Source organism: Panthera tigris, chromosome C1 (genome assembly GCF_018350195.1).
Source record: "Panthera tigris isolate Pti1 chromosome C1, P.tigris_Pti1_mat1.1, whole genome shotgun sequence".
Lineage (NCBI taxonomy): Eukaryota > Metazoa > Chordata > Mammalia > Carnivora > Felidae > Panthera > Panthera tigris.
Window position 1 is genome coordinate 163,813,416 of NC_056667.1, and position 60,948 is coordinate 163,874,363.

At 38.3% G+C, this 60,948-nt stretch overlaps 2 long non-coding RNA genes across 4 annotated transcripts; both read right to left on the minus strand.

The window, feature by feature from the left end:
• Positions 1-15,849: 15,849 nt before the first annotated feature.
• LOC122241381 lies at positions 15,850-19,504 on the minus strand. 2 transcript variants are annotated; one of them, XR_006221489.1, is made up of 3 exons: positions 19,301-19,504; positions 18,344-18,420; positions 15,850-15,955 (listed from the first exon to the last, which is right to left on the minus strand). It is a non-coding gene; the product is annotated as an uncharacterized LOC122241381 (long non-coding RNA). The 2 variants fall into 2 exon arrangements; XR_006221488.1 differs by having other exon boundaries at positions 18,344-18,438.
• A 7,732-nt stretch (positions 19,505-27,236) lies between these two features.
• Positions 27,237-59,020, minus strand: LOC122240965. Of its 2 annotated transcripts, none has more exons than XR_006220811.1 (3): positions 58,986-59,020; positions 47,828-48,020; positions 27,237-27,419 (listed from the first exon to the last, which is right to left on the minus strand). It is a non-coding gene; the product is annotated as an uncharacterized LOC122240965 (long non-coding RNA). The 2 variants fall into 2 exon arrangements; XR_006220810.1 differs by lacking the exon at positions 27,237-27,419 and adding an exon at positions 44,683-45,298.
• Positions 59,021-60,948: the final 1,928 nt, after the last annotated feature.

Sequence of the window (60,948 nt, forward strand, 5' to 3'; positions counted from 1 at the left end):
TAGAAGCAGTCGCAAAGCTTCCAGCCCCCTCTCCATCCCCAGTGTGCTTACCACAGTCTGCTAAACTGATGCTCTTCCTAGAGACCAGCGGTTATCAAACTTTCTCCGAATCACCATAGGACTTGTTAAAACACAGTGCCGGGTCTCACCCCCAGACTTTCTGGTTTAGCAGGTCTGGGGTGGAGCGTGAGAATTTGCTTTTCCAACAAGTTCCCAGGAATGCCCCTGTTGCTGGTCCAAGATCACACCTGGAGAACCACTGCTCCAGTCTACCAGTTCCTTGAGAAGAACCTCAATTTCTTTTATTCAGTCCCAAACACCTAACACAGCCTGACGTATGGTAGACATTCAAACAGTGTTGAATGGAAGCTATGGGTGAACCAATGAATCTCTTTCCACTTCAGTTGGAGATAGAATGACAAATTAGTCTCACAGTACAAGAACCCACGACACCCCTCCATTAATATTAAGCTCCCTATTAAAACAAGCAGAGGGGGACAGCCATTGTGCTGGGCTCTGAGCTACAGCACACTGACCATCTGGTGCTGCTGAAAGCTGGCATATGAAAATTTCACTTTTCTAAAAATGTATTTAAATTCAAGTTAGTTAATATACTGTGTAATTAGTATTGGTTTCAGGAGTAGGACCCAGTGATTCATATGACACCCAGTGCTCATCTCAACAAGTGGGGGGATGGGCTAAATGGGTAATGGGCATTAAGGAGGGCACTTGTTGGGAAAACTTACTGTTAATACATGAAATCTCCCCCCTAGAATCAGAGACTTGGTTTGATTGGAGATTAAAACAGTAAACCTTCTCTTCCGTTAAATCTCTCTTCTTTGATAGTACTCATACGTGAATAAGTAAAAGAAGACAAATAAGCCACTGGCATTAGTAATGTCTTTAGGACAACTAAATTCACTTCAAAAATGTGATAGTAGGTGATCTTTCCCAAGATTGACACCCTAAATGAGGTCAGTCAAATTTCTGTGGTCATCGGGAGTCTTGTTTAAAATACAGATACCCAACGCCCTCCTGTGGAGAGTCTAAACTCAAGTAGGTATGTGATGGGGCCCCTGGAATCAGTCTTTCTAACAAGTTTCCGATGGCGCCCTAATGGTAGTTTTTTTGTTTGTTTGTTTTTTGTTTTTTATCTCCCGAGCCAATTTTAATGTACAGTTAGGACTAAGGACCACTGCAAGAACCCAGGTAAAAGTTTTCCCATAAAACTATTTTTGACCTAATATTTTTCACCTGGAATAGGTTAGGTCATGGTGCAAAAGGCCAGGTTCTCAACCTGGAATGTGGCTTTGTTGCCCTTCAGTTTCCTGAAAGGAATAAATGTGTAAGGCATTTCTACCAAAGATCATGTTTTGCGTCATGGCTCTATGGAGCTCGACCTACTCCAATAATAACAATAGAGCCATTAGTCAAAAGACCTCAGGAAAAGGGGAAACTTGTCACAGGATGATGCCAATAACCCAATTATTCTGAATTCAAAAACTAAACCTTTAACACTTGTCTTATAGCATCAGAACCACGGGTATGATCTGGAGAAGTAATTAGCATATCAGAATATTATGCCGGGACAATGTCAGAGTAAAATAAAGGTAGGCTGTGGAATGTTACAGGGGATGGAACTAGGAATGGTCTTGCATTTCAGTGTTAATATGGTGGTGTCAACAATTAACTTTCCACTGAAAAAAAAATTTTCCTGTTTATACATATGCTCTGGTGGGAAAAAAATTTTTGATGTCGTTAGATATTATGTTTTGAAAAGAACTTCCTTTGTGCTGTTTATTTAAGGTGAATTATAGTTTTACTTGAGAAAGTAAGAATTTGTTTTTAAATCAAAATGTCTCAGAATCATACTTGTTTTCCTACCTCTCTTCACTCTCTTGCCTTCACATGAAGTCCCAAGAATAAAATCTAAGCATCTTGCCAACACACTCAATTGTACTGGCCTCTGCTCAAGGGTCTAGGGGAGGCCAGTCAAGCTATGGGAGGTCTGAAGCCCCTCAGTTCAATAAATTGTTTAGTATGAGCACTAATTTTTACTGTTGTGTAATAAAACCAAATGTTTTCCAAAACGGACAGCAGACAAAAGTAGAAAAATAGGCTTCTAGGACACACACTCATGGAAACTTCACAGCTAAGAAGTCATTTTTCTAAAACATAAACAGTGTTGCAAAGTGCATTCATTCTTAGCACAGCACGGGCATACAGGAGCCGCTGGATGAGCGCCTGATGGCATTAGCTTTCTTTCAACAACTGTCCATGTCTTTCATTAAACAACTACCATCCAAAAAAAAAAAAAAAAATCATTTCTTACAAAAGAATGCTTTGAGGAATGAAAGGCTGCAAATGTGCAAACTAAAGTTCATTGCATTTTTAATAAGAATTTCGAGCACAATAAAGATTTTATGCCCAAATATATTACAAAGGAATAGATGTAATGCTACATTAAACGGTTACTACACTGGGTTCATTTGCCTCTTTCTTTTTTTCCATGCCCAAAGCCATAGCCTTCCTTTTAAAAAGGAAGAAGACTGAGATTCATGTAATAGTCCCCATTTTTATGTCTGCAAGTCTTCAGGCATCATTTAGTCCCCTGGACCCTGCTGTTCGTGATGGCAGTCTGGGCTGCATGGGCCAAGGGAGGGAGGCATGGCCACAGGCTCATGCCTCTGCTAGGCCCTCCGCTTACCCCTTTCTCAAAGTGGCCAAATTCACCCTTAACAATTCCTCGGGTGGGAGATTCAAAAGCTCTCATGTGCAGAAACACCTACACCAAGAAAGCAGAAAAAAAAGCAACCTCCCTCTCTCCTATCACCCAGGTTCGTGTGACTATTTAAATTTGTTAAATTGGAGGGGTGTCTGGGGGTGGCTCAGTCAGTTAAACGTCCATCTCTTGGTCTTGGCTCAGATCATGACCTCATGGTTCATGGGTTCAAGCCCCGAGTCCAGCTCTGCACTGACAGTGCAGAGCATGCTTGGGATTCTCTCTCTCCCTCTCTCTCTGGCCCTCACCTGCTCTCTCTTTCTCTCCCTCAATAAATAAATAAACTTTAAATTTGCTGAGTTCTATAAAATTTAAAATTCCATTCCTCATTTGTACTAGCTGCACGTCAAAGAACTCCACACCCACCTGTGCCTAGAGACTGCCATATTGAACAGCACAGACATAGAAAGGTCTATCAGACAGCACTAGTCTCTTGAGAGCAGAGCCAAGGAGGGGAATAACAGTACCCTTGCCACTTGGAGCCTCAACCAAGAAGGAGAGAAGAAGACATAGGGCGATCCACTATTTCTCAGAGCATGTGTTTAGTCCCTCCAAATGCACCCCTATCTCTTCCCCCATAGGTTCCACCCTCTCTCCTCCTCAGATCTTTCCCGTATTTCCTGAGCCAGGGGGAGGACAGGGGGGCAGCGTGTGAGAGGTTTTTTGAAGGCGATTTTTGAAAAAACAAAAACAGTGAGTACCTCTTGTATTCAGCTCACTGGAGTAGCTTCCATGTGGAAGTTCCTCTTGTAATCCCTAGATGTTTAGCAGGGGCATATTTATTCAGGTACAATTAATATTATTTTATCTATTTATTAATGTTATTTATATAATTAATATATTATATTTTTATATGTTATAATTGTTTTTGCCATCATACTGTTTGGAATTTGGCATTTGTATTCATGCTGACTCAAGTAATAGCCATGGTCGTTTAATTTTAAAGCTTTAAAATAATAGTTTTAATATTGATGAAGAAGGATCTTGCTAATACTTTTTTATTTTAAAACCTTTTTAAGTTTATTTATGTACTTTTGACAGAGAGCATGAACGGGATGGTGGGAAGGGCAAAGAAAGAGAGAGAATCCCAAGCAGGCATGGGGCTCAAACCTACAAACCATGAGATTGTGACCTGAGCCGAACGCCACCCAGGTACCCGGCTACTGCTTTTAAATAAAACTCTGCCAACAATTCCACATATATTAAAATATAAAAAGAATAATAACTAATAGTAACGAAGTCATTTTTTTCTTCACGTGGGAAAAGCACAACCCTTTTATTTCCAACACATTTGAGTGGAGCTGAAGAGACTGGCTTTAGCAGATACAGTTACATTCCCCGATATTCAGCTGTTCTCCGCTTCAGGGAACACAAATATTCTAACTCTCTCATCCCTTTGAACTTAGACATGGCCATGTAGTTATTTGTGACCAATGAAATGAGGGCAGAAGTGAGTATTTCACTTCCAGGCAAAAGCATTAATTGGTAGTTCTTGACTCCACACTTGTCCTCCCTGCTTTGATGAGCCCTGAAGCATCGTACTGGTGGGTCACATCTTAAGATGGTAGAATTGCCATCTGTGAAGGAGATGACCACATGTAGCAGAATTCCCTGCCCACAGATGTACCAATCCACCCTACACATCACCCTACAGATAAAGAAATAAACCTTTCTTGTTTTAGCCACTGATACTTGGGGTTATTTTTATTGCAAGCACAACTAGCCTATTCTGATTAGTACACCAAACCATAACCAACAGAGTCTCAATGCTTTCATAGCAAACTGTTTCTGCTACTTAGAGATATGAAGCCAGATTTTTCCACATGTTTGTCAATTAGACACTTTTTGAAATATTACTATTTCTTCTTTTAGGGATTTCCTGAGAGTGGGTCTCTAGTAAAACTCCATGATGATGTATCATGGATTTTATTATACACAAACACATCATACCTCATGTGCCTGGAGCTATCCCTTCAGTACTGTTTGAAATGTTACCCTTGCCTTCTGACACCATTGTTCTGTATTGTGTGCATATAACTTAGCTTCCTTGTGAATCCCTCCCTGACACTTCTTCCCTCCTGTGCTCACTGAGGCAGACCTCTGTTACAGCACAACACATTGCACTGTTGCTACCCAGATACAAGAAAGTGCACTGTTGGGAGGGAGGAATCCTGTGGACTCATCTCCATTTCCCCAGTGTGCAGCACATTATCTGAGAGTAGATAACTACTAACTGTTTGAGTGGAGAATGAATAGATGTTTTCACAGGTTTGTTCATAACAAAGATTTGTTCTTTAGCCCCTTTCCATTTTTATCCCCTTCTTCCAGCACCATCTCAAAGAAACACACAACCTTGTAAGAATAATGTTCTCTAAACACACCTTTGGGGCCAAATCCCTGAACAATCCATCGTGCCATTGAAGTTGTGGTTAAGCTCACAATCTCTGAAAATGTCAGCCTAGATTCATTTTTTTAAGTGTTTATTTATTTTGAGAGACAGAGAGAGGGAGAGAGAGAGTATCCAAAGCAGGCTCTACACACAGCTTGGAGCCTGATGCAGGGCTCGATATCACCACTGTGAAATCATGACCTGGGCCAAAATCAAGAGTCAACATTTAACAGATTGAGCTACCCAGGTGCCTCTGTCAGCCTAGATTCAAATTCTAGTTCTGCTACTTACCAACATTACGATCCTGGGCAAGTTGCTGAACTTATCTAGGGGTCAGTTTCTTCATCTGTAAAACAGGACCTCTCTCACAGGCTTGTGAAAATCCAGTGAGTATAAAGCACTCAGCTTTAGTGTGTCTGTGCCAGACACAGAGTCAGCACTTCACAACTATTAGATCTAAAGGCCTGCTGTGCTCCAGGTACTCCTCTGGTCAGCAGTTCCCACGTCACATGGATGCTTTGAGTAATGCCACATCTCAGGTCCCACTTGTAGCCACTTAAACCAAAATCTGCTTTTTAACAAAACCCCAAGGTGATTCAACAGCACATTAATGTTTGAGAAGCACCACTCTAGAGTATTTCCCAGTTGCAACATTCTCCAATTTAAAATGATTTCAGGGCACCTGGGTGGCTCAGTGGGTTAAGCATCCACTCTTTTTTTTTTTTTTTAATTTTTTTTTTTTAACGTTTATTTATTTTTGAGACAGAGAGAGACAGAGCACGAATGGGGGAGGGTCAGAGAGAGGGAGACACAGAATTGAAACAGGCTTCGGGCTCTGAGCTGTCAGCACAGGGGCCCGATGCGGGGCTCGAACTCACGGACCGCGAGATCGTGACCTGAGCCGAAGTCGGCGCTCAACTGACTGAGCCACCCAGGTGCCCCTAAGCATCCACTCTTGATTTCGGCTCAGGTCATGATCTCAGGGTTGTGAGAGTGAGTGCTGAGTTGGGCTCCCTGCCAGGCATGGGGCCTGCTTAAGATTCTCTCTCTCTCTCCCTCTGCCCTTCCCCCCTCTCAAAATAAAATAAAATAAAATAAAATAAAATAAAATAAAATAAAATAAAATAAAATAAAATAAAATAAAATAAAAGTAAAATAAGAAAGATTTCAAATGATATGAATGATCCTGTTTCCTTGAAATAAGAGTGCTTAAAGTAGTGGTTCTCTACCCTCACTCTGCATCAGAATCCCAGTGTGAGTTTTAAGAGAAATCCCACATGGCTAGGCCCAACCCCACCTAAACCCAACCACCCCCCACACTAAGCCACCCTGCCCCCCAGAGACACATTTTTCAGGTGGGTGCAACTTGGGCATCCTATTTTTTTTAATGTTTTATTTATTTTTGAAAGAGAGAGCAGGAGCAGGAGCATGGGAGTGACAGAGAGAGGGGGACAGAAGATCTGAGGCAGGCTTCACACCAACAGCAGCAAGCCTGATGTAGGGCTCGAACTCACAAACTGCAAGACCATGACCTAAGCTGAGGTTGGATGCTCGCCCGACTGAGTCACCCAGGTGCCCCTAGGCATCCTAGTATTTAAAAAATATTCCCGGGTAATTTTCACAAGATTGAGACCCATATGCTCAGAGACAGCATGAAATTCTGACAAGGTCTTTGTGGTGACTGGGCTCACTGGGAAAAGAACCTGGGTCAGTAAAAAGCAGCTCATCTGTAACTTGAGGAAAGGGTTCCAGTATGCCCTGTCAGGTTTGTAGGACTTCTGCTGTTCTCCCCTCGGCTGTAATGGCCTGTGCTGGCCCTTCACACACACACCCTCAGATCTCGACCCAGCTGCTTGGACTCTGGCCTGGAACCTTCACCTTCACTCCCTCACTGTCCACTCCATTCCAGTTCCATCCATCCCTGGTTCAGGTACTGTCTGCCACCCAGGTCCTGACTTCTCAGTCCCTTCTGCCTGTTCACCCACATCTCCTGGTTCTGACCCAGGGCTGGTCCTTATCCCGATCCTGATCAGAACTAGAAGAGACTTTCTGAGGGCCATGGCTCTGAGGAAGAAACAATACAAACCCTTCCCCCCAAAGACTAGGGGAGCTGGGGAGGGATACTTATCTGCCTGAAGACTATAGAAACCAGGGTTGCCTGGCTGCAGTTGGTGGAGTGTGCGACTCTTGATCTCAGGGTTGTGAGTTCAAGCCCCACATTGGGTATAGAGATTATCTAATTAAATAAAACTTTTTAAAAAAAAATGTAGAAACTGGCCTCTCAGACCTGAGGGTGCCAGCAGCTATGCCTCAATCATATGTCTTCCCATGCCAATTAACTTCAGCAGTGAAATATATAATAACAGAGAAGAATATGAAGCTATTAAAAATTGCAATTATGCACTTTTTAATTTTGAAAATTTCATAGCAAGAATCTCTGGGGTTGACCCAAGTGTTGGAAAACAATGATTTTAAAACTTGCTCCTATCAAAAAAGATGTGGTACATATACACAATGGAACATTATTCAGCCATGAGAGAGGAAGATATCCCCCCACTTGCAACAACATGGATGGACCTTGAGCACATTGTGTTAATGAGACAAGTCAGACATAGGAAGACAAGTACTGTTTGATATCACTTACATTGAAATCTAAAAGAGTTAAATCTGTAGCAAACAGTAAAATGGTGGATACCAGGGGATTGAGGCTGTGGATGAGACAGACGGTGTTTAAGGATACAAACTTGTAAGGAGTAATAAATAAGTCATAGGATCTAACGTGCAGTATAATGAATATACACAATAGTATTGTACTATAATGATGTAATATGATAAATACTACATCAAGAATCATATTACAATATATAAATGTAGCAAAGTAACATGCTAGACATCTTAAACTTACACAATATTACACATCAAATTTATTTCATTAAAAAAAAAACCTGCTTCTATCAATTAAATAATGATTTAGTAGCACTAATTCTTGGTGCAATGGGAGGACATTGAAGGGTGTGAGCAGAAGTCAGACATAATCCAATCTGTATTTTTAAAATACAATTTGCATTTTTTGCCATGTAACAAATAAAATGCTGGGGTCAAGAGTGAAAGCAGGGAAACCAGTTAGGAAGCTACTTCAGGGGTCCGGGTACAAGAAGGTCATAAGTTGAACTTGGGTGATGACAGCAGAGGTCAACACAACTGGGCAGCTTCAAGAGATATTTTGGAGGTAGAGTTAACAAGATGTGCTGATGGATTCGATTAGGTAGGCAAAGAAGAAGGAATCAAAGCTGACTCCTAGGTTTCTGGAAAGGACCTTTGGAAAGGACCGTTTACTGTAATGGGAAAGACTAGCAAGACAAAATCTTTGGACAGACCTGCCGGTGTTCTGGCAAGTACCCAGCAAAAGGAGGGGCGACAAGTGGAACTGCCAGGTAGGAACTGCAAAAGCAGTTATCAGGTGTGCATTTAACACTAGAAGAGTCTAGTGATCTGGAGTGGGTCCTCAAACATCAGTGCACCTCCCCAAGTACCCAAACCTTCAGTAATTAGGATATTTGTCAGAGAACAAAGACAGATTCAAGCATGAGAGAAAAAAAACAAAGACACAGGAATAGCAAAAGATGGAGCTTGGGAACAAGCCATGAAGCAAGTACTAAGATCCAGGAACGCAGGTCCAGGGTAGGATGAGAGCAACCACAAAGGTCCTCTTTTCTGAGATGTATTCTCAGAACCCAGCACAGTGGTTACCTATGTTAAGTACTCCAATATTTTTTAAATGGCTTTATTTATTTAATAAGTACTTGTAAAAGGCTTACTATGTACCAAGTATCATTCTAAGTGCTTTAAAAATATCAACTTGTTTAATCCTCACAACAAACCCTATGCCCATCTTTCAGATGACAAAATTCAGGCATGTCAGATTAAGTCATTAACATTAAGTAATGGCATAGCCAGGAGCTGGCCCCACAGTTCATGCCCCCAGCCATCATGCCACACTAGGAATAAATACATAAAGTCAGAGGTGCTTCCTTTAGCAAGATAGAGACTTTCACAAAGTTTACATTTACACTGGTAAATTCAAAGCTGTTGCTAAGATGAAAGCCTGGTGAACCTGAATGTACCCTTACACTCTGTGCTGCCACACCCACTGAATTATCATATTAGATTTCAATGTCGGAGGACATAGAAAGGCAACACTATAGTGCCCACTTCCTACAGGGTGACGTACAATTCTTTAACTTCAGTACAGATGGTTGAATTCATGGTAGATGATCATCTGTCCCTCCTACTTTTCTCCACTGTATGCCTACATAGTACAATGGCCTTGGTACATTGATTTGTCTGAATCCTTTCAAACTATGCTGTTTTGTTTCTCTTTTTCTTTCTTTCTTTCTTTCTTTCTTTCTTTCTTTCTTTCTTTCTTTCTTTCTCTTTCTTTCTTTCTTTCTTTCTTTTTTAGAGAGAGAGTAGGAGAAGGACAGAGGGAGGGGGGAGAGAATCTCCAACAGGCTCCATTATCAGCGCAGAGCCCAACTCGGGGCTCAATCTCATGACAGTGAGATCATGACCTGAGCCAAAATCAAGAGTCAGACGCTTAGCGGACTGAGCCACCCAGACACCCCTATTTTCTCTGTGGCTGTTTTAAATTTCTCTCTCTCATACATTTTTCACGAAAGACTATCTTTTAAAATTGTAAGATGTTAGGGGCACCTGAGTGGCTCAGTTGGTTAAGCATCCAACTGAACATAAGCAGGTCATGATCTTGCGGTCTGTGAGCTCAAGCCCCGCGTAAGGCTCTGTCCTGACAGCTCAGAGCCTGGAGCCTGCTTTGGATTCTATGTCTCTCTCTCTCTCTCTCTCTCTCTCTCTCTCTGCCCCTACCCGCTCATGCACTGTTCTTTCAAAAATAAATAAACATTAAAAAAAAAGTTTCAAATCGTAAGATGTTACTGTAAGTCTATATGGTCCCTAACTACTGCAAAATATGCATCCACCACATTTTATTCATTTGCTTTCTTTGTGATGGACATGTAAGATGTTTCAAACACCCTGCTACCACAAACAAGACTGTGATGAACTTTTTGTTTATCCTTTACTGGACTTATGGAAGGATTTATCTGGAATACATACCTAGAAGGGGTCCTAAGATATTTACAAACTTTAACTAAATACTGAAAGAGATTGCTTTCCAGAATGGCTATATAGTCTAGACTCCCATCAACAGTACTTGGGGATTCCCACTGCCCACATCCTTGCCAATACTTGTTATTATCCACCTTTTAATTTTTGTCAGTTGGATGAGTATGGAGTGATAACTTATTTAAATTTTCTCTTCTCTCATTACTCATAAATTTCAGCATCTGTTCATACACAGTTTTGTTAGATTTCCACGATACTCTTGTGAAAATAACCTATTCATACCTTTTGACCATTTCTCTGGTGGATTTCTTATCTTCCTCATGTTGATTTGCAGTACATCATTGTATATTCTTTATATTAAGGTCTATATTTGGTTCCTTTTAAACATTGCACATATCTTTCCCCAGTCTATCATCTGTCAGTCAAATGTATCTATGACCTTTCTACAATTTCTACAATAGGAACTTTTGATAAAATGACATTCTTTTTCTTTTTTTAAGTAGAATGGAAAAATGTGAAGGCCTTCAGCTTTTATAACTGTAAAACCATTCTTTCATCAAACCATGAGACACAATGACTAAGGAGACAGCCTGATAATAAATAAATCTGAAGTTCTAATTCCCAGACCACTAAATTGGTGATTAAGGAATGCTTTTGGTGTATTCTATTAATAAGCTGAAGCCATTTTTTATTTACCCAACCTTGTTCCACAAAGGGTCTGAGGAAGCTTACAAGAAAACAAGCAATAAAATTGAAAAATATAAATAACCAAAAAATCAGGAACAAGGAAAACACACAGCAGAATAGAAGGTCAAGACCAGGAGGAAACTAAGAATGCAGACATGTAGGCCACAGGGTTCGATAAAGTTATTAATGTTGAGCCAAAAATTTGTCTCTGAGCTTCTTGGCAACCAGAGGGAAAAGGGAAAAGGGAATACAATCAGGCACAGTCAACGATACTCTCTTTGTTGATAAGAAAACATACAAGGTCCTTGGGGGAAGATAAACTTTTCCTCTCTGAGTTCTAAAAGAATTTCTCAGGTGGGCTTCACACTGGGGACAGCTCCCTCACTGACATCTCTATCAGAGCAATGCATCTCATTTCTTATAACATTTCTGTATAAGCTGATGGCCACCAAACTATATTATCAAACATGGAAAGTAACCCTGTCTATCATCTGCCAGTTAAATGTGAGGAGGAGGAGATGAAGAGGAGAGAAGAAGACCAAAGAAAAATCTATCCAAGCATGCAGTGTTTTAGACTTCAATTCAGTGTAAGACTCAAACCAAAAACATCTGGAAGAATTAATGACAAGTTAGTTAAGATAACACTAATTGCTGACATAGAACCCCCTGAAAATCTCAGTAGCCTATCTCTGAATTTGGGGAACTGGGGAATAGAAGTGTTTTTCTTTCCTTCTTTTTTTAAGTAGGCTCCGTGCCCAACATGGGCCTTGAACTCATGACCCTGAGAACTACCGACTGGGCCATCCAGGTGCCTCAGTCTGTTTCATTCATGTAAAGCCAAAATGAGAACCAGCCTCCTTCCATCTTGAGTCTCCACCATATTCAATATATGGGAAAAGACAAAGAGGACCATGCATGGGAGATTTTTATGGGCCAGGCCTGGAAGTAACAACACATCACTTCTGCTCACATTCCACTGGCTAGAACTTAGAATACTCTCAGCCACAAATGATCTGTTGTGTCTTTCAAATATTTCTTCATAAACAATTTTCAATACCAAGCTTCAGCAAATTACAGCCTGCAGGCAAAGTCTACCTCACTGCCTGTTTTCACATGGTTCATAAGAATGGTCTCTCCATTTCTTAATGGTTGAAAAAGAAAGCAAAGGGGGAATAATAATTTGCAACATGTGAAAATTATATAAAATTCAAGTTTCAGTGTCCATAAATAAAGTTTTATTGGAACACAGCCAATAAAGTCTGCACTACACAACAACAAATTTAAATAGTTGCAACAGAGACCATATAATTGACAAAGTTGAAATATTTTCTATCTGGCCCTTTGTTGAAAAGGTTTCCAACCTCTGCTTTAAACTGATAAGAATTTATAGGAATTGAGTAACAGGTACTTCTATAAAGTGACTTAAATCATAAATATTCCTGACTGATGGTTGAAGTGAATCTGTAAGCATTAGTAATCAAATGAACTGATGGTAAAATTGATAACTTTTGGGAACATTGGTGAGTCTGAACAAGATTCTGGCTATTCTCCTACATGCAGAATTGGATAAAGAAGAACCTGCATGCAAAGCCAGGATTTTTCATAAGAAGTATTTATGGATCCATACCAGTTCAAAAACAAATAACTTATGAGCCATTTTTACATAAATAAGTAAAGAAACACTTGCTTATTTGGAAATTTGCTTTCTAAACTTCTCAAATACCAAAGTATTTCTGGGGGTGCCTGGGTGGCTTAGTTGGTTAAGCATCTGGCTTTGGCTCAGGTCATGATCTCACGGTTCATGAGTTCGAGGCCCGCATCAGGCTCTCTGCTATCAGCACAGAGCCTGCTGCAGCTCCTCTGTCACCCTCTCTATCTTTGCCCCTCCTCCACTCTCTCTCTCTCTCTCTCTGTCTCTCTCTCACTCAAAAATAAGTAAACATTTTTTAAAGTATTTATTCAATAGAATTGCTAGATATTACACTAGCATGGTTTGTTTTAAAATAATTTAAATAAATTTTAAATAACTTGCCATTTTGTTATAGAAAGGATACTATTTTTTAAGGATTGTAAATACCTTAATTTTAATGGTAAGAAGGTAAATGATAAAGATAAATGGCTAAGAATAATATTTAATGAAATTATATATCCATAAGTTTATTTATAAGTAGTTTCCTGAGGATTACGTTAGCATAACCTTCTTTGTTTCTTGATAACTCTAGAGTCAGATCAAGAACAAAAGTAACTCCTGGGGTGCCTGGGTGGCTCAGCTGGTTAGGTGTCCAACTCTTGGTTTCAGCTCAGGTCATGTTCTCATGGTTCACGAGTGTGATGTCCATGTTGGGCTCCGTGCTAACAGTGTGGAGCCTGCTTGAGATTCTCTCTCTCCCTCTCTCTCTCTCTCTCTCTCTCTCTCTCTCTGCTCCCTCCACTCACTCTCTAAATAAATAAACTTTAAAAAGAATAAAGAACAAAAGTAACTCCTTTTTATCAGAATGCCTTATCGACCTCAAACATTAACTGATAGCATTTCTTTCTACTGAAATTCCAAAACATAAATAGGTTCACAGGGAATATGTGCTGCTTGTACATACACAAGACCAGTTTAAGAATTTAGGAAAGAATAACATGTACCAACATATCAAAATAAACTTCAAAAAACTCAGCATTAATGTCAGTAGGTACCCCACCTTGAGTATCACAGTGACAGAAAGTGTAAGCCTCAGGACAAAGTTTGTCTTTTAGTCACTGTAATCATCCACAGCAAACAAAACCCCCAGTCCTGGGGACACAGGCTACCTGTGACCAGGATGCCCAAAACTTGGGAATGACCTCAGAGATCACTGTACCAGGATTTGATATCAAACTCCTTGTTCTATGCAAGAAGAACCTGACCACAGACTAAGAGACTTGTCCAGGCAACGCAGCCAGTGAGTGGCAGCACTGACATTAGAATCCAGCCAACCCTCTTCCCATCCTGTGCTTCTTCCTCTACACAATTCAGCCCTCTAAGCATTGGCTCTCTGGAGCCATCAGTCTGCAGACTCAAGCAAGGTTCACATAGCTTCCTTCTAAGGCAAATTCAAATTCAAGTCCCATACCACTTACTGCACGAATGGCTCCCAGTAAGACCTACAAAGCAGAGGCCTATCTGCTGTGTGGGGCCCCAAAGATCCTTTTCATAAGAGCTAGGTTTACCTTGACACTTTGGCCTAAGGCTCAGAAGTCTTTCACCTTTCCCTTCAGACTGCATTGGTCAACCATGGTTCTTTTCTTCCCTTCTTACCTCCTACCTCTTTCCTATCTGGCATCTGCTTTGCAGATCATTCTTCTTTGGTGTGACAGAATGGTTAAAGTCAACAACCACACAACTGTTCAACTGCTGGAGAAAAATCCTGGGCAGCCAGGACCACTGCTTTTACCTAAATATTGCAAATTGCTGTGTGAAAATCCAGGATGTGTTTGTAGATTTATTTCTGCTAACATAGTGATTTTACTAACTGAAACCATGACAAAATTTGTCAATTTCTAAAGTTGTTTTTTTTTTTTAATTTCTGTTTTTTAAGTTTTTGTTTTTTTTAATTCTAAGACATCACAGCCTGGGCCACTTACTCTTGGTAGGTTATTGGGGGTAGTACTACAGAGAATGGAATCAACCCAATTTAATATTATTTGGTGTTACTTAGCAATACTAAATAGTAATCTCCTATTTCCCCCTATTTTTGAATAGGACCAGATCTCAATTAACAGCATTGATTTATTTAAAATAAAAATAGCTGGGTGCCTAGGTGGCTCAGTAGGTTAAGCATTTGACTCGAGATCAAGCCCTGCATTGGGTTCTGGGCTCTGTGTTGACAGCATAGAGCCTACTTGGCATTCTGTCTCTCCCTCTCTCTTTACCCTTCCCCCTCACTCTCGTTTTCTCTTTCTCTCTCTCAAAATAAATAAATAAACATTTAAAAAAATTAAAAAGCAAAAGTAGTGATCTCTCTTTATTCTCTAGGTCCCAACTGTAAAATCTCACAGTCCCCAATTAACAGTGATTCATTTTAAGCAAAAATAGTAGCAACTTTTTATTTTCTCACTCATTCCAAAAATGCATAATGTTACTTTAGTGCTTCCTCTACCCCAAATCAGAGGACTGAAGCTCTTTAAAAACCTAGCATGATAGATGCCATCAAAATGGCTAAACACTGCAATCCTGATTTTCAAAGTTCTTTCCTAGTAACAACTGTCATTTTCTTTCTAGAAGTTCAACTATGATACTTCCAGGTGGTCATCTCCTACAGAGTCTGATTTTTTCACCTAGACCTACCCAGTGTTAAAACACAAAATCATGGCAATACAACCGCAAAGGCTGGGACACAGAATGTAAAGCATCAGAATTAAAAAGCTTAAAAAGGGCAGATATCTGGATGTTGGGAGCATATGAGTCATCAGGAGACTGGTTCATTTTTTATTTTTCACAAAGATACTTGAAGTTAGAGTTTCATATGAGTTATAGATAGAAGGGGCCATAAAGATCATATAGTCCTAGCCTTCTTTCAAAAAAAAAGATAGAGGCACCTGGGTGGCTCAGTCAGTTAAGCATCCAACTTTGGCTCAGATCATGATCTCATGGTTCATGGGTTCAAGCCCCACATCAGGCTCTGTGCTGACAGCGCAGAGCTGAAGGCTGCTTCAGATTCTGTTGTCTTCCTCTCTCTGAGCGACCCCTTCCCCCATGCTCTGTCTCTCTCTCTCTCTCCAAAAAAAAAAAAAATAAATAAACATTTTTAAAAATTAAAAAAAAAAAAAAATATATATATATATATATATATATAAAAGCAACCTAGTCTTGTGGCTAAGAGCTCATGCTGGAATTTGATGGCCAGAGTTCAAATCCTGACTCCATCATCTTCCATTCTATGAAGTTGGTCAAGTAGACTATCTTCTATGTAGCTCAGTATTCTCATCTATAAAATAGGGTAATAATGACATTTACCTCATTAGTTTTGTGAGGACTAAGTAAAATAATACATATTTGGCAAAAATAGCTAATAAAACACTGAGAAGAAATACAAGAGATGAGAAGCTCTAACAAATATCAATACTTACTATGGAGCCTCTTGAGTGAAAATAATGTGGTTCTGGCAAATGAATAGGCAGACCAATGTAAGAGGATAGAAGGTAGAGAAATCAGTCCAACTACATATGAAATCTAGTGTATGGTAAGCAAACAACTGAGGCAAAGGAGGGCTTTTTAATATGATCTTGGGACGACTGTACAGACATCTAGAGACTCACTCTGTTGGTGAGGTTATGGGGAGACAAATAGTACTACAGAGAATGGAAAATAGTACAACCCCTCTGAATGGGTCATTTGCCAATGTCTAATGAATGGTTTTTGCATTTACCTTTCCAGAAATAATACGTATGCCTATATATGTACACTTCTTCATTGTACCGTATTTGTATTTGCAGAATATCAGAAGCTACCCAAGTGCCCAGAGAAGACTGACTGAATAAACCATGATACTTACAATTGACTCCTAGGAAGCAATAAAATGGAATGAGGAATAAATAATAATAGTAATAATAATAATAAGTAATAATAATAATAAATACGATTTGGGAGAAACACTCAGAAAGAACCTATCTTTTAGTAAACACTTGGTAAATATTAAATTTTTTAAAATACAGATTAAGAAGTTAAGACCAGGAGGTTATGTGACTTACTCAGTGTGACAACACACGGAGCCCTAGAGTTCCCAGTCTACATCAGTGACTTGACTTTGCCATTCTCTTTCTTACAAATGTTTTGATCTAGTAAATATTTCGATCTTGTATAAACACTAGCTTAGCTATAAACATTACTTAGCATTAAAGCAAGAGCTGAGGCAAATGCAAATGCTTTTCTCAAGAATTTAAAAAGTCCCATCGGTATGGATGCAGTTTGCACAGTGTTTTCTAATTGAAGGCACTTTTGTAATACTGCCCACATTTTCATAGCCATTTATGATAACTCTGCTGTTGTTGTCACTAGTTGTTACTCTTACAGCCCTATAAGAAGCATGATTAGTAGTATCCCTACTTACAAAATTGGAAACTGGAGAACAGAGTGGATCACAGAAACCAATCTCCCTACAAGCCTATAGTTTTATGAAATGACACAAAGATTTAGCTAGATATATCAGCTTCTTCCAGGAAATGTGAACATTTAAATTTTTATTTCTTCTGAATATAGGACTAACTCTAAAAAAAAAAAAAAAGTATAATTTGTATGTCACAAAAGATCAAATGAAGCCAAACAAGTCTTCTAGAATGAATTTGAAACAGAAAGTAATTCCATTATCACCAACCAGGGTAACATGCCCTGGTTTAATAATAATTATTTAAATCTTAAGCAATATCATACACTAAAGAAATACATAGAAGCTATATTTTGTTTTAATTTGGAGATGTAAGGAAAAGGGACTATAAGCTTACCTAACTTCTGATATTTTAAAAGAGGATTTTTAAAACCTTTTGTAGGCAAGTGCCCAGATGTATGAACCAGGGTATCTGTTACAATGTTGTTTGTATAATGCATAAAGTAGACAACATCTTAAATAAATACTCAATAAGGGGAGGATAAGTAAGTAAATCATGGCATATCTCCATCGTGGAATACTATACAACCATCAACACTGATGATTAGGCATAAACTCATCATGTAAAAATGTTCTATTCATGAGAAAAAAAGCAATTATAAGAACACATGGGTGGCTCAGTCGGTTAAGCATCAGACTTCAGCTCAGGTCATGATCTCATGGTTCATGGGTTCAAACCCCACATCAGGCTCTGTGCTCACAGCTCAGAGCCTGGAGTTTACTTCAGATTCCATGTCTCCCTCTCTCTCTGCCCCTCCCCTGCTCACACTCTCTGTGTCTCAAAAAATAAACATTAAAAAAAATAAATAAATTTAAAAAATAAATAAATAAACAAATGTTAAAAAAAATTTTAAGAAAAAAGCACTTATAAATAGTAATTTGTTATGGTCCCATTTTGATAAAAATCTAAGTGAAAATCATATCTCATATGCATTGGAATACATAGAAAAGAAAGGCTGGAAAAACACACATCAAAATAAGAATAAAGATTATTTCTGGGTAGTAGAATTATAGATTGGTTGTTTTTCTCCTTTATATTTTCAAACTGTTTACTCTAGTATGTTTCACTTCCAAAAAAAAAAAAAAACTAATAAAGCTTGTAGTGCATCAGAAAGAGATGTAGATGTAGATCATAGGGTATAAATTGATGAAAACCATTATTCCAAAATGGTTAATATTAAGAAATTATTTTTAATCATACCAATAACTTACCTTCTGCAGCATACTTCATAGCAAATATGAGAGAAATTGCTTTATTTTCCTTCTGTCTCTGGGTAAACAGTTACCAACTAAAATCAGAAGCAGAACTAAGATCAAAACATAAAGGTTCAGGATTTCAATTCCCATTGCTAAAGTTCATTAATTCAATAAGTATTTATTATGCAGCTACAATTTAAGGAACATAAGGATAAGTCATGAACAGATCCTACTCTCAGAGACCACAGTTACTAACAGAATAAGGAACCTACTGAATTAAAAAAGAGATAATGCCACAGAAAGGTATGTATGAAGGAGAGGTTTCTTTTTATTCAGGGAGTTAACGAAGAGTTATTAAACAATAAAACAACAACAACAACAACAACAACAGAGGTTCGGTATTGAAAAGTTGAATTTGTGTGGTTATATGATGTGCACTACCTTAGAACAATGAACTCTATATAGTACTAGGTGAAGAAAGAAAGCTGCAAAGTAAAATGTGGTTTAGTAACACATGTATACCTCAGCAATGTATATACCAAAATGTTAAAATGATAATCTCTAGATAAGGGAATTATAGGGTTGGGTTTTTTTTTCAGTCATTTTGCTATGTTGTCATGTCCTATTTTAGCACAACCCTAAAGTGTATATTACAATCAATAAAGAGGGGAAACTTGTCCATGGTGACCAAATAAAAGCTTGTATCATGCCATGATTAGTGCAGACTATGAAGGAACTAATGCTAACAAGATTGTGACCAGAATAAGGGACTTGCCCCATTTTCTTTTTTCTTTTTTAAGCTTATTTCTTTACTTTGAGAGAGAGAGTGAGCAAGCTGGGGAGGGACACAGAAAGAGGGAGAGAGAGAATCCCAAGCAGGCTCCATGCTATCAGCACGAAGCCTGATGTGGGGCTTGAGCTAACAAACTGTGAGATCATGACCTAAGCTGAAACCAAGAGTCAGACACTTACCTGACTTAGACACCAAGGTGCTCCAAAAGAGATTTTGTTTTAGTTGTAAGTCAACACTGAATGCTTAAAGAGCTAGCCATATTAGGAATTTGATGTCCCCTTTTCTGATACACCTGGTTCTGACTTTTTCCATCTGACAACATTGAATGAGTGCTACAAAACTATCATCTCTACTTTGGTGTAATGTTCAGAGAACTAAGTAGATGCTTACAGACTGAAAAAGGAACCAAAATAACCAGAACTCCTAAGCGTGTTCACAGTTATATGATCATGAATAATCAATATGACTTCACAAAGAAGGTGTCCTGTCTTGGTAATATACAGTGATCTTCTTACATAGCCAAGTAGCAGGCCTGGTAGATCATAGAACAAAAATTGATGAAAACCTAGCTTGACTTTAGGAAGCCTTTGGATCCTGCCCTATAAAACATGATGGAAAAATATGAACAGGAACAGACAACAAACTCTTCACCAGCTAACTATAGCTGGATTGGGGAGCAGTAGCTAAAGCACTCAAATTTAGGAGATCACAAATAGTGTTTTGTAACATCAAAGTGAACAACAAACAGAGATGCCAAAAAGGGTATTCAGAAGGGGAAATAACAGTTTCAGGTGAAACAGTATAAATAACCAGAAACAAAATTCAGAATTAAACTTGGTAAGAAAAATGTGCTCAAAATATACCTTGATTGTGGGAGAGAAAGAGTTAAGAGATTATTTGGGTAGAAATCTGACTACCCAAATAGCAATTATAATAGCATTGCAATAGCAGTTATAAGTGTTCCGACAATGGATATGGAATCAGGACTATAGCATACAAATGCACGTTCTACACACCCACATTAGCATTTAGCACATGGTATTGTCATTATTTGTTGGCAAGTCTTGCTCTCCCTCAAGTGTTTTTTTTTGTTGTTGTTGTTGTTTTTTCCTTGCTGTATTCCCAGTACCTAGCAGACTCTGGCAAGAGCAGCCTTTCAATAAATCCTTAAGAGTGAATAATATCATCCTCCTGTCTTCCTCAGGATACCCCACTAAAGCACTAAGCTCCCTCTTGGAGCTGTATTTAAAGATGGATATGAATAATTTTCTGACCATTCAAGGGAGAAGTTAGAAATGCTGGGGGGGGGGGGGCGGGCAATAAATGAGAATGGGATTATCAGTTTACAGAACTGGATTCCTCTATTTAAGGAAGAGAAAGCCGGGGTGTATTAGTTACAATGCTCAAATTCTGAAGAAATCCGACACAAAGAAAACATCTTTTTCTACTAAAAATGTCCCAAAATGGATGGGTCAGAAGCCCACAGGGAAATGAACCATTAAATATTGTAATGGATACTAACAACAACAGCAACAATGACAAAATTAAAATACGTTTTACTAAATGCTTTCACAAAAGAGCTGGTGGCCTCTCAGCTCCAGTGATGAAAAGGTTATATGTGAGCCCTTGTGAACTAAGGAGCTAACTTCTCAAAAGCAAGCCCCTTCCAGAGCCAGGGACCCACAATTTCATAATAAATATGAATAACCAGACATCATCAGAACCTTTGCACAAAAATGCAAAACCCAGTTTTATTTTTATGGTATTTATGTTCAATGCATCATAGGAGTCTATATCAAAATAGAATATAAAATATACTGTGGATATACAGGAAGTAGATTTCTGGAAAATCCCATACTTATCTCTTCATGTATACTTGCATAGATTTCTGTTTTAAAAATTAGCTGGTTATTGGGGCGCCTGGGTGGCTCAGTCCGTTGAGCATCTGACTTGGCTCAGGTCACGATCTCGCAGCTCGTGAGTTCGAGCCCCACATCGGGCTCTGCACTGATAGGATAGCTCAGAGCCTGGAGCCTGCTTCAGATTCTGTGTCTCCCTCTCTCTGTCCCTCCCCTGCTCGCACTCTGTCTCTCTCTCTCTCAAAAATAAATAAACCTTAAAAAAATTGGTTTTAATTAGCTGGTTATTTGTTAATTCAGAATGCTCTAAATAAAACCTGACATTGAATATAATTATTTAAGTTTCAAAATGCATGACCTTTGTACCTAAAGTGTTCAGTATACACAGTAATATATGGTTGTAGTGAGAAATCATGAGAAAACAACCCAACTCTTGTTGATTCATCTGATCTATTTATTGAGTATTATACTGTTCTATTCTTTGGCCATTGTTTTTATTTGCAATACATAACTGTTCTAATAACCCATCTGTCACCATAAAGAACCTTTGGGCTTCCTCTCCTTTCCAAATAGCAGTGAAAGGGTCCCCCAAACCCACTGATTTAGCACCAAATTTAAATAATCCCAGAGACCCTCTCACTTTTCATATTGAGTAGAACAAGGTCACACTGGGCATCTTCCAAATGTAAAGGCTTAATTGGACTAATTCTTTCATGATAATAATGTATATTTAAGATAGCCACTAAAAATTGTCAATGCTAATTTAGTAGATCAATTCCATTAAATGCTTTGAACTTTTCACCACTTGCTAATCTCATTTATTAAAGCTGCTGTTTTTGTTGAAAATCTGAAGCTATAACTTAATATCAGATTACAACAGTTCTAGCCAGACCTAAGAAATATTGCCTTATATATAAAATATAACCTTAAAGGATCTTAAGTTGTGTTAAATTGCAAGATCCTACCCATAAAATTTCCTGCAGCCAAAATGCAGGGAAACCCTGTCAGTCTACTGGTAATCGTCATTATTGTACGAAGCTTTCAGTGGTGTTTTTATTTCAGAAATACAAGCTTTTTGTGTCTGAAGCACAGCTTTAACATCTGTGATTATTGATTATAGACCAACCTTCACATAACCACATGGTTCAGATTTTTATATCAAACGCCAAGTAATTTAGGTAATAGTTCAATTCAGGGCAATAAAAATGTCAAGATTTTGCTCAACATTTTGATGAATAACTTACACAAATATAACTCATTAATGTAGAAATAATAACAGATCTGTTACTTAGCAAATGAAGAATTGGGAGAGAAGAGACACTCCACGCCACTATCACATATCCAACCATATAACATTTGTTTGGAACTAGACTTCCAAGGCTATTTTTACTCCCTGTGATTTACCACCAGTATCCTCTGGGTGATAGTTGAGGAAACAGATGCTGGGAATCTCTCTCCGCTCAGTTCCTGAGAGGAGAATTCTGACTCACAGCCCTGCCAGCTCCCTGCTTTGTACTCACACATGCGGAGGGGGGTGGAGTAAAACGTAAATGACTGTCTGATTTCCAGTCTCTCGTTGCCAGTTTCCTCAAAGTTTCCACTTACGCATTTGACTCCTTTACCAACTTCGTTTGAAGTTCCCATTCCAAAATCCTGAACGGCATGTTCCCAGGATACATTTAATTTTTTTAAAAAATTCATTCAGTGGGGATTTTCCAAATGAAATAAAAAATAAATAAATAAATTGAAAACTGGGGAGTGGGTGTTCTTTTTGTTGGAGTTTTTCTTTCACTGTTGACTGGGAATACTGATTACCACGGTGGGAAGAGCAAGGGAAAAGAATTGTAAAATATTCCCTGCCAAGCTTTAAGCCCACTTTCTTGTGGAGAACCATTACCTTCCCAAAGTTTCATAGATGCTGTTACTTATTGTGAACAGATTTGAACTAAAATAGATCTGCATCTATTTGGAGATTAAGTTCTTAATAAAAAATTAATGTTTATTAAATTTCTTAGATGCTTTAAGAAAGAATAAAGCATCTAAGCTAACAAGAATAGAAGGGGGGAAACTATGCAGTTTAAATACCTTTTATAATGGATTTAAAACAGAAGCACATTACGGATTGAGAATTCAGTTTCACAAGGCAACAGTTTCTATTAAAACTACTATTTTATGGAGAAATTAAATTCACTGGCCAATCTATGTTTTCACAAAGCTTTTTTTTAAAAACCTACTTTATTTTAAACAATAAGATCTATTTAGGTGATTTTTACAATTTAATTTTCTGTAAACCAATGAGATTTCCTTATTCAGTACCGCTGAATTACCTATTAATCCTTACTTATTAATCCTGTTATTTGGTGTTTGATGATAACCTAGAATAATTGACTTAACCTATTTTTACATTAGGAAAATTTAACAATTGTTATTGCATTTCAGATAAAATGAGTTTAAGCTGATGAATTAGGCCTCACAACGTAAAGGCAGCACCTTCCATTGGTGCGTCTATGTGAAACTGAGGCATCAAGTCAATTTACTAATTTCATGAAAATCTATCCATTCTTTGGGGGAGGTGGGTTATTAGCATATAGACCAAGCAACCACCTAAAGGCTAAATTATTGCTTTTCCTTCATAAAGACATCTAACCACACTCAAGGTTACCACCATATGATTCTCTGTGGAAGACCACACTGGTAGATTGGGCACAAAATCACTACCACCAAATAAATATTTCTTACCAGCCACAGATATAAATATAGATACATAGATATGTAGATACAGATATAGACATAGATATAGATACAGATATGCTGTGCCAAATTAGTAACACTTTAATGGAAAATGAGGCAATATGAATGAAGAAAACCACTTTATGAAAAAATCTGGTGGGATGCCCACACTGAGTAGAGAAACTTAAAACACAAGAGTTTCTCCAGTGGAAAATCCTCACCGCTACACATCAAGCAAAAAGTCAACATAAAAATAGACACAAAAATCCATCCCCCACTAACATTTGCATAGATATTAAAAGAAAACCACACGCACATGAAAAATATATATGATGCTGAACTCCTTTTGTACCTGCAACAGATAACTGATGCCTAACAGTTACACTCTTGGGCTCTGTGCATGTACAAAAACATCAAAATAACCAATTGATTTGGACAGACATTTGAGCAAAAAGTCAGTCAACCATCTAGGTTACCTAAAAAACTATTCAACCACTGAGACAAGGTGATAAACTCACTACTTACATATAAATGAAAAAAGACAGTGTCAACAATATGCTTATTGAATATGACACAGGCAGGAACAGGGGGAAATTTTTTTAATGAATACTTCAACTCTGGCACATGAATCACAAAATTAAAATCCCTCCAATATACACAACTACAGTTGCCTAATTGAAAAGGCCCAGTGTCAGCACCAACAGGGGTAAAACATAACTCTCCTTTTAATATATCCCTGTGCCGTCAAATGGCCTAATAAGTGTAATATTGAAGATTGATTCTACAGCATCTCAAGGGTTAAGTTCTGTGTTGTGAATAATTTTGAAAAAGTATTCTAGGAAGAATCAGGCTTAGGCTAGTTCAGCAAGAGGAACCGTTCCATAATGAGGCTTGGCCTGGCCCAGTCCCAGTAGAATTAATTTTGTGCCATAGAACACCTAGATAAATTAGTTTTCCTTTAAATATTGAGTCCTAAAAGAGTTAAAAGAGGGAGAATATCAATCAATAATTTTTAGATTAACTACTTTGTATATGACAAAACAAAATTAACTTTGTCATTATAACCCCTTATTCTGGCATTTCAGATGGACCCCAAGTTTAAAATAAATAATTGGAGATTTAAAAACCAACCAAACATGTGCATTTGTTTCTTGGTACAGAATACTAACTCATTGCCTGGTTTGTGAAAAGAAAAGATTACTCGTAACATCTTGCAGAATTAAAATAAGGTTCCTATTTTTAGTTATTAAAATAATTATATCCAAGAATTAAGAATTCTGAAAATATATAGAACTATACTTTGTGGGGTTTTTAAATGGAAATACTGGAGCAGTTAAGCTTTGAAATTAAGTGGAAAAATAATCTCTCAGTTAACAATGTTAGATTCTTAAAATTATATTTTAATTGATTAATTTCCCTCAATGTCTACCCATTATTTCCCCTTATAAAATTGATTTCTATGGAAATATTTGTGCAGAATTAAAATCATGGCTGCAGATGGCAACAGATATAAGCTAAAACTCCCTGGTGTTTTAATGGCTTTTTCTGGTTAAATGCCTACCAAAAGGTAAGTACAAGATTTATTTCAATAGGAGATGAAATCGGGCTTTTAACCTGGCCAATTGCCCATATAAACAATCTTTACTGTTATTTGGTCATCATTTGGTAATTAAAATGGCAAATCACAACCATGCTGAATTTACATCCATGTGCCAAAAAGTTATTTAGCAGATAACTAGAGATAGAGGAAATGTCTCTTTAACAGATTCTTTTAAGAATACATCTACAGGAAGCATCCGGCTTTCAAACAGTCATAAAAAACAAGAAGCAGTTGAACAGTGGCACCCAGAGGTGAAAAGTGTATTACTTCTAGAAATTTATATGGTTAACCATCATCTGTTTCTCAGCCATCCTTTATGTCACTTCCAGATTTTTTACTAGTAACATACTAGAAATAATTTTTTCTTAGTTACATATCGAAATACCATATTTTAACAAATAAAAATAAATGCCTTCATTTTGAAAAAAGTACTTCACTTCTGAATTAAATTGCGTATCCTTCAAAACAATAAGCAAGCCCACTAACATCAGGCAAAATACTTTCCAGAATTGAATATAAAGCCCACTCGTCTACCTCTAGCCTAACCGACATTATTAGCAAAAATATTTTTTAAGAAATGGTTCTGTGACTATTACACAATTTCCATATACCCCATATTATGTTTTTTTCTAAAAACATTTATGTTGAACCATTGTATATCCCTGAACCAAAATTATAACCTGGGGACATTTTAAGAATGTTCTGTTGAACCCTCCCATTATCATGATAGCAGAAGATGGGGATGGAATAAGAGCTGGGCAAGTAGGAGGAAAGGAAAGAAGAGTACTGTTTTATTCCACAGGAAGTTTAAAAATAACAAAATCTATTTTGACCAAAATTAAAATGAACCTGTGATTTTTTTTAATTAAAGAAGCTCCATACCTTTTAACGTGCCAACTAGCAGCTGCACGAAGCATTTGACTGGTGCTGAGTTCCTAAACTAGCTGCAGAAAAAACACATCCTCCCCAGTATAATCACCTTCGGGGAGGCTCAAATAACCTTAGTTTGTGGGGCCAGAGCAGGTCAGGTTTTTTGAGAGCCTCAGAAGCAGAGTCTTATTTTTGCTCTTGAACTGAATTGTACTTGTGTACTTAGCAGAGTGGGTTATGTCTAAGGTACCACCAATTTTCATCTATTACTGTGTTTGCATTACCTTTTGTCAGATGTTTTCTCCAAGATTCCGCTGCTTCTTTTTAATCACCTAAGAAGCAACACTGATGTGACAAGCTCCAGAATAAGGCTTATTCTTTCTGATCTTCATCTTAAGCCTAATGATGAGAAATGGGCTCCCATAAACTTGAAAAAGGCAGGGAAATGCTGCCAAAGTCATTATCCGCTACTTTGAATTGGAAAGAAGAGCTGTGTCCCTTTCTAGAAGAATATTAATAAAGTGTAAAATAATTTTACAAAGCCTTCATCGTTTCATATGTGAAGTAAAGGCAATTGCTCAGCTCCATTCAAAAGAAAAACAAAATGCTTCATCTCCTACTACCTGAAATCTACATCAGAATATATCCTCGATTTTGCAACTCAGGCAGTGTTCAACTGTCTGACAAAAGGAGAGAGGATTATGCAGGCACCAAAGCTACTATTAAGATCTCTCCCTTTTAGATACCTTCTTCTTGTCCCTTTTCCCCTTCTCCACAAACAACAGTGTTGTTGCCTAAATCAATATTTTGGCATTAAGGAGTAGCTTCTAAGTCGCCAGCACGCAATTTGCCCGCGAAGAGGCTGTGAACTGCCGCTTAAAAAAATGCCTGTCTGCCTGCTGCTTGTGGCTAAGACGCGTACTGCGAAATTGCGGGCGGCCTCGGACTCAAAACCACACCATCGTTGCCCATATTTGGTAATTCCATTACGGTAACAGTGTGAAGGAGCACCAGGCTTACAGCATTTTGGAGCAGATCTGTAGGAAGCTGCTGCACATGGACCATATTGATCTCTGCAGCCATTCTTAGAAAATCTACAGCTGTTTCCAGATCTGCGCCCCACGGAGGCAAAACACAGCGATAGATCTGGGCGCCATCTAGTGGAATCCATGGATCTGGGGGAGTCGGCAAGAGACTGGGGGGTTGTGCAAGATTCTGGGAACAATCCCTACAGCCAACCTGTAAAAGAAAATTTTTGTTTCCTTTTTGCTTCAAACTACAATCGAAGCAGTGGGGAAGGACACTTATCTAAAAACAAAGAAAAAGTAGAACGAACATGTATTAACTCAAATGACTCTTAACAGGAATTTCACAATCGGTTTTTCAGTATGAAGTTTAAGTCTATCGAAGTGCTTCATTATTTCTGTATTTATTATGAGAAGGAAAATATGAAAAGTTTATTTTGCCAAAATATTGCCATTTTCTCTCTCCTATAATCTGCCAAATTGGATACTGTACAGTTACGTTTTACTTTAAGGGTTTATAACTCAGTGGGGCAATCCAAATGGAACTGAATTCTTATTCTTCCTACCATCTAATAAATATATGCATGTTAAAGATGCTGCTTATAAAATACTCCACCAACTATTTCTCCCTTCCTCACCCCAATACCATCCATTTCTAACATCTCCCCAAAGATGTCTTACTCCTTACCCTCTGTTCTTTGCCCACACATATCTTCTAGATGAAAGGACTTCAACTTTCTTCTTGGCAAAGTTATGTCTACCACTTAGTATAAGATCAAATTCAAAATACATTTCCTGGAAACCTGTCCCCGTGGCTGAGCCACATCACTTGCTACTTTATGTTACCAATCATGTCTTTTTTTGAAGTATAATTGCCAAACAACATTAGATTAGCTTCAGGTGTACAACATACTGATTCAACAATTGTATACATCACACCGTGCTCACCACCATAAGTGCAGTCACCATCTGTCACCATATGTTATTACAGTACTATTGACTGTATTCTCTGTGACATACTTTTTAAATTTTTTTTTTATTGAAGCACAGTTAACATACAATATCATATTCGTTTCAGGTGTACAACATCCAAACCTGTCCTATTTAACGTTGCCACTTGTCTGTGATTTCCTACTTGCTTATCTCCACAAAGAGGACGTTTGTATGACCCCCAGCATCTACCACAGTGAAGAGCCTATTAAATGTTGAATAAATAGCTATGACATAAGTAGATGACTGTCTCTATTTAGATATGTTAATAAATTGTCTGATTATTCTTTTTGTGGGCCTAAATATACCAACGGTAACTAGCTAGTAAAACTGAGCTTTACTAAAGCAGTTCTTAGAAGAACTCATCATTTTCTTATTGGACGCTCACAACAGCCCTATGAAAGAAGCACTACTACCCTCCCTATCGTATAGTTCATGGAAGCTGAGTCTGAAAGATTAAGAAATTCACCCAGCAACACAGGTCAGAAGTGGTAGGGCTAGAACCTGACTTCAGTCTGCCTCTGGAACCTGTACTCAAAACTACCTTGCTGTATTTTGCCTGCCTTCTATGTTGTTATTAAATATATGAAACACCCTGCTCTTATTACTGGTTGTATTATATTTCAGTGATTCACGTTACAAAAACTAAATAGTTATCCCTTCATCCCATGTAAGATCAGTTATTTTAGATAGCTGCTAAAATGATTCAAGTTGTTCATATTTTTTACCATGTTTGTTCTTCAAAGCTTGCTATAATTAAAAGACTTGTGCAGAGGAAGGAAAAGAAATTACTTCGCTGATCAAAGGACTGATGTAGGAAAATATGCAAGCTGACTGCATTGAGCTAAGATTGCAACAATGAAGTGGAAAAACTAGGGGAAACGGGGGGATCTGGTAATAACCGTTTCTTTGTTTTTTTCAGTTCACCTGACTTCTTTAAACATTTTAATTTAGAAATGCTCCTCACAGTCCTCAGGCTTGGCCTCATGAGTAAGCAAATCAGGAACCCCATAAGAACCACCTGTGGGGTTTCACATCAAGAAAATTAGAAAGAGCTTCCAACCCCCTAAGATATTTAAAGATGTTTAAAATTGCATACTTAGAGCATCTTGCCCTTGACTTAACCAAAAAGGGAACAACATTGGTCATAATTGCTCAAAACTGGAAATAACCCACACGTCCCTAGACAATAAAACAGATAAATAACATGGTAAATTCACATGATGAAATATTATTCAGCATTGAAAATGAATGCACTTATGTCACACACAACACAAAATAAAATGTCTTATTTTCTAAAATCTGTTTTATTTTTTACTAAGCAAACTCTACCCCCAAAGTGGGGCTTGAACTCATGACCCCAAGATCAAGAGTTGCATGCTGTACCGACTAAGCCAGCCAGGGACCCCAACACAAAATATAATTTTGAGCAAAAGAAGCAAGACACAGAAGAATACATACACATAATTCCACTTACATAAAGTGCCAAAACAAGCAAAACTAAACTATTGTTTAGGGCTGCATAACTCAGATTAGAAAAGCACAGAGCTAGTGGCTGCCTCTGAGAAGAGGGGGAATGATGGGAAGGGAGACACAAGCAATTTCTGGAGGTCCGGCGATGCTTCCTCAAATTGTACATCGTGTTATGTTCACTTTTCTGTTTGTATGTTGTATCTCACAATAAAAAATGTAAAATAAGCACATTCAGTGGTCATTCCAAAAATACATGAGGAAAAAGAACACATTAAGCTTTATCCGTCATTTACGTTTTGGTGAGAATAAGTACATTAGCTCTACGATTGCAGGAAGACTTGCAAAGGGAGGGGAAAAGATTAGATATGAAGATGCTAAATTCTAGAAGGCAGTGGTTAGATCTTGAGCTCAAGAACCAGGAAGAGCTGGATTGGAACTAGAGGCCTGCTACTTGTCAACTGTAGGCCTTGGGCTGGTGTATAAACCTTTCAAACCCTGCACTCTCCACCTATGAAACGCAGATCACAGTAGGCCCTACATCACAGGGTCATTATGAGGCCCACACAATGCACTGGTTTTCATTAATTACCCAGCAAGTGTTTTTTTCTTTCTCCGAGATTGGGAGCAGAGGAGGAAATCACAGGGAGTAGAAAAGGAGAAAAGTGAGAGACTGCACTCACTGTATTTCCTTTCCACTCATCTCTGGATCACTCATTAGCCCCACTGGCTCTGCAAACCCTTCACCTGAGACTGCTCTAGTAAGAGTCACAAGGGACCTTCTTGGAACCCAACAAACGTCTTTTTCTCAACATCATTTGACATCATCCCTGAGCTGTTCTCTTCTTACAAAACCCCTACCACTGCCCTTGACAGTCAGGCCCTTGTCATTTCCCTCCTGTCTTCCTATAGTCTACCTACCTGGTCTCCTCCAATGTGACCCCTCCCCAATCCTTTCCCTATGCTTTAGCCAGAGAGTTTATCCTAACAAGTAAATCTCATCATTCCTCTTCCCTAGAGGCTTCATAGGAACCTCTGTGATCCTTAGCCCTGGAGAATCTAGTGTGTCTTCTTCCTGTCTGTCTTTAGACTCATCTACAGCTATGCTAACCCACTCAAACTCATTTGAACCTTCTCGTCTTTAGTCCACCTACTCTCTCTGCCTGGAAGGCCCCACCCTGCCACCCTGCCATTCACCATATTGCCTGTCTCACTTGCAAATCTTTAAAACTTAAGGCAAGTCTCCTTCCCACACACCAGCCACCTCTTTCTAGATTACACACCTTCCTTTGTAATCAATACAATTCCTGATCATTCTTGAGCTACTACAGTATTTGTGTGATGGTCTATATCCTCATAAGGCTGTATACTCCTCAAAGGTGGATGCTATTTCCTACTCACCTTTGTACACCACCACCCAACACAGTGACCAACAAAAACCTGCTCAAGTGAATGAATAAACTGGGCACAATCTATGCTCCCTTCACGGTGTTACAGGACTGTACTGCCGTCTCCTGCAAAAACCCTCTCTCACTCCTTCTGCAAGAGAAAAGACTCATGTGCCATATCCTTGTCCCGTAAACCCTGTCTTCTAACATTTATTGGTCTTGTCATCATTATTTTTTCACCTGATATTTTCCTAATCAAAAAATTTACAAAGAAATTAAAGCTATCTGATCTTGTTCAATGTACTTTGTGTGTAAATGGATGGCCCTGGGTTAAAACCCTAGCTCGACCAGTAACTAGCTGCGGGAACTTGAATATGTCATTTAATCCCAAGAATGTTTTTCACTCTGAAATGAGGGTAAAAATATCTACCCTGTGGCTTTCTTGTGAGGCTAAATAAACTAATGTACATAAAGCACTTAGCATATTGCCTAGCACAAGTGAGTATGTAGTAAGTAATATCTATTAGTATTAATGTACAATTAACAGTTACTTTGAAGAATATAATTTGTTAATCATTATACTGCTCTGTATTTTTCAAAACTGAGGGTCACCTTGATTTTAAGATTGAGGCCTTAATAACAGGAAAGATATTATATACATACATACATATCAAATGAAAAAAACCTTAAAACATATGCTTGTATTATATATGTGTATATGTATTAACAGTATTACTGTCATATGTATATGTTTCTATATACGCATATGTATGTACATTATATATGCATACTATATATGCATACGTTATATATACATATTGTATATATATGTGTGTATTATATATATATTAACAGTATTACTATCTTGTTTTATAACTGAAAAAATATCTTAACTGTAGTAAGTTAATAAAATATAAATAGATTCCACTCAGTAAATACTGAAACTTTCACAGTGGAATCTACATCACTTATTAAATACATATCAGTCGTATGTATTATTTCACTGGTGAAATGTGCTTTAAGTATGTAACATGAAAAATCCAAAACCACAAACTTAGCTTTTGCTATTGCTATTTTCTGTACATAATGCTTCAATTCAAATCTGATTAAGTTTAAATGATGGTTTTGAAGAATGCAGTAAGAACAGAAAAACAAAAATGAAGGGAAACAAAATTCATTAAGCTAGAACTGTATGAGGAGACTTACATGGCCTTTGGAAATATGAAGATAAGAACTTTGGAATTTATTCCTCATCTTTATTTATATGATAGGGATATTATATATTTGTATTTTTAAAAATCATTAATCTAGAAGGGAAGAATCTGTTTTATCTACAAAACTTACTTTCTCTCTCCCAATTGCCCCCAAAAAAGGAAAACCAAACGTGAGCCACTTTATTCAAAAAGAAGAATCTCATGACAATAGGATTATTATGACAAGCATTTCCCATACTTTATTCTTCATGCCCAGAATGACATTGGTAAGATAAGACCTTGTAAAAGTCCATAGCACTTATTTTGAAGTTTAAACTATCATGGTAAAAAAAAAAAAAAAAAAAAAAGTCATTTCCTTAAACAGGAAATGTATTAATAATGGCACAAAAGACAGTACCAGTCATACTATAGAGTACAATGTTTCCCTTCAAAAAGAAAATAATATCCTTATCCTCAAAGGGTAGTAATTCTTGAACAGAGTTGTTTAAAAAATAAATAGAGGGGGAAATCCTGACACCCCCCCCCCCACATCTCACATTCACATATATTTTGTTGAGTTCTGATCATGTGATTTAACTAAAGACTTAAGTTAAGACTATCTGAAATTTAACGTTACAATATCCTCTAGTTCTCACCAATCAAATGAGTTCTTTTTGCTTTATACATGTATTTTACACTAATATTTGCAAAGTTATCATAATTTTGCAACTGTTCCATTCTGGTCAGCATTGTTCCCCAGAAAAGTTCTGCAAAGAATGACTTACTGAAATACATTTTTAGAGACTCCTAAAGTTTTTAGATTTACTTATAGAATAGGAATTTAAGATGGAAGCATTTGGGGCATCATTTAATTTGTATTTTATTTACTATTACTTTGGTTTAGATAGTATGTGGGGGGGGGTAATTAAGAAATGTAATTATACATGGATTCAAAGTCCTGAGGTGTTGCAGTCTATAAGTAAAAACATATAACCTTATATTCTGTTTCAATTCACTGCCTAACTCATTTTACCAACAGGCCTGATTTTCCTATTCTTACCTAAATAAGATTTCTCCATTTGATTAGAATGGCAAAACTTTAGTCTTAGTTTAGCCCACTAGCTGAGGAGTGTGTGTGTAAGTTCCTTTGTGTATTGATCACCTACTGGTTAATCAATGGTATTATTAAATCCATCCTGAAATACAATAAACTAGATTGTGTCTGTTCACTTCATAAGATCCATCAAAACACGAGTGTGGGTCAATATTCCAAACTTTTTTTCCAAAGTAGCTAACAACCAGATTTCCTGCAGTCAGTGGATGCTAGCACGGGACTCTGTCTGTGGACTGAGGCAGTTCACTGAGTCAGCATGTTTGTGAATAAAGATTACAGGAAGATTGTTAATCCAATGCAAGCCCTCTATTCTCCAGGCTCTGGGTATACATTGGTTTCTGGAAACAAACGTTCTTTAACCTTCTGAAACTAACTTTCTAAGATGGGACACTCCCAAGTCTCCAAAATTGTTGCTTTTCTCTTGAGTCAGCACCCTCAGGATCCAGGATGTAGATTATTCTCTTGAAAATAACTTTTTACTAAATACTGCTTTGAGGAGTCATTCAGAAAATACTTATTCTTAAAGTCTGATTTTTATGGGTAAAGGGGATCAGTTTGGGCTTGGTAATAACACCCACAAAGAGGAGATTCTTACTTTTGTGTAAAGCTGGAGGTTGCATAAATACATGAACATGAAAAGACACATCTTTTCAATGTGAATTACCTGAAAAGACAAGCAAGAGAAAATATAGTAACATCAAATCCACCTAGCTATCAGACTTGGATTCACTTGAATTCAGCTTGTGGGTGGGGAGAGGGTGTTGGGGAATCACTCCATTAGGCTGATTTAGTAAAAGCCAAAAAATATGTTCCTGAGCACAGCATGGATATAGGATGACTCACTGTTCTACTGTTTCTTGAACTGTTTTATGAGCAAAGATGCCTGTTACTTTGGTGCGATTCGAGGGGAATTTTAGGAATCTAGAAGCTCCTCTTTCATTCAAAAGACAAATAGACCCAAAAGAAGAATTTTTTTTTCCTGTCTCAAAATATCTTCCTTACTATGTGTGAAATTTCAGCATCATTAAAGTAAATAAAAGACCAAGTCTGGGTATTCTAGGGAGACAGAGACCGTAACTATCTCACAGTTCCATTGCCAGGACAAGACTAGTGCCTACCACAGACGCTAATCAATAAATAACCAATCTGTCGAATGAACACATTTCCTGACACTTGCATGCAAAGGAGAGTTTTTTAATGTTGTTCGCTTTTTTTTCAATTTTCTTTCTAATCTGCAAATGCTAGAATTTAAAGAAATTACTGGAAAGTGAAAAAAATGGGAAATTTCAGAGTGAATAAAATGTACTTATTCTTTCAGAATAATTGAAATGAAGGCAAATTTTAGATTTGTAACAATTTTTTTTTTTTTTTTTTTTTTTTTGGCCAGTCTGGCTACAGTCTAACAAATGAAAGGGAAAGAGTAAGTGCTACCGTGTAACACATGAATTTGGTTACTTAACAGTGGAGTATATTCCTTATCATCAAAATTTTGTGACCCAAAAATCAGTGGGTGGTAGTGTGTCCTTGTCTTGATAAATTCCTATAAATCCTAATTCTAACTTTATTTAATTGAGCAGTTAGGGTGGGAGTGGTGGGGTAAGTGACAAAAAACTAATTCCAGGACATAGATTCTTGCTATAGCTTCTTCATGTTATCAGATACCACAGTGATAACATTTATCATTGGGACTGAGTGTTAATACATTAAAGAAGGACAAAAAACTGATGCTAGAGACATAACTTTTTTTAGATCATTTTAATCTGTATTAAAATTCTTACATGAACAAAGTCATCCCCCTTCCAAGGGCCTATGGGCCTGCGTTAATTTGCATAGTTTGTAACCTTAAGTCTGAATAAGGCATTGGAATAAGTCAAATGCGGGGCTGTGTACTGCCGTATTATGCCAACTATCAGATTACCTTTTAAAGAGGGAAAAAAATATATGGCAGGCTTCGTTTCGACACTTGAAAGAAAAGGCAATTGGGGTATGTTAAATTCAGGAAGGAAAATGGTTTAGTTGCATCTTTGTTAACAATTCAGAAGCATCCATTGTATTACTTCTGCAATGGTATTGAACTAGTTTTATTAAGGCAAATTTATAGCAATGTTAGAAATTAATACCACTCTTATTTCCTCCACTGCCTGACTTTATTGAATGCCATGGGGCATATTAATCAGTAAAGCCAAGTAGTGCATGAAATAAAAGTATAAATTAACCTGTAACATGAATGTAAAAGGGGCTTAATAAAATAGAAATAAATAACACTTTAATGATAATCAACCTGCCCTGTCTGAGCCAAGCAAAAATTGTGATAATGCCAAACACAGGGTCTAAAGAGCCCTATATGTTTTTATAAATTTAGATGAACCGAGCATTGACATAGAGATCAAAGATGACAATTATGGCCACATAAGCCACAAATGATGTGTTGCATGAATCCTGGCACTATCAGTGCAATAGACAAACATATGTAGTGCATTAAAAGAATCTGAACACCGAGCAGCTAGCTATTCTAAGTTTCCACTCTTTTACTACCCTGAATACACCAGATCTCATCTAAGTTCCCACTTTACATCAGGTAGTTTAGAAAAAAAAATTATTATCTTACTGGGTTCCCCCTGCCAATATATTCTGGCTTTTTTTTTTTTTTAATATCATATGTGGCTATTTATTTATTTATTTATTTGGGGGAAGGGGTGTTGTGCAGAGAGAGAAGGAGAAAAAGAATCCCAAGAAGGCTCCACACTGTCAGCACAGAACCTGACGTGGGGCTCAAACTCACGAACAGTAAGATCATGACCTGAGCCAATATCAAAAGTCACTTAACCAACTCTCAAGGATGCTTGACTGAGCGACCCAGGTGCCCCTACTATGTGGCTTTTAAGTGTATTGATGTAAACTGTATTTTCTTCAAATTTTTATATAAACTCTATTTTCTTCAACTTTTTAAAAAATATTATTTTACTAAAATGTTAAAAATCTCTTTTCTGTCTTATAATTATAAGGACTCCTTTTTGCTTTTTTCAAGTGACTGTACCTTTTCTCCATCTTTCTGGATCAAGTAAATGACATGATATACTAGTATATTATATCTGTAAATTGTAAATTTTTTTTAGAAAAAAATAAAGATACTACCAAACAACACTTACATATAACTGGATGGCACTCTATTTCCCTCCAAAAAGTGTTTCCTATGAGCATATAACTGAAGCAACAATAGTACTGTGGCATAATACACCTACCACGGTCTAAGACACAAAATGAAGTTCAAAGCTTGTTTAAAACAAATAGCCATGGAATAATATTGTCAACTCTTCACAGAAAAACTGACACAGCCATAAACTTCAGTCTAATCTCTCACTCTACATTTACATATGCAACTAAAGAGAGATCATGTGGGTGGAGGGACAGGCTTGTAATACCTGTTTACTTTCATAAGCATCCATTAACCTTATCAGATTGACAAAAGAACAAAACAAAATAAATAAAATATGCTCCCCAAATGCAAGGTGTTATTATTAATATTCATGGAAAGAAAATACCCACACACAGCTCTACTCGGACTTGTTCTCCTGGATTTTTAGCATTGACTATAATAATCAAGGAAGATGATATGAAAACACCTTAAATCACATTCTAAAATTATGTGAACAGAGACTTTAAATTATAACTTCTTTATTTTGCTTTCTAATGCTGATGCTAAATCAATTTGATTAAATCTTCAAGGATCCTGTTCCCTGTCACCAAATCAATCTCTCTGGCTCTCTGGAATATTATTCCTATGGGTATGTCTCCCTCTAAAACCCTCCCTGTCTCCCTCTGCCTCCAGAATGAAGCTTTAACTGCTTAACTGCACATCAAAACTCTCATGATGGCACCCCACTCCCATAGGTAGCCAAGGTTCCTATGCCCTAGTCTAACTGTGACCCTTTCCAACTGTGACCCTCTGTGACCTTCTTTCTGCCTGAAGTATCTTTCTCTCTTACCACAACTACATACTACAGCCCCACCACCATCCCCATAAAGTTCTTCCTAACCTTCAAGGCTCTGCTCAAGTGCTACTCCTCCCTAAACTTTTCTGATCACTCTGAGATTGCATTTTCTTTTTTTATTTTAGCATGGAGGGAACCAGAACTATGGATCTGCAGAAGTGTTGATCCATCATAGAATTTTAAGCCTTATAATCTTTTGGCAAAAAGGAAAAAAATTCACTCTTTCTTAATTTTTTAAAAAGTTGTATGTGTTGTACCCATATTCAACATCCTTGTCAATGTACAGTTGATGCTTAGTTTTAAGCCATTTCTTAAGAAATTCAGAAATTATTCAATAGAAATTGCTTAAATTTACAAAACCCTTTTTAACACAACAATGAAATGGCACACCATCAGGTGGCTTCTCTGATATTATGGGCAAAATCACCAATGCAGGTATATGAGTATCACTCTAGAGTTCCTTCCCCTCCAATAGAGCAGAATAATCTAGGATGGGCTACAATATATAAAATGCATTCCCAGAGACATTACAATGGCTTACTTAGAGAGCAAAAAGTCATTCAGATATTCTGAATTATTTTATGGTAGTGAAAACCTACTGACCCAAGGAGCTCATCAAGAATAAGAAAACAATATTAAAGGCCACTGGGCTTTTGCATTTTATTAACTTCAAAATTGAAAATTAAGTCTGGGTCATATTAGAACATCAAAGTGATTGTGGTCAGACTTGCCCTCACTACCACAGTCTTGAAAATATATCAGATGGTATATATATTTTTTCTTTTTTTAAGTTTATTTATTTATTTTGAGAGAGACAGAGAGAGCACAAGCAGGGGAGAGGCAGAGAGAGAGGAAGAATCCCAAGCAGGTCAGCAGAGCTAGACAATGCAGGGCTAGAACTCAGGAAACTGAGAGATCATGACCTGAGCCAAAATCGAAAGTCAGAGGCTTAACCAAATGAGCCACCCAGGTGCCCCTAAGATGGTATATTTTACACTTTATTTAAAAAAAAAAAAAAAAAAAAAAGTGTAAATGTGAGAGAACAGCCACGAGAAATTATATAGGGATTTTAGCTGATTTCATTTTTTGAGAAATAAAATTCAGAACAGGTTTTTCCCTGGATTAAAAGACAGGGAGAAAAATTCTTACTGTCAAATTCTTACCTATCAATTATTCTTAGCAGTATCCTAACAATTTGATACGATTAAAGCATAAAGGGGAGCCTGGATGGCTCCGTGGGATAAGCTTCCAACTCTAATTTTGGCTCAGGTCATGATCTTACAGTTCTGTTTGTGAGATTGAGCCCTGCGTTGGGCTTGGCGCTGACAACACAGAGCCTGCTTGGGAGTCTCTCTCTCTCCCTCTTTCTCTGCCCCTCCCCCTCTCACACTCACTCGTGCTCTCTTTCTCTCTCAAAATAAACATTTAAAAATAAATAAATCATAAAGAAAATAAAGACCCTCTGTGACTTAAAATCGTAATAGTCTAGCACATGGTGATTATCTGTATTCTAAACATCTATGTTATAAGTGTACATAAATTGTAAACATCTTTGTTATAAGTGTAAAACATCTATAATAATTATTATAATAATCATCCAGTCAGAGAAACTGCAGAGCATAAAACAGTATGGGCTCCCCCTGCTGTTTCTACTGCTAAACTTAACTAACATTTCCGGTTGCCACAGCTTGGTGTCCTGATTTTAAGGCTGATTCATAAACAAAGGGTAAACAAAACAAAATTAAAATGCCATTATATCAATAAATCAGTAGGTCAAAAGGAAAAGGGGAAACGAGACTGTCAGTGCATTTAGCGTGATAAGTAAGCATTTACATGGAGGCAAGCATTACCTGGAATTCCAAAAGTGATACTAATGGGCTTCTGGGGACAAGACTGTCCTGCCACTGCATTTAGATAAAGAAGTTTATAAGTCTGACTTGCTATGGGGCTTTGTCAAATCCGAAAATCAGACAAAGCCCCTTGGCAAGCTGGATGCAGTGCCGCCATCTTGACTCTCTGCGAGTGCGACATGCAGACCAGCCTAAGCCCAACAGGGTACACGAAGGAGATTATTTTGGAGAAATCCTAATGACACTGAACAGGAGGCTAGCTTAACGTCTTGTCCAAGTGAGATCCCAGGCCTCCTCCGTGACGGCTGCTCGGAGTTCTGTAGGCTAATGAGGGGAACCATCTGTAGCATTTTGCTGGCAGATGCGTGCCCCTCTTCATACTGTGCCAGAGTCTCCTAATGAGAAGGTCTATAGAGGGCTTCTGGATCACTCTGTGAGGCAAGATTGTGCTACTTAGGAACCGTGTAATCTAGAGGCCAAACCAATATCTGATTATGGTTTTATGCCATCACATTTGGGGACACCCACAAGTAAAAATGATGTGCTACGTTTATTTCTTTTGTAAAAACTATATAGACTATTTCAAATGAAAGGAAAATCCAGATTGAGTGAACCGGTTATTTGCTATCACCATTTCAAAGTCATCAGAGAAACCTCCAAAGAGGAAAAAATATATATGTACTCAGGTATATATTCCTTCCTTCCTTTAAATGTGTTCATTTTGCAATGGAGAGTTAATTTCTAACTTTATAATCTCAAAAAGAAATAAGAAATTAAAGCCAAATGATAAATCTGAAAATCTTTATGAGTAAATTTCAAATTATGATGGAATGACATTTCAAAGCATTTACTTGGCAGCATATGGGAAATTACATAAGGATTATAGTAGGCATCAAAATATTTTAAGGTGACCATTAAACAGTTTTAAAGATAGACCTAATCACAAACTCAGCATTTAAACTAAGTCTTTACACACTACAAAACTGTTTTAAAAGAGCAGAAATTATTTTATCTCATTGTAATTCTCAAAATTTTATGACAATTCCACTCTATCATTCACTTCAGTTGCAATTAATCTACTGTCATTGAAAGAGTCTTGTTAAAATTAATTTTCTTTTTCCAAAATAATCATAATATCCCATTTGAGGTACTGATTTAAAACTCTTATTCAATTAGATAAGCTCAGCTTCCATCATAAAGAGAGATAATAGAGACTCAGAGGAGACCAGATAGACTGAAGATTTTAAAAATTTTAACCAGGGCTTTATGATATACCAAAAGTTACAAGATGCTTAAAACCAAAGAGAAGATGTCTGCCTTTCAACTTGGTGGGTAAGAAGGTGAATTGTTCATATGCAATATGCAGATTTTAGCAAAAGTGCAAAGGAAGCTCAAAGTTGTAGTTTCCATAAATCTCATACAGCAGCACCAGGACCAGCCTAATTTACCATCTGATGTCTCCCATAGAGAAGAAATGTATTTCCCCAACAGCACAGTAACGTATTAGGCTGCCAGGTAAGATTGTGACAAGTTTTCCCGCCTAAAACCTCCTCTTAAGTTAGATCTGCCTTCCAAAAATATTGTCACAAGAAATGGTAGCTCAGGTTATCCTTAGTCTCTAGAACTGACATAGAGATACACAAATGACATTTTTAAAAAGTTCTTTACAAGCTTCAACTTGTTTTCATTATAAGTTCCACATAGAATATTAATACTTATAATTGATTTTAGCAGTAAGTAATAAACACTCCTGCTATTTAATGAAAGAAATGTCTCAGCTTCAGGTTTTATTTATTAGCATTTGAAGTCCCTCCATAACCTTAGTAAGATCAGTTATAGCTTAATTAAATGAGAAAAACGGCCTGCCAAAATTCTTTGTCCTTAAAATACATAACTGTATGTTTGCAGTTTTCCTGCAAATCCTTATAACCTATTTCAACTTGAGGATAGATCGGGCTCCAAGCCTAAATTTACTTCATACATCCCCAACAAAGTGTCTTTTGCCTGAAATTTTTATATATTTTTTTCATAATGTGCCAGCCGCAAATATTGTCTTAAGAGGTTTCTGTTTTATTAAGCATTTGAGAGTTATACATCTTAGAGTTGTATCAGTGAGAAGGTAGCAGAGCCTGTTCACAGTAGAAATATTTGCTACTTAAAAATGAACACAAATTTAAACTTACAACATGTCTGTCTTCAGTGGTGTTTGTGGTGAAGTTCCATGGTTATTACATATCCTAAATATACATTCAAATATCTCTACAAATGAAAAACAAAAAGCTAAGCATTCACTGGCAAAAGATTGAGCTCCTCCATCAACATGGCAGGAATATTTCAAATAAATGCTCTCTTCTCAAATCCATTGGAAGAACGGAATCCATTTGTCTGGCCTTTCCTCTCTCCGCCCCTGCCCACCGTTTTTCTCTACTTTCATCTGCAAATCAGCCTGCCCCTCTCCGGCCACACGACAATGATCCCCCATTACATTGATGGGGGGAAAAAATGGGGAAGAACGAGGGCTAATGGGAGGCTACATGATGATAGCCGCCTGCCCTTGATTTGAGAGCGACCGCGCGGCTCCCCTCGTCTACCACTAGCTGGCGCCAGAACCCTAAAGATGCAGTGATATATTGCGTCACAGCCTGCTAATTAACAAGGCTGTTTTCAAACTGACCGTAGTTATCTGAGGAAAACATGAAATGATTTTAACTGTAAGCATATAGTAAAGCAGCACCACAGAGGTTGCCATTTCGATTAAAATAACTCCATTTTATGCCTCCAAGCTTTTGTCAAAAGAAAGAAAGAAAGAAAGAAAGAAAGAAAGAAAGAAAGAAAGAAAGAAAGAAGGAAGGAAAAGAAAGAAGAAAGGAAAGAAAGAAAGAAATCATTAAAGAATTTGAGGAGTTTTTTTTTTAAATCTAAATAATAAACATAGAAGTCTTTTTTTTTTTTTTCCTCTACAACTATTCACTATACATATAAAACTGTAAAATTTTCCGGTTATATAATGCTCTGTTAACCTAAATAAAGTGCTTTTTTATTATGCCTTCAGTCTAAGACAGAAATGTCCAACACAGGAGGGTCATACAAGAAAAGCGACTTTACTGCCTTAGCTCTTAATTCACTCTCACACCCTCCTTCCTTGTAACTAGCTTCAGCTTTCCACTCCTGGCATGCGGGCTCCACCAGCTTTCTCACATCCTGCCCTTGCCTCCTCCCGTGCAAACCCAACACCGCCCTTCCAGACACCACCATGGCTGCACTTCTGTGGCGAGAAATGCCAGCCAAATACAAATAATTGCTCATTTTAGGGAAAGATGGCCCTGGACAAAAGAGAGGAAATGGTGTTTTGGGTTCACAACATAAATTATCATCATGCAAGTAAGATATGCTGAGATTTAGGTATGGCTAGAGCAAAACCATATACAAAAAATTCAAAGCATTTGCTGCCATGGAAAACATTGTTTTTCATTTGAGAAAACTTCATACATTTTTACATAGTACATTTTTACAATTAGAAAAATCACAGACTCTGATTATTTTGGCAAGAGGAGAATTCAGACAAAATTACAGGGAAATATATTTTAAAATTATTTTTTAATGTTTATTTATTTACTTTGAGAGAGAGAAAGGCAGAGAGAGAATCCCAAGCAGGCCCCGCACTGTCAGCACAGAGCAGAATGTGGGTCTCGAACCCACGAACCACGAGATCATGACCTAAGTAGAAACCAGGAGTTGGGCACTTACTGAGACATCCAGGCACTCCTACTGTATTTTTTTAAAGCAATACTTTTTAGTTTAACATATGAACGGTTTAAATGGCTGGTAATACCCATTCAAACCATGTGACCTATTGCCCTCTCTGCCCCCTTATATCCTCCAGGACAGTGGAGGTGGGCCACTTGGGACTGGGAAGGAAAGAACCAGTTTCTCCCAGCTTTCCTCTGGTTTTCACCGGCAGAAAGACTTCAAGCTTTCCTTTCCTCGCCCTTATGCTAATTACTCAAAGAATGAGTGCTAAGCTTTATCTTGGGCGTATTTGTTTCACCTCCATGACAAATGAGATAAATGTGTTTTCTTTACTTAGAAGCCAGTCCCTCTCTCAGCCAAAGTATACATGTGGTGCCTCAGACTTGCAGTTCTAAACCTTTCCTGAACTTTTCCCTTGGGATATCAGTGAGTCATTGTCCTTTCCTCTCCAAATAAGGGCCCAGAAATGAACCAGAGTGTGGTCTGTTACCAAAACATGTTTGTTTTGATGGCTTTTCAGTCTTCCAGTTGAAATCTTTATGAACGCATCTCTTAATGATACCTAGGTGACTTTAATGAAGGAAGGAATATTCAGGTGAAAATAAAGTTTTGAGACCGTCAAAAATTCTGCACAGCAAATACAACGGAGGAGCTCAGTGTGTCCGCAGTGTAATGGAGGGTCAGATTTACTCCTTTGTTATCAGTCATGATTTTGCTGGGCCTCTCCAAGAGACATAATGACAGGGGGACTACATTAACCACAATTGGGAATGCCTTGATCTTCATGCTAACCGCAGTTGTCTTTTGTTACTTACTGGCCTTGACCTATAGATGGACTGCATCAGTTGCTACTGAAACCAGAAGGTTCCTAGTGCAAGCCTGAGTCCTATGCACAGTTTAATTCATATTCCACTCAACATGCCCGTTTTATTTCCAGTGGAAATTGCTCATTTAATTGCACTGTAAGTTTTATGGGGTATGCCCCAGGCTGCGTTCTTTATGCTAGGCATTTCAGTATTTATGGGCAGAGCCATACCCAAAACTTCAAACATAAAGTAAAACCAGCAAAATATGCTCTCCTCCAGTTCCATAAATACTTTTCTCCAGTTTCATTATTTTTTCCAATGAAATTAAAGGAGTGTGTTAAACCTGTAACATAGGCTATTGCTTGGTGTCTCCAGAGCTGCTTTTGTCCTTCAGATTCATATCTGATACAGCTCTGCTTTCCTGCTCAAGAATGAGACTGTAAGAGAGCAAGAGTGGTCCATTCTGTGCGTGGGCTTGCTCTGCAGTAACAGGAAAGACTTCCTCTGTCCATAGTCTGTAGAATTTTTATCCATGAGACTAACGTGATTTTTTTGTTGTTGTTTTTAATGAACTGTGCCTACTTCTAGGTGACACACAGTAAATAAACGCTCTGGATTACAGATTTAATGCCTGAGCTGCACAATAGGTCTGGTTTAAAGAAATAAATATCTATGTCAGCCTTCTACCGCAGATGGTTTCTACATTCTACAGCAGATCAGAATACATTCCTAAACTACTCAAATACTGCAGTTAACTGTGTGTCCGCAACACCTATGATTGCTTTTATCTACTATTATTATCTTACTATGAAATATACGAAACCATGTTTCCTGGGAACTCCAGAGACTGAGACCAACACTCCCTACTGATTACAGCATTAATGTGATCATTCCTGTATTGGTTGGGAATCAGTGAAGCTGCAAGTAGCTGAAAACCCAAAATAATGGTGGCTTAAGCAAGACAGAAATTATAGTACTCATTAGGATAGCTGACACATTCTAGTTCTCCTATTGGGGCACATAGTAGGATTGTACTTCCCTACCCTCTTTGAGGCTAGGCATTGTGATGTGACTTGCATTAGCCAACAAAGTGACACGTGTGTTTTCACATGTGCGAAAACGTGTGTTTTTCAGGTGGGGGCTTTAAGAGCATACAATTCATGACATTCCTTTGCCTGGCTCTACACTAGTGGAAGCACTGATTGAGATGGAATGCTTCAGCCCAGGTCTCTCAGTGCCCTCGATGAGCAGATGCCCTTGCTGACCAGCATGGGATGAGTGGTGTGATCAAGAAATAAACTTTTGTTGTGTGAAGCCACAGGTTAAGTTTCTTGCTCACATAAAAGTTGGGGTGGGAAGGACAGAACTAATATAGTGGTGTATGGTTTTAGGGACCCAAGTTCCTCTGTCTTGCTGTTCAGGCGAGCATAATCATGTGCTCATGTTCTAAAATTCCAAGCAGCAGGAAGCTCCTGGAAGAGGTCTCCCTTCCACTCAGATCCCCCTTGGCCAGAACTTGGTCGCAGGGCTACGCCTAGAACTGCAAGGGAAGGGGGGGAGATGAAAGTTACCTGAGGCTCAGCCAAAACTCATGGACCGTTTCTCTACATAAGAGGATACAGGGTTCTGCCACTCTGCCCTTCACTCTTAAAAAGTCCTTTCGTAAACAAGACTGGTGATAGGACAGCACAGCCCCATTCACAACCATTTTTTATAAAAATGCAGAAGTAATCAGAAGATTGATCAATGTGGATAATGAGAGGTTGAGGCCACCCGAATTTATTTTGCTGTTGAGGAAAGGTTTTTTTCCTTCCCCAACATCTTTGTTGGTAAGAGATTCTGAGACCAGAATCTTCATTTATAACCTTCAACAAGATTTGAAATGATACTATTTGTATTAATTCCATGCACTTGTTTATCTGGCTACTTTTAAAGAAACACTGGGGGCACCTGGCTGGCAGTCGGTAGAGCATGTGACTCTGGATCTCAGGACTGTAGTTCGAGCCCTACGGTGGGTGTAGACATTACTTAAAAATAAAATCTTAGGGGATGCCTGGGTGGCTCAGTCAGTTGTGTGTCCGACTTCGGCTCAGGTCATGATCTCCAGGTTTGTGAGTTCGAGACCCACAGTAGGCTCTGGGTGGATGGCTCAAACCCTGGAGCCTGCTTTGGATTCTGTCTCTCTCTCTCTCTCTCTCTCTCTGTTTCTCCCGATTGCTTGCTCTCTCTCTCTCTCTCTCTCTCTCAAAAGTAAATATTAAAAACTTTAGAAAAATAAAAAATAAAAATAAATAAAATTTTAAAGCAGCAGCTGGGTGGCTCAGTCAGCATTGCAGTTAGCATCTGACTCTTGATTTTGGCTCAGGTCATGATCTCATGGTTCATGGATTCGAGCCCCACATTGGGCTTGTAATTCTCTCTCTCCTCTCTCTGCCCCTCCCCCCCCCAAATAAATAAACTTAAAAAAAATAAAGTAAATAAAATCTTTTCTAAAAATCACAAAAAACAAATTTATATTATTTGTACATATGTATGTATTATCTGTATGTATGTATTGATATTATATTATCTATATGATATTTCACTACCAAACCCAGAAATATAAGATACAAGGACAGTGAGTTTGGCTGTACATTCATTGTTTCTTGCAAAGATTGGAACTAAAGAAAAATCAATCCAGATGATTAAATCTAACTTTGGGGAGTTGTTTTCCATTGTGTCTGAGCCGAAGCTAGCAGCGAGAATTAGTGATGCCATGTTGTATACACAGCACAGCTGATCCAGGCCTACGACAGTCATTGGACAGACCTGGTGAAACTGGCTGCAGTAGAATTATATCAATGCAGAAAGAGCCTTGCTCCTTTAACAAAGTCCTCAGTTCAAAGCAAAGTGAAAAGCTTTTTTTTGTTTGCTTCAGTTTCACATCTAAGTTCATTTTTGGTCACTCCTCCTTGTGTAGGAAAAAAAAAATTTTTTTTTAATTGTCAAAAAAGTTTCCTAAGCATTTTTGGTAAACACTACACCTAAGCCAGGAAGGAGCCGGACCCCTAAAGAGTTTATGGTCTAAGATGTGGAGAGAAGAAAGGCAGGCAAGTGGGTGTACAGCAATTTTTATTGCCGAATTAACCACCAAAATGCAAATCAAAAGAGGACCTAAGGCAGGCAGCAGCACCAGGTCATGCCCTTTCATTCTCCTTCCTTGACCACCATTTCTTTTCCTGCTCCCCTGCTTTATTTGTATAGCGGGAAATCTATTGTCCATGGTGGAGTTCAAGTATGCCTGAGCATGTTTGTCAAACTGGTGGGGCAGGCCTTGCAGAAGCCTGAGGGGCCTCTGGCAATGCACTCAAACTGGGCCTGCTGCTTCAATTCAAACAGATCCAGACAAGTCTGGCAAATTAGTAGGAGGAGGAGGCCATATGTGTGAGATGCACAAAAGGCTTCCAGCAGAAGAACTCCATTTTCAGGGAAGAGCAAAAGTCTTATTTGCGTGACTAAGGACTGACTTATCTTCCCCTGTCAAAGTAATTCTTTTTTTTTTTTTTATGATTAAGGTATAAATGACACACAACATTATCTTAGTTTCAAGTGTACAACATAGATTGGATATTTGTATATACCGCAAAATGATCACAGAAGTCAGGTTAACATCCAACACCATCCATAGTTATAGAATTTTTTTTCTTATGATGAGAATTTTTAAGATTTAACTTGTGAACAACTTTTAAATATGCAATACAGTATTATTAGCTCTAGTCACCATGCTGTACATTACATCCCCAACTTATTTATTTTATAATGGGAAGTTTGTACTTTTTGACTCCCTTTGCCCATTTCACCCACCCCCATCCCAGCCACTGGCAAGCACTAATCATGCTAACTCTCTCTGTATCAGTCCAATTTTAGTGTATGTGCTGCCAAAGTGAGCACTCAAAATAACTCTTTTGATTGTTTTTCAGTCCTAGGAAACTGGGACACAAGGTCAGAATCTGTATACCCAATGGGATTGTCACTGTTGCTAGCTTACACAGGATTTGCTATTAGATCAGAAAACAAGCCTTAAGGGTACCTTTGTATACATCAGAAAAAGATGGTCTTCATTAGAGCCTGGCCACGGAGAGGTTCAGGGCAGGTAACAGCAGTTCAAAACCAGACAACCACAACTGGAGACCCTCATTGGAATAATGGGCATGCTACGAAGCCAAAGGACTCCAAAGTACCCAGTTCCTGCATGGTACAACCACATCTTCTCTCCACAGGCCCTGGGGAAGATGTTTAAAAGTGATGAGAAAAGGAAGTCAAAGAACCATACACACCTAAAACCCCAAGGCCGAGCTCTCTGATTATAGACCAAGCACATGGTTTAGGCTTAACTCAAAATGAGTTCCCTCCCTTCCCTTAAGCTCAACTCAGATCTTGGCATCTTTCATCCCTTAAGCCAGCTAGCCTCCTGGGATAAGAGACCAAAGTAAAAAATAGCCTGAATAGTGACCCGAAATTTGACCCAACAAAGCCTGAGAAAGGAGCACTGAGAGGAGTGGGGGGAGACCTGAGGAAAGTGATCTAAGGCTTAAATCACCAACGTTTCTTGTTCATGGGCTTGACCATCAAAGTTCTCAAAGTGCAAGTTTAAGGAGCCACTACAAAAAAAACATGCAAGGAAAAAACAGCCAGGAAGTCAAAAGTAGTAGGGAAGAAATCAATACAGTATTCCAATACCATAATCCAAAAAGAACAAAAATGTTAATCAGAACTTAAAGAAATATTAATATTGCTCCCTGGCACATAAAACATAAAGGAGTGGCAATTTTCTGGAACACATCCATTTCTGTAATTTACTCAGCTGACTAACCCCATAAAGGCTACATTTACTAAACCCCAAGCCCACAACCAAAGATCTTCTTTCTTTTGATTTATCTTAAAACATTTTTAAGTACCTGATGCAGTCATTTTATGCAGATTTATTAGAAAGCTCAAGGTATGTCATATAACTGCTATAGTTTTAGCAAAATAAAATCACTGTGATCTCTGAAAAAAAGTGGTATAAAAATAATAAAATGATTAATAGTTCTTCAAATTACAGATGGCCCCCAGCTTACAGTGGTTTGACTTAATGGTTTTTTTACTTTACCATGCATGGTGCATGGTTCAGTAGAAACCGAACTTCCAATTTTGATTTCAATCTCTTCCTGGTCTAGGGATATGCAGCACGCGACTCTCCCGTGACCCTCGTGACACTGGGCAGCAGCAGCCCCAGCTCCCAGTTGGCCCCGCCATCCATCGGTGAGGGATGGGGTAAACAATGGACACTTGTACAGAACCACTCTGCACCCATACAAACATTCTGGTGTTCACCTTCAGCACAGTATTCAATAAATTTCATCATACAGTCAACTGTTTTGTTATCAAATAGGCTTTGTGTTACAGGATTTTGCCCATCTGTAAGCCAATCTAACTGTTCTGAGCACGGTTATAAGGTAGGTGTGGCTAAACTGTGATGATCAGTAGATCGGGTGCACTATATGTACTTTTGACTTCTGATGGCTTTATCAGGACTTAACCCTAGCACAAGTTGAGGAAAATGTGGATAATATTCACTATGCATTTTACTCAGAAAGGAAGAGAAAACCCCAATTGAGGGGAAGCATGTTCAAACTTGCTTCAGGCCAAACACTTTTTCAAAAGCTGTATTTTACACAGACATTATCTACAAATACAAATAAAAGCAGGGGTGTGCTGGTAAACGTTTAACAAGGGGCTCTCTGAGAAACACTGATTTGGAGGTATAAATGCTGCTTTCTGTGGTATAAATGCTCCCACCTTGGCTATCACGAATGAAGACTTGTAAGAGATGCACCGAATCCTTGACAGTGGGCAGCATGCCTCAGACACCCCGGTGCCAACCCCACCATTCAGTTCCCTCTCCCTTAACACCCAAGGGCACAGTTTGAAAACTCTTAACAAGATAACTTTGTTCAAGGAAACTTTTTGATGGTTATCACAAAGATTGTTAAATTGCCACTTATCAATACTTAAGAAATCCTGTTTTCCTCACCTTATCTTAAGATTCAATGAAAGCTCTAAAAATACACAGTAGAGATTTAGTAACCACCAAGAGACAACTCCCTCCCCTCATTTAAATAACCTTTGATCTTCATCGTATGACCTTCCAAATATACACTTTATATACATCTTGTCTCAAATTTCACATCGTACGGAATTCTAAGGAGGACACACAAAAATTTGCTCTTAAAAATTCTAAAAGTCAGATGCACAGATATGATGTAACTCCCACTTTCCCTCCCTCTCCTTTTCCTTATCTTTTTCTCTCAAATTCTCTCAACCGATTCCCCATCCTCCCTCTCCTTCACTATCTCTCTCCAAAAAAAAAAAAAAAAAAAAAAAAAAATCAGCCAGATTGAATGAGGAATCTGTACAGAAGGGGAGAACATCTCAATCTCTTCCCCTCCCAGTCTCAGACTTAGCAGATATGGGCCTTTTGATGTGGGGGAGTCTAGAGGGAAGGCCAGAAGCAAATCACCTTCCTGGTGTTTCTGTCTCAGAGAGCCCAGAGTCACATCAGTCAGTGATGGTCATGTGAGAGAGACGCCCAGTAAGAGAAGGCCATGGGAGACAGCTGCCTATGGACAGAAGCATAAAAGGAGGAACTGGGAGTTTGTGCCACTTGTTAGCAATAACCACATTTTCTTCCTTCTTTTTATGTGTTTGCTTTCTGGTGAGCAAGTGACCACTCATTTTTTTCCTTCTTTTCATGGCTCTCTCTAGCTACCCTATTTTTTTTTTTAAATATTGCTGGATTATGCTAGCAGTGGACAGGAAATAAACATTTCCTCAGATATGGTAGGAACCTACAGTGAAATATTTGCAGTTTCTCACAGGTACAGGTCAAGTTAACCAAACAGGGTGGGGGCCTGATCCCCAGAATTAAGTGAAGTCAAGAGCGCTAGAAGGCTGTCCTTTCCAGACTGTGGCCTGGCCTGGAGGCTGAGCCAGTTCAGTGTTCCACACACCTGTATGGAGGCCCTACTAAGAGCTAGGCACTGCTAGGTACGGAGGCTCTGGAAATTGGTTCTGCTATTCAAGAGCCCTGGGTTGTCCTCATTTATTGTTGTTTTTTGCAGTCAGGGAGGTGGGTGATCTTTTCTTATTCTAGGCAACATTCAAATACCTTGCATACACCCACAGACTTGTCTGAGACTCGAAGAGAACATTCCCCAGAGGGGACTACACTGTGTCCCTGGAGGGAGGGGCGGTGACTTGGGAAAGGAAATTGGAGAAGGGATACAGATATATCATCTAGATCAGGCTAGGTGGCTTGAGAACTTGGGGAGAGGGAGTTGTGAAGGGCAAAAGACTTTCAGGAGAAATCATAGGACAGGATATAGAATATACTAATTTAGGAGAGAAGAGCTCCGGGAAGGAGATAGGCAGGAGAGGACAGAGAGATCGCTTCCTGACAGGAAACTCACCACTAGGAAACTGCTCATAACCAGGAAGTGTCGGAGAGCGATTCCAGCACCCAGAGCTCTGGATGTGCTGCCCACATGCCAGTCACATGGCTGCGGAAAGAACAGAATCAAAACTGGAGGGCAAATCTGGTGAACGAGAGCAAAGCCAGGACTTTGCCCGCTTCTCCAGAAACCAGAAGGCCACAAGAGAGACCATTCATCCTAGATCTCAGAATAGGATAGGATAACTAGCATAGACTGGCCCAGGGAAGGAGCTAGAAGAGCTAATACTTGTAGTGTGTGCCAGGCGCTATTCTAAGTACATTCAAGTATTAGCTCATTTAACCATCAACAAAGAGCTCTGTGAGATAGGTGTTACTATTATAACCATTCTACACATGAGAAAATTGAGAAACACAATGGTTAATTTATTTCTGCACAGCTACTCAGTAATGTAGTCTGGATTTGAAACCAGGGAGTGTTGCGCTGTGGTTGCAGAGCCCACACCCACAATCCTATGCTGTAGCACTAAAAAAGAAGAACAGAACAAAATGGGGAACAACAAGTTAATGTTTTCAAGAGAGTAACATGAGAATTGTTTTTACAATTTACTTCATTCATCACTAAAATGTGTCCTGAAGTTCTCTTATGTCATAGTAAAGGCATTTGCTCACATGACATTTTGAGCATATTGTACAAGAGAAACATATATGCATTCAGCAAATATTTATTGATGACCTTCTCTATTCCAGGCAGTAGATTAAATGATAGAGTTCCTGGTTTCATGGAGTTTACAGTCAAGGGTGAGAACTCAGTGGTCACAAGTTATTACTGGAGAATGCACGATAGAGAAAAACCCTCACACTTAAACACACACACACACACACACACACACACACACACACACACAAAACGGAGGTGCCTGGGTGGCTCAGTTGCTAGAGCAACTGACTCCTGACTTCAAGGTCGTGAGCTCGAGCCCCACATCAGGTGTAGAGATTCCTTTAAAAAACATAATTAGGAGAACCTGGGTGGCTCCATTGGTTAAGCGTTGGACTTTGGCTCAGGTCATGATCCCACAGCTCATGGGTTCTAGCCCTGCATCAGGCTCTGTGCGGACAGCTCAGAGCCTGGAGCCTGCTTCAGATTCTGTGTCTCCCCTCTCTCTGCTCCTCCCCCAGTTGCAATCTGTCTTCCTCTCAAAAAATAAATAAATGTTAAAAATTAAAAAAAAAAAACAACAAATATAATTAAAATTTTGGGGCGCCTGGGTGGCTCAGTGGGTTAAGCTTCTAACTTTGGCTCAGGTCATGATCTTATGGTTCATGGGTTCCACCCCTGAATCAGCCTCCCAGCTGACAGTGCAGAGCCTGCTTGGGATTCTCTCTCTCCCTGCCCCTCCTCCACTCACACTTTCTTGGTCTCAAAATAAATAAATGAACTTAAAAAAATAATTAAAACTTCAATATTAAATACTGATTTCATACCATATACCAAAAACATCACATATATTTGTACTATTCCTACAGTAACTCTACCTATTTTATAGACAAAGAAACTGAGGCACTGAAAAGTTAAAAAAATTGGCCATAGAGTAAGTGGCAGAGATTCAAATCTAGATTTCTCTACTATGAAAATCCAGGTTTCCTCTTTTACTCTACACTGAAATAAAGAAGTCCCATGGAGGGGCACCTGGCTGGCTCAGTTGAAAGAGCATGCGACCCTTGATCTTGGGGCTGTAAGTTCAAGCTCCATGTTGAGTGTAGAAATAACTAAAAAAACAATCAATCAAAGTCCCATGGGACTTTTAAAAGTCCCATGAAAATAATGAAAGTCAATGATAGTTAACTGAACTTCCATGGACTCTCTAAATCATAATTACAAATGTTTAGTTTGAATATGTGAATGTCTGGGGTTCCTGGGGTTCAGTCAGTTAAGTGTCCAACTCTTAATTTCCACTCAGGTTGTGATCTTATGTTTCCTAAGACTGAGCCCCGAGTTGGGCTCCACACTGACAGCTTGGAGCCTGCCTGGGATTCTCTCTCCTTCTCTTTCTGCTCCTCCCCCCACCCACGTCCCCCCCCCAAATAAATAAATAAACATTTTTTAAAAAAGACTATGTGAATTTTTTGTAACATCCATGTGTGTATTGGGCAAGGAGTGGAGTTGGAAGCAAGGGAATGTTGGATTAAAGGCCTGCTGGCTCTGAAGTAGAATCTTTAAAGGAATTATCTTTAGTTGATTGGTGATAAATACTTTGCTTTTAACTAGCTCCTCTTTTGAAGGTGTTTTTTGTTTTTAAATGTTTATTTACTTTTGAGGGAGACAGAGCATGAGGGGAGAGGGGCAGAGAGAGAGGGAGATACAGAATCTGAAGCAGGCTCCAGGCTCTGAGCTGTCAGCACAGAGCCGGATGAGGGGTTCAAACCCACGGACTGGGAGATCATGACCTGAGCCTGAGCTTGAGCCAAAGTCATGGGGGTTTTAACCTACTGAGCCACCCAGGTGTCCTCTTTTGAGAGTGTTTGAAGGTAATGGCATTATCAGGACAGTCTTAAGGTACAGTAAGAAACTTTACCTAATTCCTAGTATAGGGGGTGGAATAAAGCCCCTTTAGTAACTTAACCTACTTTGCATTTCTTTTCTTTTAAGTTTATTCATTTATTTTTGAGAGAGACAGAGACAGAGAGAGTACTCAGGGCAGGTAGAGAGGGAAACAGAGAATCCCAAGCAGGCTCCATGCTGTCAAGACAGAGCCCAACATGGGACTTGAACCAAAAACCTTGAAATCATGACCTGAGCCAAAATCAAGAGTTAGAAATTTAACTGACTGAGCCACCCAGGCACCTCCTACTTTGCATTTCTGTCAGAAAGCTCCTGGTTGGCAAGGTGATCTCAACACTCTTTTCACTCTCTTCCCCTCACTGGTTGGTGGAAAAGCATGGGTCTCTGGGAACAACTGTGGTCCCAGTTCAAACTTTGGACCTCCCATTTTATCCTGTTTTGTTGGAAAAACAAAACAACCTAAGGCAAGTAAAGGTAGCACTATCCCCCAAATTAATTTGTTCTGTTTACATACACACACACACACACACAGAGTGATCCAGTGGCCGCATGAAAGCAAGTCCTAAGGGTGAAAAGTGAGAATATAGGACAAATATAACAACAAGAGGAATAAAAATGATATAATGAGATCTTCATAAGGATCCCCATGATTGTTCTTCTCCCTGGGATCCTCCAAGCAAGTGCCACTTTATAACAAGACTATTTCTTTGGTCAACATTTCTAAAGTAATCAAAGCCAATAGGCTTAAAAAAGAAAAGCTAATTGTTACCATTTGGACAATTGGAATCATCCAAGGGAATTTTTAAAACTTTTGATGCCCAGGTTCTACCCCCAAAGATTATGACTGAATAGGTCAGGGGTACAGCCTGGACATCAAGACTTTTAAAGCTCTCTGACTTGGGGCACCTGGGTGGCTCAGTCTGTTAAGTATCCAACTCTAGATCTCAGTTCAGGTCTTGATCTCAGGATCATGAGTTCAGGCCCCACATTGGGCTCCATGGTGTGGAGCCTACTTAAAAAAATAAATACATAAATATATGATTCTAATGTGGAAAATCATCAGTGTCAGATTTGAAACATAAGATAAGATTGGCTTTCATCTATTTAAAAATAATTAGAGGCGCCTGGGTGCCTCAGCCGGTTAAGCATCTGACTTCGGCTTGGGTCATGATCTCACAGTTCGTGGGTTCGAGCCCTGTGTCAGGCTCTGTACTGACAGCTTGGAGCCTGAAGCCTGCTTCAAATTCTGTGTCTCTCTTTCTCTCTGACCGTCCCCTGTTCCCTCTCTGTCTCTCTCAAAAATAAACGTTAAAAAAATTTTTTTAACATAATTAATGTGCTGTGTCTAGACAGGACAGCCTTCACCCTTGGTTCAGAATCTGGGCTATACCCCACTGACCCTTTAGAGGGTGGCTTTGATGGCCATCCCTTCCAGAGAGGACATAGTGACAGGACACACACCTGAACCATGCACTTCTGTTGCCGTGCTAAGCCCAATTATCAGAACCACCATCCTTCTCCTGACATGATGAGGGAAGTCAGTTTCTGCGAAGTTAGAACCACCTCCGAACCTTCCTCCCCACATGTCTCTGCTATCGTTGTACAGAGATCTTGCCTGGAATGCTGAGAAGCTGTATCCCTGAGCACTTTGGGAAGTGCAGCCTCCTGGCAGGAAAGCCAAACGCTCTAAAGCCTGCTGCACTCTTGTGTGGGAGAGGTGGTCTACCTTCACTTCCAAGAGAACTTTTCTGTGATGGATTCAGTTCCAAAGTTTGCTTCTTCCAAATACATTTATCATCATCTTATTCACATGCTTTTATCTATTTCATTCTAAAAATATTACAAGAGTTTTTATCAGGGGAGGTTAACACCTTTTATTTTAGTCAAAACATTTTGAAAGAATTATATATTGTTCTAGGGGCAAATGCAAAAAACTTGGGGAAATCTTCTATAAATGACATTCATTTTACTTATTTCCACTCACCAGACATAATGTACCTGTGGCATTTCTCTGTGCACTGATTTTATTACTATTGTACATATATATATACATATATATTAATTTGGTGTCTAGTCAAAAAACAAGGACAACTTAAGGCTCGTATATTTCAAAGGCAAACAAGTCAACAGATTATATAGCGTCATATATATAGCATTTGTCACTTTCAAAGGCTTCTAGTTATTATTTGAGTTATACCGGTCAATATCTATATAGTTATTTTGTAGTTATCTCAGGATCACAAGAGATTTTTTCAAATAGCACTAACATATTACTATGATATGCTGTTAAAAAAAAGCAGTTTCATTTCTGCCTGAAAATAGAACATGGAACAACACTACAGTGCCAATGCTGTCCAGTACAATGTCACACAATGCAAGAAAAAGGAAGTCTGTGAGTTCATAAACTCCAAGAAGTCAGGGACCAAGTGTGTTTTATTCACTGTTGTATATTCAGCACTTAGCACTGTGGCTAGCATACAAAAAATAATCAATTAATAAATGTTTGTTTAGTGAGAATAAACACGGAAAGAGAATAAAAGGAAGGGAGGGAGGGAGTAAAGGAGAATATGGAAATAAAATGGGAGAACACTTCACAAACCCTAGTATGGAACCTTTTCTGTTTTGGCCACATTTATTACCCTTGCTGGAAATGAAGTCTTTGCATAGAAACCAGATATTTTTTGAATGATGGTTAAGACTACATAATCACATGTATATGGTCAGAATTTTTTGGTGGCAAGTGGCAGAAACCTCACCTCACTTATTTTAAACAAATAAGGAGAATATTTTTGCTCACAACAAGTTCCAGTTCCTGGCTAGCTTTAGTATGCCAATATCCAGATGCTCAAACAGTGTTCTCTGATCTGTCATCCTCTGTCCTTCTCTCTCCCCCCCGCCCTGTCCCTTTCTTTACTAGGTTTATTTAGGTAGAATTTCTGCATGTGCTGGGGAATATGGGCCCTGATAGTTCAGATACCTCTCTCTCTCTGAGCATTCATATCAATCCCCCAAAACAGTGTTGGTCCTGCTTAGATAGGTCACAAGCTCATTCCTAGACCAGTCTATATTTCCTGAGAAGTGGGTTACTCTGTTTGGCCAACCCTAATCACTCAGAGCAAGAGAGAAGCAGTTCTCAAAATATAAGCTATGGGATAAACACAAAACTAACAGATATCTGTGAAACCATGCAAAGGACTTAAAATATAATACTAATTTTTTTAGAAGATGTAAAATTGTATTTGTAAGATGGCAAGTATGCAAAACAATTTTTTAAAAAAAGGAAAAAGAAAGGTAAAAGGTGACCATCAAAAAAAATGAACTAAAATAAATTCCTCTAAAATATTAATAATGGTTATGTTTGGGTGGTAGAACTCTGGATAATGTTTTTCTACTTTTCTTTTGTTCACAATTTTCTCCATTGATCACCCATCATTTCTATTATTAAAAAAATTCATATGGGGGGCCTGGCTGGCTCAGTCAGTGGAACGTGCGACTCTTGATCTAGGAGTTATGAGCTCAAGCCCCATGTTGGGTGTACAGATTATTAAAAACAATATATAAAAACTTTAAAAAATTTACAATGTTGAAGGACGTGTTTTACATTATAGTTATTTGTGTAGATTTTTTTTTTTTTCACTTTCCAAACTGTGAAAGGAAGGACCAAGTCTTGTGCAACTGATTTCATGGCCCCTAATACAGTGTGTTGCCCTTACTAGATTCTCAGGAAATATCTGTTGAACAAAAGACAAAACTTAGCTGCCACCCCACTTTCCATCCTGCCTGAAATCTCTGCACTTGTAACTTCTTTGCATTAAGGCAATGAAGGCTCTTGATAAGCCAAAAATATGTTTTCCAAGAAATGTAAGTGTACTACTTAACACCTTAATTGAACCAAAAAAGCAAGCCTACATTCTTACAAAATGCAGTAGGAATGGGACAAAGAAAAGGTTCACTGAAAGGGAAAGGGTGATGCTGAGTGATTTTCAAGGATAAGGAAAGACATTCTCCTAGTAGAGTACTTCATAGTCTGGAAGCCTACGAAGCCTAGGCTACAGGCTTTCTTCAAACTACGCATATTTGTCCTTTGTCATTGTGATCTATCCTAAGCACATTTCATGAAATGTTACTGAAGGAAGAATGTTGTAGGGCATCTGTTTCCCAGATGTTCAGCCTTGGTAAAGTTCTACGGTAGATGACCAGGGAAAAAGCAAACATTCTATTTTATTGGCTATGGGATATTAACCAGTTTTGTATTTATTGATCAAATCATTTCAACATTCCTGACTATATGTGTGTATATATTTAGCAATATAATACTGATATTTATTGATAAGAATTTGTTCTTCAAATTATCCTTTGAATTGATCTTACTCTCTTACTGGTTCCCTCATTAATTAATGAGTTGATGAAATTTTGATACATCTTCTTTATATATTTGCATGAAAATTATGTATAACTTTTTTAAATGATATTTTAGCACCATGGATGTTTCTAGGAACATTTTTATTGGTTCATATGTCAGCAAGTTCAAAATTAAAATTCTCAGTTTCCAAAAGATATCATTCCATTTTCAAAATGTTATCAGTTTTGCAATTAAATCTAATTTTCCTGAATTTGAATTAAAAAACATACTCCTCAGATAATTTTCAAATGGTGTTTGAAAAGAAGAAATTACTTGCTTTAAAATCAGATCTTTAAATAAAATGACAGATTAAGAGCAGATAGATCGAGAGTGTGAAGAGAACAAAATTAATAGAGGATCAATACAAAGATGTATGATTTTAATACTATCCTGGACAAAGGTCAACAGCACAATTAAATAGATGACTTGTAAGCATTTACAAAAAAAAAAGATCATTAGCACAGAATCATTATTGAGGCAAGAATTAACATGGAGTGTGATCCATATACCCACCTTGTTTACTCAAGAAATATTTGTGTGTGTGTGTGTGTGTGTGTGTGTGTGTGTGTGTGTTTTAATGTGTATTTATTTTTGAGAAAGAGATGGAGTGGAGCAGGGGAGGGGCAGAGGGAGAGAGACATATACAGAATCTGGAGTAGGTTCCAGGCTCTGAGCTGTCAGCACAGTGCCCCAAGAAATACTTGTTTGATCGGCTAATACCTTAGAGTAAATCATGTATGAAAATGTTCATTTACCCCCACACCATTTGCATTTCTCCTTTAAAAGTTTACCTTCAAGGGGCACCTGGGTGGCTCATTCCATTAAGCATCTGACTTCGGCTCAGGTCATGATCTTGGGGTTTGTGAGTTCAAGCCCCGCATGGGGTTCTGTGCTGACAGCTCGGAGCCTGAGAGCCTGCTTCAGATTCTGTGTCTCCCTCTTTCTCAGCCTCTCCCCTGCTCGCACTCTGTCTCTCTCTCTGAAAAATAAATAAACATTAAAAACATTTTTTTAAGTTTACCTTCAAGCATTCCAGTATCTTGGTTCTTAAAAGTTAAGGCATCAAGTAAAAAAGTGTAATATAATCTACTCTGCATTTTGTTTCCTGAATATTTTACTTTATTGATTCAAATGTCAGTGGAGTAATGCAGATCTTAAATTGGTATGATTTAAGCCAAAGATAATGAGTGTTTTAGGACCTAGCCTAGGTAAAATTGTAGGTAACACTGATCTTTGAGAACCCATTTTCTCCCTTCAAGAACCCCTTCCTACCACAGATCCTCTTCTTCAAGCTTCTTCTTGACATGCAGGAACCCCGTTACATTGCCCTTCCCAGGCCTGTCATTCCAACTTTATCCCAAATACTGTCACCTGTAGGCTTTCACTCGCCAAAACCTTATTGTATTCTGTTTCCTTAGGTTTATGAAAGTTGAGGTCTCTCTTCCCTTCTTCAAATTTCTTTTCTCACTTTTACGTAAACCAATCCCCAAAGAAAAATGTTGTTGATTGGTCAGAGCCCAACACATCAAATTAGGCCAAGTTTACACTTGAGCAGATTTACTGCGTGTTAAAGGTCATGCTCACCTCTCTTTCCCATGACACTAGATCAATTGTTAGCCTGATTCAGATTCCTAGCTCTTTTCTCATTATATTCTTTCATGTGGTCAATCAGATGATAAAATCTCAAAGCAAGTTTGAGAACAGAATTGTCCAACCTCAAAACAATCTAATCTTCCTTAAATTTGATTGAACCCTTAGCCAGCAGTCTTAAAAGTACCTGAGGCAAAACAAATGCAAAGGTTAAAAAAAAAAAAAAGAAAAAAGAAGACTATCTTTATTTTAGGAGTGATCCCTTTAAGTTAGGAGTGAAGTAGTTTGTGGAAAATTGGATAAAGACTAAAAAAGGAAATTAATCTGAAGTCACATTTTGTGTTTTATCCAATAATAACAAGCCAAATATTCACAAAAATCTCACAGAAAAGGTGCCTGGTTAGTGGTAGAAATTTGTCCTGGAATGCAGTGAAGAGGAAGCTAACATACATAAATAGATATATAAAAATGATCTACTGAAATTTCTTTGTTTAACCTGGAAGCTATGGACCAGTGAACTGAAAAGAAAGAAGCAGGGACAATACTCCATTAATGAAAGAACCTGGTGAAGGTACAATAGGAAAGGGAGGGCGCTCTGGTTCTGGTCTCTGTTACCTGGAGCTCAGCTGAGAAACACTACCCGCAGGAACATGCTACTGGTTCAGATATGTTGTTATTATTTTATAAATGCTATGGAGATTTATTAAAAAAAAATAATAAAGCAAAAGAACAAAGAATAAAAACATGAAGTTTTATTTGGACTTTGCCTGTGTTTAGTAATTAAACTTTGGTCAAATTACTCAAACCACAATGAGGAGACAGCAATTTTCACTGAGCTGGGAGGAAATGATAATGAATCATTGTCAAGCACCCCACTACCTATTACCCGGGTGCTTAAGATTTGGTAGTTCTTATGTGTGTTTTTGAGATTAAACATAAATTAACTGTTTAATTTCTTAATCCTGAAAACAACATTTTCTCAGCAACATGATGCTAGCCAAGGAGGTTCCAGAATCTTCCTGAGGCTGCCCATAGGAGACTATGCAGACAAACCCATTTAAGGGAAGACTACCTCTGAAAATACCAAGATGTAGTACCTATCAAAAGGATTGGGGTATTTTAATTCAAAGTAAAAAACTGAAACATGTTCCTGGAGCAGAATAT